At 54.9% G+C, this 68,675-nt stretch overlaps 4 protein-coding genes across 9 annotated transcripts in view; 3 read left to right on the forward strand and 1 right to left on the reverse strand.

Annotated features, from left to right (window-relative positions):
- The first annotated feature begins 2,907 nt into the window (after positions 1-2,907).
- On the forward strand, positions 2,908-6,757 carry MRPL24 (mitochondrial ribosomal protein L24). The gene is made up of 6 exons (XM_084613136.1): positions 2,908-3,065; positions 3,462-3,697; positions 3,819-3,914; positions 4,462-4,565; positions 5,252-5,382; positions 6,394-6,757. Exons 2-6 carry the CDS (start codon positions 3,515-3,517, stop codon positions 6,528-6,530), a joined length of 651 nt encoding a protein of 216 aa, XP_084469262.1. The 5' UTR covers positions 2,908-3,065; positions 3,462-3,514; the 3' UTR covers positions 6,531-6,757.
- A 795-nt stretch (positions 6,758-7,552) lies between these two features.
- METTL25B (methyltransferase like 25B) lies at positions 7,553-16,411 on the reverse strand. Its single transcript, XM_084613496.1, is given in 10 exon segments — positions 7,553-8,223; positions 8,803-8,987; positions 9,661-10,508; positions 11,292-11,435; positions 12,437-12,499; positions 13,958-14,171; positions 14,800-14,921; positions 15,273-15,400; positions 16,308-16,326; positions 16,328-16,411. Coding segments are annotated over 10 exon segments (1,908 nt in total). The 5' UTR covers positions 16,394-16,411; the 3' UTR covers positions 7,553-8,104.
- A 102-nt stretch (positions 16,412-16,513) lies between these two features.
- ISG20L2 (interferon stimulated exonuclease gene 20 like 2) lies at positions 16,514-60,086 on the forward strand. 6 transcript variants are annotated; one of them, XM_084613502.1, is made up of 5 exons: positions 16,514-16,635; positions 19,051-19,900; positions 20,934-21,134; positions 21,781-21,890; positions 59,946-60,086. In XM_084613502.1, exons 2-5 carry the CDS (start codon positions 19,169-19,171, stop codon positions 59,947-59,949), a joined length of 1,047 nt encoding a protein of 348 aa, XP_084469628.1. In that variant the 5' UTR covers positions 16,514-16,635; positions 19,051-19,168; the 3' UTR covers positions 59,950-60,086. The 6 variants fall into 6 exon arrangements, with proteins under 6 accessions (XP_084469628.1, XP_084469623.1, XP_084469626.1 ...); XM_084613497.1 differs by lacking the exon at positions 59,946-60,086 and adding an exon at positions 38,162-39,598; XM_084613500.1 differs by lacking the exon at positions 59,946-60,086 and adding an exon at positions 39,084-39,598.
- A 4,959-nt stretch (positions 60,087-65,045) lies between these two features.
- Positions 65,046-68,675, forward strand: part of CRABP2 (cellular retinoic acid binding protein 2) — a 19,661-nt gene continuing 16,031 nt past the window's right edge. Inside the window, exon 1 of the mRNA XM_084613811.1 lies at positions 65,046-65,282. Coding sequence (XP_084469937.1) covers positions 65,213-65,282 — 70 coding nt within the window. The 5' untranslated portion in view covers positions 65,046-65,212. The remainder of the gene's footprint in view (positions 65,283-68,675) is intronic.

Here is a 68,675-nt window from a genome sequence, read left to right on the forward strand (position 1 = left end):
CAGTAACTGGTTAAAAGATAGGAAACAAAGGGCAGGACTAAATGGTCAGTTTTCAGAATGGAGAGGGGTAAATAGTGGTGTCCCCCAGGGGTCTGTACTGGGCCCAGTCCTGTTCCACATATTCCTAAACGGTCTGGAAAAAGGGGTAAACGGTGAGGTGGCAAAATTTGCAGATGATACAAAACTACCCAAGATAGTTAAGACCCAGGCAGACTGCGAAGAGCTACAAAGGGATCTCTCAGAAGTGGGTGACTGGGCAGCAAAATGGCAGATGAAATTCAGTGTTGATAAGTGCAAAGTAATGCACATTGAAAAATATCATCCCAACTATACATACGAAATGATGGGGTCTAAATTAGCTGTTACCACTCAAGAAAGAGATCTTGGAGTCATTGCAGATACCTCTCTAAAAACAGCCACTCACTGTGCAGCGGCAGTCAAAAAAGCGAACAGAACGTTGGGACTCATTAAGAAAGGGGCAGAAAATATATTAATCCATGGTACGCCCACATCTTGAATACTGCGTGCAGACGTGGTGGCCGAATCTCAAAAAAATTAAATTGGATTGGAAAAGGTTCAGAAAAGGGCAACAAAAATTATTAGGGGTATGGAACAGCTTCCGTATGAGGAGAGATTAATAAGACTGGGACTTTTCAGCTTGGAAAAGAGACGGGCAGGATATGATAGAGGTCTATAAAATCATGACTGGTGTGGAGAAAGTAAAGAAGGAAGTGTTGTTTATTCCTTCTAACACAAGAACTCGGGGTCACCCAATGAAATTAATAGGCAGCAGGTTTAAAACAAAAAGAAGTATTTCTTCAGCCAACGCACAGACAACCTGTGGAACTCTTTGCCAGAGGATGTTGTGAAGGCCAAGACTAGAACAGGGTTCAAAAGAGAACTAGATAACTTCATGTAGGATCGGTCCATCAATGGCTATTTGCCAGTAGCTGGGAATGGGCGACAGGGGATGGATCACTTGATGATTACCTGTTCTGTCCCTCTGGGGAACCTGGCATTGGCCACTGTCAGAAGACAGGACACTGGGCTAGATGGACTTTTGGGCTTGATTCCTAAGGCTCCCAGCATATGGCGCAGTCACATCTCCCGTAGCGATGTACAGTAATGACCAGAATGGAAAGTGGCCGGGCTGTGGCTACTACAGTGCCAGGCAACCATGTGCTCCAGGGGGTGGCTGCAGAGCGCAGCAAGGTGGTCTGCATGGAACAAAAATCAATGTTGTACGATTCAAGCACGCCCACCAGAGGCCCCAGGCAGAAAGCAGGGCCCAGTTGTGCAATGTGCTGGACAGGCACATATGAAAAGACAGTCCCTGCTCTAGAGCACTCGAGAGCTAGTGACATGGAATGGGTTTTATAGATTGGTCACGCGTGACGTATATAGAAACTATGTTCTGAAACGATGGCTCTGGCAAAAGCTGCTGATGTATAAAATGAACCAAACCCTGTCCAGCAAGGGAGATTTAGGTTTGATATTGGGAAGCACTTTCTAACTGTAAGGGTAGTTAAGCTCTGGAACATACATCTGAGGAAGGTCGTGGGATCCCTTCACTGGAGATTTTTCAGAACAGGCTGGACAAACCCCTGTCAGGGCTGGGCTAGGTTTACTGGGCGCAGGGGATGGACTTGGTGACTTCTTGCGGTCCCTTCCAGCGTGACGTTTCCATGATGTGGTGATCTGTGCAAAGGGGACAAAATAGATCAGGGCTGTGTCGAGCGAAAGGTTTGCTGGTGGGGCTGGTCAACCAGTCTCCATCAAAAAACTAACGGAAAATTGGGGGGGGGGGGATTGGAAGGAGTTTACTGAGCCACTTTTTCTTTTGCAGAAAGTGTCTAAAACTTTGATTTTATGTCGAAAAGACGAACACCGGAAAACTTAAGTGTTCTGCTTCCCAGCCAAAAATTTTCAGTATTCCCAAAAAAAAAAAATTTTTTTGCTGAAAAGTCAAAAATTCTGTTCAAAAATTGACAGTTGTTTTCATAGCCCTGTTTTTTTCACCTCTGCTCTGTGCTATGCGTGTGTGGGCATCATGGAATCTCAGGGTTGGAAGGGACCTCAGGAGCTCATTTAGTCCCACCCCCTACCAATCCCCAATATTTGCCCCAGATCCCTAAATGGCCCCCTCAAGGATTGAACTCACAACCCTGGGTTTAGCAGGGCAATGTTCAAACCACTGAGCTCTCCATTCCCTGAGGATATCTGTTGTTGCCCATTCCTTAGTGGGGTATGATTCTATGATTCTACATCCATGCACTTGGTATGGGGTTGCTAGAGGTTGCTTGTCTGTCCCCCCCCAGCTCTCTGTCTTTGTGTCTGTTTCCTTAGCTCCCTATCTAGTGACTGTCTGAGCCCCTATGGAAAGTGACCTCCCTTCCCCCCGTCCATCTACACCAGCGCACACATGTGTAACATGCTTCTGATATGCAACATGTCCTTTCTGCACTGGGTGAGCGAGCACAGCTCCAGCCCCCAGAGGGCCAGAAAGCAGGGCACCAAGATAGGACTCTACCAATCCCACACAACACTGCAATGCAGCTGAGTGGATGGTACTGCCACACCCAGAATGCAAGGCACCAGGACAAAGACCGAGGGGCGCAGTTGCAATACCCATAATGCCATGCAACAGGACGGGAGAGGGGCTGCAAAACCCAGAATGCAATGCAATGGGGGAGAGGGAAGGAGCTGCAAAACCCAGAATGCAATGCAATGCAAAGGCGAGAAGGAGCTGCAAAACCCAGAATGCAATGCAACAAGATCGATGTTGGGAGGAGAAGGCGACCCGAAGCCCAGAATGCAACGCAAACGGGCAGAGGCCGGAGGGCGGGACTGCAAACACCCAGAAATGCCGCAAGACCCAGGGATAGGACTACAAGTCCCAGAGTGCGATGTTGCAGAGCAACTATGACAGCAAATCCCAGGATGCATTGCGATTGGGTCTCCCAGTCCCAGGGTGCAGTGCTCCTCCTCTGAAGGCTCACGTGCATGGTGTAATGCAGCTGCAAACTGCTGCTGCAGGGGCCTGGCAGCAGCTGCAGAAGACCAAGGTGAGAAGGGGGGCTGCCCCCTGGTCCCCCCCAAGGGCTGGGTTGCTCGGCTTGCATGCAGGGGTCGTGGGGCAGTGTCTAGGGGAGAAGGGGGGATGCCGTGGGATGCTGGGGGGGTAGGTGCTGCAGGAAGCAGGGCTACTGGGAATGGGGACCTGAGCAGGCTTGAAACCCCCTGGGTAAAGTTAGCTCCCTGCTGGTGCCTCCCTTAAAATCTTCCCCTTGTGCTCTGTTGCTGTGCGTAGACCAGCCTGGACTCCTGGTTTCTTTCCCTGGCTCTGGGAGGGGACTGGGGCTTTGTGGGTTTGGGAATTGTGGGGAGGGGGACGAGACCGGGCGATAGGACACCTGGGTTCTGTTTCCTCGCTCAGCTGCTGATTTGCTTTGTGACCTTAGGCCTGCCCTCGGCTGGATCTGGTGACCCGTGACCGCCCTCGCCGAGCGGGACCATGCGTCTGACCGCCCTGCTGGCCATGGCGGCCAGGGTGAAGCTGCCTCCGAACTATCGCCACGGCGTCTACCGGCCCTGGACGGCTGCGGCCAAGGCCAACAACCCCCCCGGGCGGAGACGCAAGAAGGTGTTTGTGGAGCCCATCAGCAAGGAGGACTGGAAGGTGTTCCGTGGAGACACGGTGGGCCCCAGGCATAAGTAGTCCCCCTTCGGGATTGTCTAGCATGGGGCGTCTCTGAGTTTCTGTGCCCCGGGCCGCGGGCTCCCGGATGGAGTTCTAACGGGGACTTCTTGGGTTTCAGGTGGAGATATTAATTGGGAAGGATGCCGGGAAGCAAGGAATGGTGAACCAGGTCATCCGAGCTCGCAACTGGGTCTTTGTGGAAGGTTTGAATACGGTAAGGGAAGAATGGGGGGAAAGCCTCAATCTCCCATGTGTTGGCCAGCTGGAATCAGAACTGCTCTGCCGTGTGTCATACGTCCTATACTGCCAGTGGGGATTCTCCTTTGGCTCAGGCAGCTGGGATCTCAGTGCAGGAAGATCTGAGTTCTATCCCCATTGCTGCTCAGGTAGTTCTGAGTCTCCGGTGTGTGGTGCCCAAGGAACCCAGAGAATGACTGTGCAGTGAGCCTGTTCCAAACCCTAGGGCAAGTCAATCTCCTCTCTGTGCCTCAGTTTCCCCATCTGTAAGATAGGGATAACCTGTACTACATGGGTGGGCTGTGAGGTTTAATCAGCTTGTAATGTGCTTCAGAATGGTGGTATTATTTCTCCCTCCACCTCCCCAAATAGTTACTGGTGCTAGTGACATGTGAGAGTGTAAAAGGCCACAACCCAGTTCAGCCACTGCCCTGGCTGGGATGGTCTCCTTGCCCGAGGGACCCCGGGCGAGGCCAGTGGGTGAGGAAGAGGCGGTGGTTTGAAACCCAGCTCTCCGTTTCCAGCATTACTGTTACATCGGGAAAACCGCCGATTACCCGGGGACGTACATCGCCAGAGAGGCACCCTTGCTGCTCCGACAGGTTGCCCTGGTCGACCCTACGGACAGGTAATCCTGCCCCAGGGCTCCAGGGGTCTGGCCCAGGGCTCGACTGGGCACACTGGCATCCTTCCAGCTGCCCGAGGGAAGCTGGTGCTGTGTTAAACCCTCACCTAAGGCACTTCCCGCAGCCGTGAACCTACCAGATCTGTCTAGCTAAGCAGTGCTAGGCCTGACCAGTACTTGGATGGGAGACACTCTAGGTTAGAGTCCAAAGTCTTTGGGCTAGGACCTTTCTTTGTTCTGTGTCTGTACAGCATCTGGCACTGGGGGGGTGCTGGTCAATGACTCGGGCTGCTAGGTGCTCCTGTGAGGCAAAGGGTAATAAGGGAAACCAAGAGTCGGGCCAGAAGTGGCAAGTAATCAATAGGTAATGCAGAATTGACCCCAGTGTGGTGCGAGGGGGCGCTGTGCCCGAGGCAGTGGGGGGCTGGGGCTCAGTAGGGGGGTGCTGTGCCCCAGGGAGTCCATGCTGAGCCCAATGCCCCAGCATGGTGGTCGGGGACACTGCACTGGAGGGGTTGGGAGGAAGGGTGCTCCTTCCGCTGGGTCAGCGCTAACTGCAATGGCCTTGCAAGGTGCTCGGGGGCCCTGTGCTGCAGCAAGAGAGAGACTTCCAAAGACACCAATGAACCCCCCCCCCCCCCCCCCGAGGATATCGTCTGATCCCACCGCTCCCTGCCCTTCCCCCCTAGGAAGCCCACCGAGGTGGAGTGGCGCTACACTGAAGAGGGTGAGCGAGTGAGGGTGTCTCTGCGAACCGGCAGGATCATCCCTGCACCTGTCCACCAGCGCCGGGACGGCATCATCCCAGAGCAGTGGAAAGGTGAGCAGGTTTGCCGGGGGCTTCTCCCGCCTGGCCCTGGGCGATCCGACGTTGCTTTCTGTTGGGAACTGCTGAAAGGTGCCTGATGGACAGGGCTGAAATGGGACAGTGTCTGTGGCACGTGGCACACTTAGGGCCTGCCTCTCAGTTGCTCCAGCCCTGTGGATGGCTCTAAGCCGCCTTCGTGCTCTGTGTTCTGGAGCCGCGCAGACCTCGGTGTAAGTGAGAGCAGCCACGGAGCTGCTCTAATTTGCAATCTGCTTCGCAGTGCCAAGGGGCTTTTCAGTGGGTGCCGGTGAGGTTTTCCTGCGGGCACGGTGCAGAGAATCTGGCCCAGAGGTTTAGAGTGTTCTGTGGAGCCCGCTTTGCAGCTGGGCCAGGGAGGGGATAGTGTTTCCTGGAGTTATTTGTACTGTCAGTCACCCCACAGCCTGGAGCACTGACTGCATTTACAGCTGAGGGCTGGGGTGAGGAGCCCAGGTTGGGAGAGGCCAAGGCTTTTCCGGACATGGGGAAGCCAGGAGTGGGTTTTGTCACACTTGTCTCTTTAGCCCTGTTTCCACTGACCTTTGTTTCCCATCTGGAAAGTGACTGTATAAACCCACATGGCTTTTGAGCTTGTGCCATGGTGATCCCAGGTCCCAAGAGATGGGCCTGATTCTCCCCTGCCCAGCATGGACCCGCTCAGAATGGCAGCAAGCCCCCCCAGGATCTGCGCGTCGAGCCGGCCTCGTTCCTTCTTGCCCTGGGCATGACGTGGCCCGGTCCAATTCCCCTGAGATGTGAGCCGAACTAGAATTCGGCTCCTCCCAGAGCTGGCCCTTCAAGGCTAACGGGGCTACATTCGAGCTCCCTCCCTCACAGCTGGTCTGGCCCTGTGGGAGCGAACCCCCTTCTGCCCCACAGCCGCCTGTACTGTGCAGATCTCAGGTGGAAGGGGGGCAGTTCTCCACAGCCTCCTGGAGACGGTGCTGAGATCGAGGTTGTAATGTACTCCCCTCTCCCCGGCAGATGGGCCAAAGGACACCTCGGTGGATGACGCGCTGGACAGGACCTATCAGCCGTCCCTGAAAATATTCGAAGAAGAAATCCTGGAGCTGCAGGGCATCGTGGAGACGCGCCGAGCCAAGAAATCCTATTGGTATTAGCACCTCTGCAGCGAGCGGCCTCTGCCTGCGACCCCAGCGCTAACGCCATGTGGCTGGTGAGCGGCCCGCTCTCCTGGAGTCCCCAGTTGTCTTCGTACGTCTGGACGGCAAAGGCCTGGCTGCCCAGCCCAAGGCGATAGCTGTGGCTGCAGGCCCCTTGCAATCAGGGTGTGCCCCTCCTGCCGGCCGGCTGGCAATAAAGACGTCCTGACCCCTTTTGTATGCCAGCCGGGCCATCTTTCTTTCTGAGCTGCAGGGCATGCGTCCCTCCTGTGGCAGCGAGCGGGGCCCCGCGTGGAACCGGGTCTGTCGGTTACGGCAGAGCCCGAGTGGGGCCCCGCTGTCCTCGGTGCTGTCCAGACACAGTCAGAGCGGAGAGTCTGACCAGCTGCAGGCTCGGGGAAAGGCGCCCCCGAGGAGCCAGCGCAGCGATGGCAACCAGGGGCATGGGGTTTTTTTTGTTTGGGGGGGGGGGTGTTAGGCGGCAGGGAATGAATGGAAAGGGCTGGAGCAAACAGCCAAGTCGCACAGGCTGAGACAGTTGAATCAAAATAGCAGTAATTCCCCCACCTCCCCCCCCCGGCTAAATAGGGGGGAGGGCTGGGTGGCCCCAGTTGTCCCCCACCTTAGGCTGTAACTCTGTTTGGCTCAGCCTCTGGGTGCAGAGGAAGGAGGCCTGGTGTCTGGGGTGTCAGTTTGGGATCAGATCCCAGCTCTGCTACAGGCTGCATGGGTGACCTTAGGACAGTCACTTAACCCCTGTTCCATTCTGTACAGGGGTGGGGTGGGGAATGATAATTCCTTCCATCATGTGCAGGGGGTGGGGAGTGGGATAAGTACCAGAGGGGTGAGCACCTCGCAAGCTGGGACGTAAGGGGAGCCATGAACTACCCCCACGAGGATTAACTGCTTGTTACGGCAGTGCCCAGCCACGCGCACGGCCCCCCGCCCATCGTGTTCTGCACAGATCCGTGTGAGGGTCGGTGCCTGTCCCCATGCAGAAGAGGCAGGGAGCAGTGATGGACAATGCAAACCACTGCTCTTTGGGGGCGGTGTTTATTTTGGGTGAGAGGGTCAGCTGAAGGGGGGGAGAGAGGGTCAGCTGAAGGGGGGGAGAGAAGGCCAGGAAGGTGGGGGGGGGCAGGTAAAGCAGGTGGAGGTGCAGAGTCTGGGCAATCAGCCAGTCAGCACCTGGAGCAGCAGCTGCTGCCTGTTGTCCCTGACTCGCTGCTGCACCAAGGCCCTGCTGGGCTTCCTCTGGTGCCTGGGGCTGGCTCCTCCTTGGACTCTTCCAGCCCAAGGAAACGGGGGGTTGGGAGGAAGAAACCTCCCTGCCCTTGAGTGGGGCTGAAGGGGGAAGGATTGGTCCTGGGTGGGCCACATCATCTCCCTCCCCATGTGCAACTGCCGCAGAACTTTCTGAGGCTGCTGTAGCCTGACTCCCCCAGTGCTCTCGCCTCTTCTCACAGTGTGCGCCGCCTCCGTTCCCGTACGCTGTTAAACAGCTGCCACGTTCCTCCCCAGAGGAGGGCTGCAGCCAGCGATTCCTGTGCATCAATGGATGCTGGTGCGAGTCAATCTTCCCCTGCCAGCGTGGATAACGCAGAGTCCAGCCCAGCCTTGGCCGCCACCAGCACTAGGTTCCGGGGCGAGAAGCTGGGGTTAAACAGGGGAATCAACTGGCATTGGAAGCCTGCAGGGGAAGAGGGGGAGGGACACAGAGTAGTTCACAGGTGGGCGGTCCCATGATTTGTAGTGAGTACTTACAGGTCTGGTGAGTGGAGGGGCCGTACAGAGGGACACGCGCTTGCTCGCCCAGTGAGTAGGTGGTGAAAGAGACAGGAACACGCCTGCTCGCTCGCTGGGTGAACGGGAGACCATATGGCTGGATCCATGCGCTTGCTAGCCGAACAAATGGGGGGCTGCACAGAGGGGGCACGTGCTCGCTCGCCCAGCGAGGAGTTAGCCTGGGGAGTTACTGGTACTGAGGCCTGGGCTCTCTGTGGACTACAAAGGGCTGCTATTGGCGAGGGGCGGTGGAAGGGAAAACACAAGGGTGCTGCATCCAGCACCCCAAGGATGAACGTGCTTGTCCATACCAGGCGGAGGAGGGTTTAAATCCCGCCGTGCTGGAGACAAATGGCTACAAGGAGCAGCTCAGGGTAAGTGCAAATGGCCACAGCCCTCCCACACCCCCAAATGTGAAGGAGCTGGCTGTCTCTGCCCTGGATCCCAGGCCTGGGAAGGGGGTGGGTCGATCCGAGGCACTCACCTTGCTCCTGCAGGTAGATCATCCTATCCAGCAGGATGAGGGTCTCCACCAGCGGCGCCAGAAGCAGGGCCAGGCTGAAGAAGGCCACCACGTTCTGTTGCTGGGCCAGCATGGCGTCAACGTAGGCCCGATCCAGAGGGGCGGCCGGGTCCAGCCCCACACACTGCAAGCCCAGCCGGGCGTACCTGCCAAGGTGAAGCAGCGTGGCCCCGTCAGCTCTGCGCCCTGCCGCCCACCCCAGGGCAGCTCAGCTGGAGCTGACTGGATGCTGGCAGGGCCCCCAACCCAACCGCAGCCACTTGCCACCCTGCCCCTAGCTCTAGCCACCAAACCACATTCCCATCCCCAAGCAGGGAAGGGAACCCAGGAGTTGTACATCACTCATGTCTATACATCTTTGGGCATCAGTTGTCAGAGGCAGCATGGGTAGCAGACTGGGCATTTGCCCAGAGCCCATTAACCCCTGAGTTACCCTAAGGTTAGCCAGTCAGATGGGGGGATCAGGGATGTCATGTCCCTGTGCCTCAGTTTCCCCATCTGTGAAAAGTGAAGAGTTGTGCCCCTAAGTTGTTTAAATAGCAATCAATAGGAGCTGAGAGCCGGGTGCTAGGAACCAGGGGGCAGTTGCCTCCGTCACTTTCAATGAGGGTCTGTATCCAAACAGCCCCTGAGTTCTGGGGAATTTCTGAGCAGGATCAGCCCTCCCATCTCCAGTAAGGAGCCAGAACCGGAGCCCCGTCTCTCGTCTCCCCGGCGTCTAGGGCTGTCGAGATGGGATGAGGCCCATCTCTGCTGCGGGGCCGGTGGCTGGTTAGCGAGGCCAGGCTTTGCTAAGACACACTATGCCGGCTGACTCACTCCTCGAAGGCTAGCTGGTGGGCCTTGTTAATGGTCTGCACCCCGAGGCGTCTCTTTGCCGGGTCAGCTGCCCGGATCAGCATCTCCAGCGTGGCACGGTAGCAATGAGTCCGCAGGATGGGGCTCTTGCTCCTCAGCCGCAGTGCGTAGTCCTCTATGGCGTGGCAGGCCGCTTCCCGCGCCTTGTAGGAGAGGGTGTGGCCCGGCAGGCCGGCCACCCAGGCGCTCAGGGGGTAGCCGTACTCAGGCCGGTCGGTGGAAGGAGGAGGCAGTGCTGCGAGGCCAGGGGGGGTCGGCTCCTCCTGGGTGGTGAGCTTCATGTAGCAACAGGCCACCGAGGTCACGGCCACCACATGGGGGCAGCGGGTGAAGTGTCTGAGCAGGGCTACGCTGAGATCCCCGCATGCGTGCAGGCCGGTCAGGAGCAGCCTGCCCTCCGCCAGTGGCCCCAGGGGATTTACTGCCATTGGGCGGCTCGGTCGATACAGAGGGTGAGGCCCATTGGGAACGCAGCCACGGCCTCTGCTTCCGAAGGGATCTGGGGATCCCCTGTGCTCCTCTCTTGCAGCAGCCATGCAGCCCCATCCTCCTGGCCCCTTCTCTCCAGGCTTGCCCATCTCTACCACGTCTCTGCCACCCCCCCAAGGGGCTGTGGGGGGAATGCTCTTCCATGGCCCTGGCAAATCGCAGGTGGCACCAGCCTCCGGGGACGGGCCGCTTTCTGCCATGGGAGATTGAGCTGTGTCTATTCCTCGCTGCGGCAGGAGGAGGAACTCCTGCCACGGTGCTTGGGGGTCGACCCACCCCGCCACATGGCTTGGCCCACGGAGGGAGATCTCCCACGGATCCTGCAGGAAGGGAGAAACAAAGAATCACAGACAGCCACTCAGTGGTGGTTGTCTGAGCTCAACACTGCAGCAGATGATCAGACTATAGGTCCGGCTAGGCTGGGGTCCTGCTCCGAGAGGCCAATGCTGACGGCCTGAGAGACAGGTGCAAACTGCGCCGTCACAGTGGGCCACCATGGAATAAAGGGAAGTTCCTTCGCCTCTGGCAGTAAAGGGTTAACTCCTTACAGACTGGTTACGGTCTGAGCTCTGGCCACCCTGATCAAGGGGCAGCTCAAACCCAATAAGCTGTTAACAAGAAGCCACCCAGCAGAGCCAGGATGAAAACCCCGATCTCAGACACACAGTTCCACGCCGTAGCTACTAGACTTTGCTCCTCAGCTGGAGCCTAGCTTCTTCCCTGGACAAGCTTCAGGTAAAAATATTAATAATCTCTCCTTAAATGGGCCACAGCCTGGATTTCCTCCAGGCGGGAAGAATCAGGAGGATATATCTCTCCAGCACTGGGTTATCTGAGCACCTCACCATCGGAGATGGACCCCTGGGAGGTTGGGGGCTCAGTCCCATTTCACAGATGGGGAACTGAGGCAAAGGGTAGATTAAGTGTTGCTCAAAGAGCCAGAAACACAACCCAAGTCTCTTGAGTCCTAAGCCAGTGCCCTACCCTCTAGGCTGTCCTTCTGCCCCATTGGAATTTAACCATTGCCTGGTGTGAAGAGCCCACTCATCTGCATAGGGCATTAGCCTTGGGGCCCCCCCTCCGCCCCCCACTGCACCGTTTACCTTGGCTCGTCGTGCTTGCTTCTTCTCCAGCGCCCACACCAGTTCTCGGTCAAACTTAGTCGCCATGTCAACCAGGCGTCCGTCTCCCTCGATCGCCGTGACAGACAAACCCAGGCCAAAGGCCAGAAAGCGAGAGAGATGGCCCTTAAAGGGGAACACACACCGACTGTCAACACTGCTGCTCCTCTGGGAGTTTCTGAATCCCCCCTGCCCTCCCCCCTGCACTAGAAGATTCAAGGTTATTATGGAGGGAAGGGGGACATATTTCCCCGCACTGGGGCAAGTCATGATTTTTGAGTGCTTGGGTTGGGGGCCTGCGACAGAGTGCTGAGAACCGGCAGCTCAATCAGCACTCTGGTCACTGGAAATCCAATTTGTTCCCCTCCCGCCCTCCCAAAGGACCTGACTGAGGGAGGGAATGGCTAATGTCTAGATCAGCCTGAGCTGGGGACAGCTAAGGAGATCATTAGCAAGTTAACTGCAAGAATGAAAAAGGAGCACAAGACGGACATGCAAAGGAGAGGGAAAAAGAAAGGCAGGCCAGCAAAGCCAGGGTAAAGAGAGATCTCTGGGTGGTGCCCGCTCTTCTCTCTGGCCCGGGGACGATGACTGTATGTTACTATAAACAGAATGGCTGCATGGGACTGTACGGGGTGGTGGCTGAGATCATACAAATAAAAGACATAGTGGTGGTTACAAACCAGAGTTGCAGGGCCCTATCACAAAAGCACAGTGCGTGCGAAGCAGGACGTGCAACGGATTAGAAGCTGCATAGGGGACTGTAGAGAGACAGCTCCTAGGTGAGTTCGGTCTCCATAATCCATTCAGTTCTTGGCCTCTCCGCTAAGGCTGCCAGCGAAGGAAGCAGCTGGCATCGATCATGCTGGTGAGTTTTGGGATACGGTCTCCTGGGAAGTGAGCTACTCCCCACTATGTCACAGGCGCCATCAGCTGGCAAGGTCTTAGGGTCACCCGCAGTCCAGGGCGGGACTCCAAATGGGGGAAATAAAGGTGAAAGGAACCTCGTGAGCCAGCCCATCACCCAACCTATGCAATAGGAGACAATGCACCTCACCCCTCCAGGGAGGGATCTGGGACACAAAATATAATTCAAACCACGGAACTACAGGCTCCCAGCAACCTACCTGGCCAGAGCCAATATCTACCACCTGATCACACCTGGTGATCTCGCTCAGTTTCTTCACCACCTGAGGAAAAGATAAAGGTGCAGACTCATCAAGGAACTTGTCAGCAGAAAGGCCCAGGCTGTCCAGCTTGGGTGCTGAGAGTCAGCCACCGAAATCCGTGTTGCAACACCTAGGGAGGTGGCCTGCTTCTCAATGCAGCTTCCGCTCACCTCAGGGCACAACATCTTGACAAATCGGGCCCCTTTTATTGGGCTGCTCAGTCAAGGACGCAGCTAGGAGAACCCTCAGCTAGGAGAACGTTGGCCAATGGCCTTCGCACTTTTCCTTACCGTGACCCTATGTTGCAACCGAAAAGCCTGTGGGGACCCCCTGATAAAGGGAGGACAGTGGTGACCACTCTTGGACCCATGTGTGACCCCCTTTTCCTTTGGAACTGCAACTCCCCAGCTGGAAACCCATGATCTTGGCCTTTGCCAGAGGAAAGACTGGACTCAATCGCTGGTCTTTCTCCTCCAAGACATGCCATTCCTAAGAGCTGAGGAGAGTCACCTTCTAATGAATCTGATCGCTTCATCACCCTGACCCTGCTACTAGGAATTATACTATGGAGGCTGTTGCTTATTCTGCTTTGATGGCACTCTAGCCACATGGGCTGGAGACACAGTGAAGACATGGGGAAGGATACAGCCAGCCATAGTGGTGGATGGAAGGTGCATGATAATGGAGTGACTTGGTGGCACGTTAGGCTGCCTTTGCCTACCATACAGTATTGCTCTTAATGACTTGTGTTATCGTAGTGCTAGGAGCCTCAGTCATGGACCAAGACCAGGGTTCCAAGGAATCTTCTCTCTGTGGTTCTGTTCCTGAGCACATCGCGCCTGTTCCAATCAATAGGCATCTTTCCATCATCTTCAGAGGGCTTTGGATTAGGCTCCTAATGAATAGTATTTTCATGCAGGCTGTCTTCCAGCATGGTTTACAGGGCTTTAATAAGCAGCAACACCAGGTTCTGGCACTACCGAGACCTCAACATTCACCACACTGGCCACGGTACCATGCTGTCTTCTTTTCTGACTACAGGGAGATAGAACCTGCTCCAAAGCCCTTTGGATTTGATGGAAAGACTCCCGTTGACTCCAGCGAATGCAGAGTGCCCATCGGCGCATCTTGATGCTCCTGGGGATGTGAAGTGGGAAAGGAGGCTAGGATAGGAGAAAGCGAGACCCCAGAGATGAGGGTAGACCCAAGGTCTGCTGGATTCACTAGGAGGGTGGTGAAGCACTGGAATGGGTTCCCTAGGGAGGTGGTGGAATCTCCATCCTTAGAGGTTTTTAAGTCCCGGCTTGACAAAGCCCTGGCTGGGATGATTTAGTTGGGGTTGGTCCTGCTTTGAGCAGAGGGTTGGACTAGATGACCTCCTAAGGTCTCTTCCAACCCTAATCTTCTATGATTCTATTGGATTCACAGCTACAGTGAGATCATCGTTCCTACTGGGGACAAGAAATGCTAGCCACAAACCTTCCCGAGCTGCCGGATTTCATGCTGCTTTTTGGGCTTCACGTGCTTCCGGAAAAGGGGGTTAAGCTTAGCACTCTGGCACCGGTTCTCCCTGAACTCCTCTGGCCTCCCGGTCGCCGACATGCCGCCTCTACCACGAGGTGTTCTGGAGAAAGCCAATGTGTGAGCTGTAGCTTTAAAGGCCAGCAAGGAGAGCGGCCACACCACGCTGTAACTGACAGCACAAGGACAGCAGTTAGTGTATGGACAAGGAGTTCCCATTGCTCTCGCACCAAAGGGACTGAACAGACTACAGCTGTACAAATCACTTCACGCACCAGGGAAATGCGACCACCTCTGGACTAGAATGTGGCAGCTGTTTAAAAGCACAGAGGAACAGTATGTGGCAGTTCAGGATGGGCAGTAATGAAGCAAATCGTATTCAAGTTGAACTGCATGGGGAATTTAAGGAGGCAGAATGCTGGATTTAGGCCACTGGGAATACAACCCTGACTCTTTCGAATAAAAAAAGTGCAGTGGCATCTTTAAAGGCCACAAGTCTCTGCTTGTCTGTATCTCTAAGCCTTTCCAAAGCACCTGTCAACATATCTAGCCACTGAGTGGTCAGGGTTTCATACCCTCTCTGACAGGCATTACCTCTATCACCACAGCACTCCCTAGCACCATGCGAGGGCTTTGGTCCAGAACTGACTCAGAAGGGAAACCATCCTCTACTTTAATTGACAATGCAGCCTGCAGACACAAGCCCTGCCTGCGGTCATATGCCCCTGGCCAACCCCTGCAGAGAAAAGAAGCCCACAGAGGACACTAGTAAAGCCCCTTTAACAGGAGCATGTTCTTACCAAACTTCCTCTGGTTTTCCTTTCTCCAGCAAGACGGCAGCGAGTTGTGGGGAGGGGAGATCGGTAAGCACTGCCTGCCAGGAATAAGGAAGCTTCCCCCAAAGATTATCGGTGAAAAACTCCTGCAGGGAAGAAAGGGTGATGGGGAAGGGGGAAGTTCAGGCAACAGCACTCATCATCCAAGCCCACTCCCAGCACTCAAACCCCAACCAAGATAATGACCCCATTTTGCTATGCGCTGTACCTATACATAGTGAGAGACAGTCCCTGCCCCAAATTGTTTACAATCTAAATAGACAAAACCGACAGAGTGGGAGGGGAAACTGAGGCACAGTGACTTGACCAAGGTCACACAGCAAGTCGATGGCAGAGGCAGGAATGAATCCCAGTCTCCTATGTCCCAGGCCAGTGCCCTACATGCCGGTCCACGCTGCCTCTCAGCAAAGTCCAACCACGATTTGAATAGGACTCACAATGATGTAGGAGTCCACAATGGATCCATAGAGCGAGAGGACATGGGTGATGTTCACTGCTAACTGCTTCTGCTCCTCCAAAGAGAGGGGCTGGCCGGAGAGCACTGTCATCGCGGTGTGGGGTGAACCTGAGAGATGGGAAATGGTGCACGAAGAAAGAGTTAAAACTAAAGGGAAAAGGGAGAGAATCACCGAGCAGGAAGGTCTGAATGAACGCGCTTGGCTCCTTTAATGACTCTTTGCAGCATGGGGTCCCTTATGTAAAGGAGGTGAGGGGCACTTCCTGGGGGAGAGGGAAGGCCAGTCCAAAGGGGCATTCGCCCCCTGGCATCTCTGCCCACTAGGATGCCAGGCTTGGGGGTGGGTTGGTGATGTGGGCTCCTTTACACTAGCAACCGGGCTGAGGTCCAGCAGACTCATTTCCCGTAGGATGCGGAACAGCCCTCCAGAGGTCTGGATCCAGGCTGGCGCCTGAGAGGGGAAGGCCCCACATCCCCTCGGGCCACTGCTGCGCTGTGCGCCGTGGCACCGTGCTGGCCTGCGCCGTGCCACCCTGGCGTCGGCGGGGCGGGGCGCTGCATTGTGTCGTGTGGCCGGGCGTCCCCGGGGCTGCCATGACGCGACACTGGCAAGGCGCTGCTGTGACGTGGGGACACGGGGCTATTCGCGCGGCATCGCTCAGTGCCCTGTTGCTGGGACACCCCGGCCCTGTGACGTCACCCTGAGGCGTTGCCATGACGCTGGGCTGTGACATCACCAGGAGGCGTTGCCATGGCATCGCGCAGTTATAACTCTGGTGGCGTGGCATGACGTCGTAGCACTGTGACGTCATCGCGCGGCACGTCGCTATGACATCGCCCATGATGCAGCTCTGTCTGTGTCGCCGGCAGACGTCACCAGCCCCCTGTCCCCGCCCGAGGGGGGGGGGGCGCAGCGCGAGTCTCCTGGCCCCGCCCCCTCCCACAGCTCCTTCGGCCCCATAGAGCTCACCCTCCGCACGGCTAGAGCGCCCAACTGCACATCGCACCCACTCACCGCTCTCTATGGTCTCCCCCCGCCGCAGGACCGCGCACGCGCAAGCGCCCTCCCAGCCCCGCGTGCCTCCAGAGGTGCACACGCATGCGTACAATCTCGCCTCTGTGCCTCAACAGCCTAAACGCATGCGTAAACTGTTTGACGGCTGGCCCCGCCCCCGACCTGCGCCGCGCTCACGCTTGACGCGTGCGCGGGACTCTCCGCGGCCCATGCTCCTTCCTGGCTTTTGTTGTGCGTCCCTCCCTGTGTCCCCCACCGGCGGGGCGGTTTGCACTTCCGCTTCCGGTTGCTGCTGCCTGGCTTGGTCTGACTGGCCCAAGGAGAGAGGGTGAGGGGGGTTGGGGATCGGTGGGGTAATGGGGGGGTCACTGAGGGGAGGGGGGTTGGGGATCGGTGGGGTAATGGGGGGGTCACTGAGGGGAGGGGGGATCAGTGGGGTAATGGGGGGGTCACTGGGAGAGGGGGATGGGGATCAGTGGGGTAATTGGGGGGGTCACTGAGGGGAGGGGGGATCAGTGGGGTAATGGGGTCACTGGGAGAGGGGGATGGGGATCAGTGGGGTAATGGGGGGGTCACTGAGGGGAGGGGGGATCAGTGGGGTAATGGGGGGTCACTGGGAGAGGGGGATGGGGATCAGTGGGGTAATGGGGGGTCACTGGGGGAGAGGGATGGGGATCAGTGGGGTAATGGGGGGTCACTGGGGGGAGGGGGATGGGGATCAGTGGGGTAATGGGATCAGTGGGGGAGAGGAGATCAGTGGGGTAATGGGGGATCTGAGGGGGATGGGGATCAGTGAGATAATGGGGAGATCAGAGAGTGAGGGGGTTGGAGGATCAGTGGGGTAATGGGGGGATCAGTGGGGTAATGGAGGGCGGATCAGTGGGAGAGGGGGCTGGGGGATGGGATAGGAGATCAGTGCAGGAGGCAGTGTCAGGGTGATGGGTATCAGTGGAAGGGATGGACGGGAGATCAGTGTGAGAGAGATGGGGGGATTAGTAGGGGGAATGGATGGGGATCAGTGGGGGACGGAGATGTTGGGATGGGGATCAGTGGAGGAGGAAGCTTTGAGATAGAAGAGGGTCAGTGTGGGAAGAAGGCATTAGGAAGGGGAGGGGACCAGTGGGTGGAGGGGGTATAGAGGGGAGGAGATGGGGGAGTGCTGGGTAGGGATGGGGGAAGAGCAATCACTGAGGGGGTTGGGGGTTGATCCATGGTAGGGGTGGGGGAGCAGCACTGGTGAGGGTTGGTCAGTGAGGGAGGGCAGAGGAGGGGTTCAGGAGGGAAGGGATATTGCTGAAGTAGCTGGTGAAAAAGGAGATCATTGGGTGAATGAGGGGGAGGGATGATCTTGAGGGGGAGAAGCATCACTGAAGAGGTTATGGGTTCATGTGGGAGGGGATGAGCAAGAGGAGGGGGTCAGCACAATATATCATTTCTAAAAAACCCACAAAGAACAAGACACTTCACTACACCTGCATCCCCCCCCCCCCCCCGGGGAGAGGATGAGAGAACAAACATGGGGCAGATGTGGGTGCCGTCGCTTAATGCGTAACTGGAAGGCGCCCAGACATGGTGTTGAGGTTACGACCCGGACAGACACTAGACTCGGCTGTAGCAGGGAGTATGAGTGGAGCAGGACGCACGAATGAAGCACTTGGGGGTCAGTGGTTGGGAGGGGGGGAATCATGGAGTCAGAGTGGGCTGGGACTGGGGGAGTTTTGTCAGTAAACTCCTCTCAGCTTCTGTGGAGATGGGGGCATTGGCAGTGCCCCAGATGCCCACCAGATACACACTTTTACCTTCAATGGGCTGCTGCCAGGACGAAAACGACCATTTCTAACACCCTTTGCTGCACTACGGCTGGGGCTGTGAACGCCGAACACATTTTTAAAATCCCAGTTACCTTTCGCCATTTGGGCTCTTTCACTTTCTGTTTCTCGGGTACTAGCACAAAGCTTGTTTGGTTGCATCTCCAGCACTTCACTGGAAGGTTTCAATCCAAATTAAAATGGGTTATGCTGAAGGAGTGAAAGCAATGCCATATGTACTTCTGCACATGTTGGAGCTTTGGTCTTTTACACACCCCGTGTATGTTCCCTAAACCTACATTTTGTTTGGGTATTTTCCACACGCAGGGATAAGGAACCGGACCAAACCCCAAAGATGAGTCTTTTGTCATTGGTTGGTTGATAAACCGTCTAACGAACAGTCAGATGCCACCCATCCAAATTTCTCGTGGTTGTATCTGCAGCCATAGTGCCACAAACTGACCTCTTCAGATCACAGGCTGAGCAGGGTTGGGTCAGTTTCACACTGTAATGTAAAGCCTACAAGACAAACTCAGTGGGTTGGTTCCCTGTAATGTGGTCGGATATTTACTAGGTGTTTTCCCCTCTGGGGAAAAGTCCCGGGGGCCCATGTGCTTTTCTACTGCCAGTGTCAATTTTCAGATGAGACATAAAATGGAGACCTTGATCATTCCTATAAACGTAAGTGTGTTAGTCCTGATGGCCTGGCCAAAGCCCCGAATCTCAGTCCTCCCTGTACTTTCAGCTGGCTGCAGGATTTTTCTTTACTTCCTGGCCTAATCTGTGGTGTAGCATGGCCGTGCCAATGGCTACCACCAAGGTGGGGGCATGGAGTGATTCTAATGCGGGGAGAGTTTCTCAAGGACTTTAAGATCCCTCTGTAAATTAGAATTCTTCTGATGAGGAGTGGAAATGTTCTTGATTTTCTGTTTCAGGTGAGGGCGTAAGCCTCTGTCGAGCAGTGTGTAAGGGGCTGGCTGCTTGAGGGGTGAAAGAGACTAGGGCCCCTCCTTCCCTCCTCCTCATGTTTGCTGCCTTCCTCCAGAACCCACCATGTCGGATTTGATCATAAACTTGGACTTGGGGCTCCAGCAGGTTCCCAAGAGGGGAACCGACAGCAACCAGAAACACCAGCGCTTTGTGAAACGGCGCCGTTTCCTGGAGAGCAGAGGTTTTCTGAAGCAGAAGCAGCTGCCACCGCCATCTCAGCATCATCCTCCCAAAGGCCAAGTCTCCCATCAGAACTCCAGCTCCTGGGAGAGGACCAAGAAGAAGTGGCTCGCCGAGGATCAGAACTCTTTCCAGACAGATGGGCTTTCCCATCAGCCAAAAATCTTCCCCAAGGCAAATAACCATTGTCGCTTTGCCCAGCCTGGCGCCACCACGGACTCTGGCTCCCCTCTGCCTTGTTTTCCATCAGGAGCAAGGAAAGTGGCGTGTAGATCAGCTAAGGCCAGTGGGACTCCTGGGAACCACAGCACCCGTGCCCTTGCTGGCGTGCAGAAAGCCAGCCTGCTGAGCGAGTATGACAGCGGCCTACCCCCAGTGCCCCAGCCGGGCAAGCCCAGCAAAGTGGTGGCCATCGACTGCGAGATGGTGGGTACGGGCCCCGGCGGCCGGATCAGCGACCTGGCCAGGTGCAGCATCGTGAGTTACCATGGCGACGTGGTGTATGACAAGTACATCCGGCCCGTCGACCCCATCACTGACTACCGGACCCGATGGAGCGGCATCAAAAAACATCACATGAAGAATGCCACCCCGTTCAAAATGGCCCAGAAAGAGGTAAGTGCCCAGGGCATCGGCTGGGCTGGCAGGGATTCAGTAGGGGGCGCTCTCCTCTGTCAGCCAGTGCCCATCCCGTGCCCTGGCCAGGAGCACCGCAATGAGCTTGACTCAGGAGGCTTTCTCTTCGGAGTCAGGTTGGGGTAAAGGTTTCCAGTGCCTCTGGGAGCTGCCCTTAAGAAGCCTTAAGTCCCTGCCCTGCTGGTCCTCGGGGGCCCTTTGCTTCTCCATGGCTGGCATGAGGCCATCCTTTCCTCAGGTCTATGAGCCCGGATCTCTGCTACGGCCTGTACGCACTGCCGTAATAAGAGAGCCAAAGGGCCGGGAGGTATGGGTACTCAGCAGCTCTGAGGAACAGGCCCTTTGCGGCTACACTAGAGATTTGAACCCATGTTGAGCTCTCACTGGCTGTCCCCAGGCAGTCAGCACCTCCACACTAGCCGTGCCCAAGGGGGCCAGTGTCCCATGCTGAGCCCTCTGCTTAAACACCCTCTCTGCCCACTGAGCTGCACTGTCTCTGCTTATAACCTGTTTTGTCAAAAGCCCCCTAGAGGGCGCTCCAACCCTCTCTGTAATCAAATGTGCTGATGCCTTTTATTTTTTTGTTCCCTCTGATACTTCTCCTCATGTCTAATTTGGTGGTGGGTGCTGGGTTTCCCAGTGTCAGCTCTGGGCATCTGCGTCTCGGAGGCTTTTCGGCACCTTGTGGAACGGTCCAGGGAGCAGCCGCTTAGAGCGGCATTACTAGCAAAGCTCAAAGCAGCGCAACGCTCTAAAGCAAAGGCAAAAGGGTCTGGGCACACTGGTGTGAAATAAGCAGACAGGCAGAGCTTGCAGACAAAGCTGGTTCACTGCTGGAACCAGAGACCAGAGGATCTTGGGGTGGTTCGGGAGCAGCGCGGGTGATCAGTAGGGGGCGCTCTCCCCTCTGAGCCAGCGTTGCCCCCGATCAGACGGCTGCGGCATGCGCCTTGTTGCCTGAGCATTGGTCCCCGGCGTTCCCAGCCCCTGAGCTGCCCTGGTTCTCTCTCAGATCCTGAAGCTCCTAGCGGGGAAGATCGTGGTCGGCCACGCCATCCACAACGACTTCAAGGCGCTGAAGTATTTCCACCCGAAATCAGTGACCAGGGACACGTCAAAAATCCCCCTGCTGAACCGCAAGGCTGGCTTCCCGGAGAACGAGTCGGCCTCACTGAAACGCCTCACCAAGCAGCTCCTGCACAAAGACATCCAGGTACCCTCTGCCTCTGGGACAGGCCCCCAGGCACCAGCCACGCCCGTGCTTAGCCATGCCCCAGGCTGTGCAGGCAGTCCTAGAAATCTGGGCCCAGGCCCACGTCTTCTCTCTTCCCTGCTGCCTGTGCTGTGTCTGGTCACTTCCCCATCCTGAAAGTCCCCCCGGTTCTCAGCATCATCCACAGGGGGTCGCTCTAGAGCACAGCTGCTCCTTCAAGGAGATGCGCCCTCCAGAAGCCAAGGGAGAACAAGGTCCCTCCATGGAAGAATAAAGTGTTGTCCCCTGGCTGGCCAGGGGGTGTCACCAGAGAGTGAGGTGAGGCATTTCCTCTCCCAGGAGTTGCTTTCTGTGTGGCCTAGTGGATAGAGCACAGGACTGGGGCCCATGAATTCTAGTCCCAGCTCTGTCACTAGGTGACCTTGGGCAAGTCATGTCCCCTGTCTAGGACTCAGTTACCCCATCTGTGCAATTGGGCTAATGAGGTCGGCATTAGTAATGCCCAGTGCCGCAGCACGTTCTGGGTGTGCTGATCACCTGGGGAAGCAGCCAGTGAGGATCAGAGCTCTCGGCCGGTCATACTGGCTAATGCCCCTGATTCTAACACCCCCCGTGGATCGTCTCTCTCTTCCCTTGTTCTCTGCAGGTCGGCAAAAATGGCCACTCCTCGGTGGAAGATGCCAAAGCCACCATGGAGCTGTACCGGGTGATTGAAGCCGAGTGGGAGAGGCAGCTGGCGCTGAATCCCGAGCAGGAGTGAGTGGCCTTGGGGCCCGCCCCCGTGCTGCCGAGGAAGGAGCAGACCCCGAACCCCAGAGCAAGCGAAAAGGGGGGCTCAGCAAAACGCAGGGTGGGAGGATCCTAGGCCAGGCCGGGGAGTAGGATACGGACCAGCTGCCTGGGGCCAGTGAAAGCAGGCGAGGGGGAGGCGGGCAGGCAGCTGGAGCCTGGTGCAGCGTTTCTGACACAGGCGGGAGTCAGAGGCGTGAGGAAGTAGCAGCCGTCACACGTCGCCTCCAGGTCTCTGCCAGCACACGGCCCTCACCAAGGGCTGTCTTTTCTGTCCTGTCTTAGCCCCAGAGGGGAACTCCCAGCTGGGGCACCCACACTTTGCTCACCCCCCCAGGCGTTCCCTGCCCGGATCAAACCGTGGGCTCTGCTGGCTGCCCCTCGTGTCCTAGAACCCACTTGGTCCAGGCCTCCAGGTGGCATTCGTGCCCTCTTCCCAGGTGGACAGGTCCTGCATCACGTTCTCATTCTGATCTGATTTCCATAGGGGGCACGGGCCAGCCGGTGAGTTTGAATCAGACCTTTAGGGGAGAAGATCTCTGGGGCTGAAAGCGACACCAGTAAATAAACATCTCTGAAGGTCCTTTCCCTGGGAAGGTTTCTGTGGCACCCCAGTGGTGTTTGGTGGCTTCCCCACCCCTTCAGCTTTATTTTGGATCAGAAGTAAGGGACTCTCAGAGTTCCCCCACCCTGGGGTGCAGGGGAGATGGGTTGATGCAGCTGTTTGTGAGACTCAGAGCCTCTAAGGGGCCTGAGGAACGGCCCTGCAGAGCCCCAGCTGGTCGGTCAGCGGCCCTCCGCTGGTACTGTGCAGATCTATCCCAGAGAATCGCGTCCCAAATTCCTAGATCCTGGGCATCAGGGCCCCATGCCGCCTGCCATTGCCTGGGGATGAGATTCAATCCTCCCCGGCCTGTTCCCTCCTTGGCCTCTCTGCTGAGGCTGGCAGTTACTGCTGGAGACGGTGGTGGCTTGTTAATGTGGGCAGTGGGTTGAGACCCACCAAACTCATCTCACACAGGGAGAAGGACTCTGCTGAGATGCCCAGCCTGGGCTAGACTCGGCAGCATCCAGCAGTGAGGCTCTGTACCCCGTCTTCGGCCCCCTGAGCCAGCTGGCACCATCCCATGATGGTGGCCTCTCTAAGGCAGCATGGGGTCGCTTGGAAATCTCCATTAGAGGCCACAGCCTCAGCTGACTCATCTCTGCCCCTCCCTTGCTTCTGCACAGGACCGTGCCTCAGCCTGGGGGAATCCCTCTGGGGTGGCAGCCCGTAGCCGCTGCCCTCCCTGCCTTGAGTTCAGCGAAGGCCCTGATCTTCTGGCTCTAGCCAGGAGGCGCTCTACTACGATTCCCATCAGTCTCTGGAGCAGGGCTTGGCTGAGCGTGGAACATAGGGCAGGAATGTCACTGCGGTGCTGTGGTTTTGGGTGGCCCCAATTTCGAGACAGCAATGGGTGGGATCTTTGATGTAGAGCAGCGTCCGATCCGCAGTGCCCGGAGACAGGGCACCAGACAGAGACAGACTTCTGGGCCTGTTCCAGTAGGCAGGACAAGGGTAGCAGACGCACAGTCTGGATGAGCTTAAGGAAATCAACGGAGATATCCGCTCCCCCAAACAACCCCCCAGTCTCCAGACTGTGCCAAACAGGGAGGGATGAAGGGAGGAGCTTCTTCAGAGACAAGTCTGCAGGAGAGGAAGCATGGTCTAGCAGTTAAAGCAGCCGCCCAGGGGATTGGGAGAGTGGGGTTCTCATCGCTGGGGTCATTCTGGGACGGATTCAGCTCTCATTTACATGGGCATAAGTCCCTTTGACTTCAATGGAGCTACTCCTGATTTACACTGATGTGTCTGAGAAGCGGCTCGGGCCCAATGGGTGGCCTCGTGCAAGTTGCGCTCATGCTCTGTGCCTCAGTTTCCCCACCTGTAAAATGGGGGGGATGATCCTGACCACCTCGGGGTGCTGTGAGTAGAGCTGGCAAACGATTTCCAAACCCACCACTCTTCATGAATTGGACACCATTTTGGCCGGTCACAAAATGGCCCAAGGTGGGGGGCGGTAGTGGTGTTGCCCTGTACTTAGGGCACTCATCCGAGAGGTGGGGGAGACAGGATCAGATTCCCACTTCTGAAACAGACCTGAAACGGCCTTTTTGCCACTGAACCCCAAAAGTTAATTATTCGCCCTGCTGTAGTTGTGAAGTAAAGTCCTTTGAGATCCTTTACCGCGAAGGGCAATAAAAGACGACTCTCATTTGGCAGCTTGAATTTCAATCTCAGATCTCGTTCAAATAGATTGGCACTGACTTCTTTAAAGGGCCGGATCCTCTGGCATGGTTATTTCCAGCAGTGCAAAGTGGGGGTGAAATGCTGTCTGTTCCGAGCCGGTTCTGTTTCCCCCCTGCTTTGTACTGGTGTCGGTGATGACAGGAGCAGCAGAGTGCTGGACAACCGGATCCCAGCTCGAGCAGTGGGGCAGGGCTGGTGTCAGCTCTGGGGCTCTGTGGTTGAGCCGCTCGGTGAGAGGGCTTGCCCAGGTAATGGTTACTTGAATCCGTCTTTGCCGTTGTGCTCAGACCAAACCCTTTGTCTGGGGAGTGGAGCATGGTGCTTTTCACATAAGTGTACAGCTCCGTGCGCGAACATCTTCCAAAATCAGAATGTTTCCGGGTCCTTTAATCCCTGCTGCAATGAACCGCTTGGTCCTTTGCGGGAGAGCTGGGTTGTTTGAAAATAAAATGTGTCACTTTCGAAATCACTTGTAAAAAAACAAATCCTAAAAGATCAATCCATTTCTGCTTCTGCAGTGGTGGGGTGCTCACAACAGGCTCAGAATATCTGCTGGGGAGCTGTAGGTTTCGTTCTCGCTAGGGGCACTCTACAGTTCCCATCAGACACCGGGGCTGGGCTTGACAGTGCTGTGTTATCAGGGCAAGATCCGGGGGTGGCGTGTAGGTAGCACCGATTTCTAGGCACCCAAAGACAGCCACGCTCTCTGCCTAGGTGGAGACTTGTAGGCGGCTCGGTGGAGCTGTAGTGCAGGAGCGCTGGCTAGTGGCGTGTTCTCTGAGATTTTCAAAAGCAGCCTGTGATTTTTAGGGTGCTGCTGTTTTGTGGGATGCAACTTGAGACACCTTAGAAAGGGGCTGGTTTTCGCGCAGGCCCCTTGCGGGGGTCTCCACTTGGGCCCATTCACTGGTCAGTTTTAAAAACATCATAGAATATCAGGGTTGGAAGGGACCTCAGGAGGTATCTAGTCCAACCCCCTGCTCAAAGCAGGACCAATCCCAACTAAATCATCCCCGCCAGGGCTTTGTCAAGCCTGACCTTAAAAACTTCTAAGGAAGGAGATTCCACCACCTCCCTAGGTAACGCATTCCAGTGTTTCACCACCGTCCTAGTAAAAAAGTTTTTCCTAATATCCAAACTAAACCTCCCCCACTGCAACTTGAGACCATTACTCCTCGTCCTGTCATCAGCTACCACTGAGAACAGTCTAGCTCCATCCTCTTTGGAACCCCCTTTCTGGTAGTTGAAAGCAGCTATCAAATCCCCCCTCATTCTTCTCTTCCGCAGACTAAACAATCCCAGTTCCCTCAGCCTCTCCTCATAAGTCATGTGTTCCAGTCCCCTAATCATTTTTGTTGCCCTCCGCTGGACTCTTTCCAATTTTTCCACATCCTTCTTGTAGTGTGGGGCCCCAAACTGGACACAGTACTCCAGATGAGGCCTCACCAGTGTCGAATAGAGGGGAACGATCACGTCCCTCGATCTGCTGGCAATGCCCCTACTTCTACAGCCCCAAATGCCATTAGCCTTCTTGGTAACAACTGCACGCTGTTGACTCATATCCAGCTTCTCGTCCTCTATAACCCCTAGGTCCTTTTCTGCAGAACTGCTCCCAAGCCATTCGGTCCCTAGTCATCTTCCCCTCCTCCCCAGCGTCACCTGACTTCGTCCAAACTAGCCAGACCAGGCCCGGCCTCCCTGCTCCCACCAAGGCCGTCTGAGTGCTGTTATGGGCGGTAATTCTCCCCTGCCACTTGGGGTCACTGTAACCCAAGGAACTGGGAAGAGCTGTGCAGCGGTGGCAAACCCTGGATCCTAACGGATCCTTCGGGGGGCACCATTCCCTGCTCTGGGGGTTCCCTGCGCCCCCAGCCATGCCTCGCTCCCGGTTTGTGGGGGGAGAAGCAGGGGACCGAGGCCCAGCGGTGAGCTCTGGAAGAGGCGCACGTGAAGTAGCCTTCGTCCGAAGACAGAGGGACGCAGATTGCGTCTCAGCCCAGGATGCCCCGCTCGGGAGCGTGGAGGGAAGGATGCACCGACTGAGTTCAGAGGGTCCCCGGAAGAGAACCATCAACCCACCAGTGATTGTAGTCCACTCCCTGAACAGAACCTGCCCCAGGGGGTCAGTAAAACCCACGGCGCAGCAGGGACAGAGGATGCGTAGCCTTGTGGTTAGAGCACCAGTATGGGACTCCAGAGAGCTGGGTTCAGTTGACCTGGAGTTGAGTCACATGCTCAGGTTCCTGATGCCCAGCTACCGTGGTGATGGGCACCCTTATGAAACTCTTGCTTTTGACGGCGTTGCCTGTTCTCGGGTCTGTACAGTGCCTGGCACAACGGGGTCCTGATCTCGGTTGGGGTCTATGCAGTGCCTGGCACAACAGGGCCCTGATCTCAGTTGAGGTCTGTGCAGCGCCTGGCACAATGGGGGGCCCTGATCTCGTTGGGGTCTGTGTAGCGCCAGGCACAATGGGGGGCCCTGATCTCAGTTGGGATCTGTGTAGTGCCTGGCACAATGGGACCCTGATCTTGGTTGGGGTCTGTACAGCGCCTGGCACAATGGGGGGCCCTGATCTCGGTCGGGGTCTGTGCAGCGCCTGGCACAGTGGGGCCCTGTTTTTGGTTGGGATCTGTACAGCCCCCAGGGGTGGGATCTTGGTCAGGCCTTGAGGTGCTACTGTCACTCTCCCCAGTGTCTTTGCTAAGCCAAAGTGAACTGTGTGGCGGCCTCCCCTTGTACCAGCTCCCCTGGCTCCCCAGTCAAACCGGGGGAACCAGGAGGAAATCCCTGCCTGCACCACTTCCCCCCAGGTGCGCAGAGAGGAAATGATACATGGGCTTCTTTAAAAATCTGGAGCTCTTGTTCAGACTCCCAGCGAATTAGGGGCTCTGATCAGGTCCAGGTGGGGCCAGGCTAATGCAGCTGCAACCTAGGGCAGGGTTTTGATTCCAATCAGGCCCAGGGCTGCCTGGATTTTGGCTGAATTCCTTCTTGCAAGTGTGTGTGTGTGTGGCGGAGGGGATGATGGGGAAAGGGGAGGAAGTTGGGGTCTGTAAGAGAAAGGGGGAGGAGGGTGCGTGATGCAGGGGCAGTGTGTGTATTGGGGAGGGGGTATATGGGCATGGATGGAAGGGGGATGCGGGTGGGGAGGGGAATGCATCGGGAGAAGGGGGGCGGGATAGAGGGGTGTAGGGCAGGGTGTAGAAAGATGGCGGGGTGTATGTGTGGGGAGGCGGGTGTATAATGGGGGGATATTCACACTAGTAGGGCAAGTTGATGAAATCCAAGGGCCTGTGCTCCCCCAACCCCCGCCAATCTCTCCCATCTCTGCCCCCCCCAGAGCTGGGCTGTGCTCTGACCTCCCCCTGACAGCTGAGGCTGAGCAGACCCTGGAGTTGCTGGGGGTGGGGGGAGTATTTCCCACATCTTTGTTGCACTGGGGCTCAGCGCCTGGATCCCCTTGATGTTGCTTTTCCAAATCTAAACCAGTCCGGGAGGGGAGTCAGCGAAGGGACAGCGGGGGATGAGGGGGGGCATGGTTGCAACAGCAGCTTTGCATGCCGGGCAGGGCTGCTGGAACAAAGCAACACAATCCCACCCCCCCATGCACAGTGCCAGAGTTACGGGGTGGTTTGGCAGGGCTGGGATAGCAGGGGGCTGGGGGTCAGGACTGTGGGGCATCGGCTGAACTGGGGAGGAGGTGGGGGTCCCAGAACTGGAGCAGCAGGGCCAGCACTATGGCCAGGGGCCGAATAGACCAGAGGGACTGAACTCCCCCCTGGCCCTGCAGAAGCTGCCCTTCCAGTGAGGGCCCCTTGGCAGGCTGATGTCTTTTCGGGGAGGGGGTATGCCCTGTACTGCCCACCCTCTGTAGGCTCAGCCCCGGGGCCTTCACCCCTGCTCTGAACTCCTTGGGCAGGAGAAAAAACCTCCACAGAACAGCCCTGTTCCCGGGCTCCCCATGAGAGCGGCCGTGGGGCATCTGCGGCCGCTGAGATGTCCTGCAGGGATTCTGTGGCCCCCGGGTGCAGCGCTGGGGAGCGTAGGGGCCACTAGCCCCCTGGCCAGAGCCCTCTCTCGAAGCTGCCACCATAGGCGCTCGTTAGCGGGAGACGGGAACGATTATAACATCTTAGTGCGGTCACAGCCGGGGGGGTCTGGGGAGCTGTTCCCAGCCCTGGGAGTTTGAGCGAGTGGTTAGAGCAGGGAACTGGGAGCCAGGATTCCTGGGTTCGATGCCCAGCTCTGGGAGTGGATGTGATTAAGCAGTTAGAGCATGTGGCCGCAGGAGATCCTACTCCTTCTCGACGTTGGATATAGACCCCAGGCATCCTGACTCCCAGCTCCCTTGTCTTCACCCACACGCGGCGCCGACAGCCCCCAGGATGCTGCAGGCTGGGGTGGCCGAGCGAGCCAGGGGCTGATGGTGATTCCAGGTGGCTGGCCCCGCTCCAGCCCTCGCAGAATGGGCTGCGGGACTCTGAGCCAGCCGGGAAATAGCAAGATGAGGAGCTTTTCCATGGGAAGCATTTTGCATCCTCCCCCTCAACCTCCCTGCCTTGCTGGCTGCAGAGCCGAGGGGAAGGGCAAGCTGGCTTTTAGGGGGGTGGGGGTGGCTGCAGCTCCTGGACTGAGCTGTCGCGGGGCAACACTAGCGACAAGAGCAACGGGAGATGAGAGTTGAAGGCACCGGTCTCCATGCAGCCCCTAGTGCTGTGTGGGCGGCAAATGCCCCCCAGGGCTCCTGTCAGTGCTGGGGGCTGATTCTCAGTGATGCCGTCAGCCTGCTGGGGACAGTGGGTGGAAACAGCCCCCTAAAAATCCCCACTCCACCCTATGCAGGTGTGGAACTGGGGGAAGGCCCCTGCACCCACTCTGCTCCAGCACCCTATAGAAGGGGCATGGCCAGAGCCCTCGCTGCTGTGGCTACTCCCTGCCTACTCCTTTACACAGGGAGCCAAGTGTAAATTAGAGCAGCCCAGAGGCTGCTCTGACTGACACCAGGGCTGGGCTGTACAGCCCCATACAGGGAATGCAGAGGGGGCCTAAAGCTACCTTAACCTGCACCCCCAAAAGCACAGGGACGGGGCAACATGGAACAGAGGCCTGTGTTTTTTCCTTTGGGCCTGATCCTGATGTAAATCAGGAGCAACTCCATTCCCTTTAACCCCTTCTCTCCTGCAGTTCCCTCAAACCCTCCCCCTGAAATCACGCTCCCTCCACCTGCCTGCCGGGCCCCCTCGTCCCTTTGCCTTTGCAATTCCTCTGCTGTCCAGATGCCTGTCCAGATGCCCCTCCGCCTGCCCCATAGCAATGACGGCCTTTCCCCCGAGACGCGGCCCCGACAAGTTAGAACAGGGGGATTTCTCTTGTCTGCACAATGGGACAAGCCAACCCCCTTTCTGGGGGGCCATGTTCTAACCTTGGGGGAGACACAGGCTAGGGGGCTCCAGATGGCTCCCCTGGCCATGAAAGGACTGTCTGCACATCAGTCAACCCCCAGCCGGTACCCAGCCTCAGCGCCCGAGGGCAGCTGACATGGGCTCAGGTCACGGGGCTAAACCTTGCAGTGTGGATGTGCGGGCTCTGATTGCAGGGCAGATGTACCCACAGGCGAGCTGAACGTGGGTTATCCTGACTGGGGTTAAACAGGGAGATGCTGACGAGAGAGGGGGGGAGGTGTCTTGAGCCTTTCCCCTCCCCTGGTGTTTGGCGCCTAGCTCTGCTTCTCCATTAACAGGGGAAGTCAGTCATTGGGGTACCTACGGGTGAGTCCCGATCCAGTAGATGTGCTCGGAGGGGGCCTGCCAGATTAGGCCCCACGGATGATGTCACACACACCAGCTGGTGGGGGGAGTGGGGACGGGACCTCCCTTTAGCCTGGTGAGTAGGGAGCTCAGCTGGCATGGGGGAGACCCCAGTACAAATCCCTCACTCTGCCTGATGAGACAGGATTCAGGGTGCGAGCCCTAACCCCTGGGCAAGGGGCTATCCGCCCTCAGTCTCTCCCAATCAAATGGTCCCACTGTAATTAAATAGTTGAATAATTAACTAGGAAGAAGAGCTAGGGTGTCTCCCTAGTCAGTGGTGAGGGCACGCACTGGAGAGGGGGAAGGTCCTCACCAGGCATAGGGGGGACTGGGCCCAGGGGTGTCCCAGGTGAGTACCCGCACAGCTGGGCTATAAGGGAGGTGGACGTTTCCCTCCTTCCCCCCCCCCCGAGCTGTGTGCTTGGGGTGTCTGCTCTGAGGGCCCCGAGCCGGTAGGTGGCTGCTGAGACACCGACTAGATCAGGCTTCACGGGTAAGGTGGGCGGCCGAACGCCCAGCCTGGTGCCTGGATCGCTCAGGTGGGAGCTGAGGGTCTGGGCGCCCAGACCCGGAGATGCCTGGGGTCCTTTGGCTGCAAAGTCGTAGGCACTGAGCGAATTTAGGAGCCGGCAGGTTCGGCAGGACCGTGGATCGCAGCGGGATCTCAGAACGGGACATAGCCGCCTGAGTGAAGCCCATCCCGAGCCTCTCTGGCTCTCAGGTCCCCTCTGGAAAAGGGGGCCGGTTTTCCTTTGTCTGCTTTGATTGCAAGCTCTGCTGGGCAGGAACTGTCTGTACAGCACCCAGCACAGTGGGACCCTGATCTTGATGATCAGGTGCCCTTCGTATGGGGACAGGGCTGTGGGGATAAATACAGAAAAGGTTCGGAGGAGCCCAGATGCTACAGTGATGGTCACTCTGGGTAGATAGGTAGCCCTGGGGAAGGTGTGAGGCTAGGACTCAGAGCCAGCTCCTCAAAGGGATTTGGGTTCCTAGGAGTTAGTAGCCTAGATACTTTCCCGGATTGGGGCCTACGTCCCCAGCAGGGGTGGAACAGAACCCAGATTTTCAGAGTCCCGGCCCTGAACCCTAGGAAACGAGCCAGTTCCCCTAGGCGGAAGAGCTGAGCTAATACCCTCCCCTGGATAAATCAGCTGCAAGCCCTGGCCTGTCTGAAGTGCTCGGAGGGGGAAGCTGTGTTCAGGCAGTGAGGGGATGCAGGCGTGCAAGTAAGAGTGGTGGTGTGATTAATTAGGGAGGTGCTCCTTCCCCGCAGAGAGAGATGGCTCCTGCTGATAGCACCTAACCCCCTCTGACTTGGCTTTTGATCTCCCTGTTGCCTGTCACATCCGGGAGCCAACTTCACCTTGGAACTTCTTAAGCTGTGAATCAGGATGGTTTTCGAGATTAGTGTGTTTTGCCTCAAGCAGTGGTTTGTGGGGGTGGGCTGGGAGCCAGGACCACTGGCTTCTATTCCCAGCTCTGCAGTTCTGAGTGTGATCTGGTGGTTAGAGTATAAGACTGAGAGTCAAGACTCCCGGGTGTGTCTGCAGCTCTGGGAGGGAAGTGGGGTCTAGTGGTTAGAGCAGGGGACTAGGCTCCTGGGTTCCACACCCTGGTTTCCTACTGACTTTCTGTGGCAGCTGCTCAAGTTGCCGCTCCGTGCCTCAGTTTCCCTATTATAAATTAGAGATCATATTTCCCTACCTTGCTGGGGTAAGTTCAGGCTAGTTAGGAAGGGGAGCGTTGGCTGTTAAGGCCGTGTACAGTCGTGGAATACTGTGCCAGGCATGGGATCGGTCATTCCTTTCACTACAGCTCTGTCCTCCTGTGGTGAGGTGTGACAGCCCTTTTATCAACCCTCCTCCGCAGAGTTCAGTCACCCAGCACTAAAATGCAGCCACCTCTTGGGTGGGACACAGTACTGGCTTAACAGCCCTCAGCAACGCTACACAGGGTTCACTCATCCAACACTGAAATGCAGCTGCCTCTGGGGCGTGGCAGCGGTTTTACAGTATTTCGCAATGCTACACAACAAAGGGAAATCTGGGGCATAGAATTAATCTAATTAGAATTTGGCCAGGAAATCGGTGTGCTGAAGGGAACGGCCCGGTGACCCCTCTTTAAAAATGTCTTCCATAAAATACATCTGTCTAATGTTTGCGTCCAACTTTTTCTTAGCCGATTTGCTGAGGATTTCCAGGGCCTAGTATGCACCAAGTGGGGGGCAGGATGGATTCTGTCAGGCAGCTCTTCAGGCATCACCAGTCACCCGCCAGCATCTGCTTCCCCAGGACCTCTTTCCTCTTGTGCCTCCCGCCTGTTACAAATGAGCTTCCCCCGCCCAACCCGCAAACCCTGACACAGGTTGTGCCAGAGGGGCTGACAGCCTGGCTAAGTGTTGATGAAAGATGGCTTGGCGGGGCACTGGGGGGAAAGGGGAACCCACCGTGCAGTTACGATAACCTTCCCTGCTGTCAGGCCAGGCAGGCCATGTGTGAAAATCTATGGAAACTCCAGCTGATGGAAAGGTGGCGTTGTGCCGCAGTGAGCTCAGTCGGGGGGTGCTCTCCTCTGGGTCAGTTCTGACCCCCGGGTCCCGCAAGGTGCCCTGTCGCAGGGAGCAATATCTTCCCTTTCAGAGGAGATGAGAAACCGGCTCTGATCCCTTTTGCTCTGGAAAGACCAACACCCGCCGGAGGTCCTCGGAGCCGACACCGCCGGCGTACCTGAATTTCCAGGGGGTTATTTTTATTTATATTTAGGCTCAGCCGAATTCCACTGCTCGAATCCCGATGTTTATTTTTAAGCACGTTTTCAGATTTTTATTCCGTTTACGTTTTCACTATGCTGCAAAATAGTGGGCTGTGTGGGGCCTGATGCCATCATTATGTATTGACCAGAGATGTTGAGACTGAAAAAGTTAAAGCGACCTACCGGGTGCCGCTCCTCCAGCCCCTTTGAGGCCAGCCTGATGACACATTTTGCACACGTGAAGGCGGGACTCTAAGAAGTTTTCAGGTGGCGTTTTTCTTACCTTGCCAGACTGTCAATTTCAATGATCATGTGGGCTTGGGTGTGTCCGGCTAAACTGGTGTTTGTCAATAACAATCAAAGGCTTCCAAGCCTGGTTATGTTTCAGTAGCACAAAGAGATCAGCTCCCCGTTGTGCCGGGCTCTGGACAGACACTCTGAGACAGCCCCTGCCCCAACCCGCTTGCAGACTAAGCGGACAAAGGGAGGCTTACGATCTCTATTCGGCAGAGGGAAAGTGGAGGGCCGGAGGGATGAGGGGAAGCTGGGGCAGAGCTGGGGTTTAAAGCCAGTGCCCATCTGCTGCCTAAAACACAAAGCTATTCTTTTGTCCTCAGAGTGTCTCCAGTCTGTCTTTACCTTTGCACAGCACTGGATGAAACCCAGCAAGTGCTTTACAAACAGCACCAGTTTCCCCCCCCACCCCTTTGCCTGCTCATCTTGCATGCCCTGACCCCAGGAATAAATGAAACAAGCCATAAGGCAAATAACTTGGGGTCAGGTTCCTGCTGCCCCTTACTCCAAACTCAAGCGGACCACCTCTGTGCCGATCCGCCTTCTCCTGGAGCCTTTGATCTGTATAGGTTTGTGGGTGTCCTCCATCCCTCCAGAGTCATAACAAAGAATCCTATCTGAGAGCTGCTCAGGACGCTGCCAGGAAAGACCCCGGGCTCAGCTTTTGTTTGCTTAAGTGTTTTCAATCTCCCCTGTGCGGTGGGAATGGCTGGGCTGGCGTGAAGGTTAGAAACAGGCCCTGTTTACCCTCTGTCCTCACCCTCGGGGCCCCCCGAACAATGAAAAGTGAAAACACCCGCCCAGCGTTATGATTGTAAAACCTTGGGACATGCCAAACTAATTAGGGCCTCTGGCTAGCTTCTTTCACATCTGCAGGGTTTCTCACGCCACTTGGGGAGCTGCATTCGGGGGTGGGGGCTGCGTGGCTAGGGGTGGTGGGGGGCATTGGAAACAGGATACAGAGTCTGTCACCTTAAGGTCACCGGTTTGAATCTGAGCCGGGCTGGGTATGAGTAAAAACTGTCGCAGATTTGTTCGGTGACTTGTGTGAAATGAGTTGGGGGGCAGGAGGGTTTGTCTCAGATGGCCCCTTCACTGAACAGGGGACCCCAGGGCACCCCCATGATGCTTGTGGGTCCAGATGTCAGGGGGGTGGGAGGAAGGCTGGTCCAGTGGTTAGGACGCTAGCCTGCAAAGCAGGTGACAAAGGTTCCAGTCCCTGCTCTGCCACAGACTTTAGACCTGCTCTGTGCCTCAGTTTCCCCATCTGCACAATGAGGATAATAACGCTGCCCTGCCCCACAGGGTGCTGTGAGGATAAATACATCAAAGAAAGTAAGGTTCTTGGATACTTGTACAGCCCCTAGCACCGTAATAGTGGAAGCCTTAGATAAAAGCAATTGGCTCCCCAGCCTGTTGCACCCGGTCTGGCTGTGATAGAGGGACCCCCTGTTAGTGGCTGGGCACGGGAGCGTCATGGGGAGAGAATGAGCTGCATAGAAAAACAGGGCTGCTGTCTGTGAGGCTGGGCTTCCGGGGAGCAGATGCAGACGGCCCCAGGAGAACAGAGATCTTGCAGTGCCCACATCCAGTCCCCGCATCTAGTGCCCCTGCCTGGCTGGAAATAGATTCCAAGGCCAGAAGGGACCAACATGATCCTCTGGTCTGACCCTCCTGCGAAGCACAAGCCAGAGAACGTCCCCACACTAATGCCCAGGGCAGATCTTTAAGAATGGAGCCGCCCCTTGGTCAATTGTTCCAATGGTTAAGAATTCCCACTGTTAAACATGTACAGTCTGGATCTGTCTAGCTGCAGCTGCTGGCTCATGGGAGCCCTTTCTCTGCTAGATTGAAGAGCCCATTAATTCCCTGTTTAGGGACCTTAATCAAGTCACCCCTTCACCTTCTCGTCATTAACCTAAATAGATGGAGCTCCTTGAGTCTATCACTGGAAGGCAGGTTTTCAAATCTCTCCCGGGGCTTTTCTCCGAACCCGCTGTGATTTATCCCTCTTGAATTGTGGGCACCAGGACTGGACACAGGATCCTAGCAGCGGTCGCACCAGTGGCAAGTACAGAGGCAAAATAACCTTCTGCTCCTACTCAAGATTCTTCTGTTTCTGCATCCCAGGGTCACTTTAGCCCTCTTGGCCCAGCAGCTCGCTGGGAGCTCCTGCTCAGCTGATTATCCCCTGCAACCCTCAGATCTTTTCCAGGGTCCCTTTTCCATAAAGGACTTTCCAGGCTGTTCTTCAGCTGTGGCGAGCGAACAGCAGCACGGCCCAATGGGTAAGTCTAGCCTGCGAGTGAGGAGTCCTAGTCCGAGCTCTACCCCTCCCCTGCTGTATGACCTTTGTCATGGCCCTGCTCTGTGCTTCAGTTTCCCCTTTCCCTTTTTGGGCTGTTCAGGCGGTGAGCTCACTGGGGCAGGAACTGTCTTGCTCCATGTCTGTGCAGCGCCTGGCGCGAAGGGGCTCTGAGCTCAGCTATGACTTCTCTGGACAAGACTGTACCACAAACAATAACACAGTCATTGACCCAGAGCCTCTTGCAATTGCTGGATGCTGCCTGGGTGGGGCTTACCCCCCTGCTCCATGTCCCAAAGGAAGGAGATGCTGTCCTTTATCCAAGGTCTCTGCTAACATGGTCTCACATTTTGAGCATCAGGATAAATCGCTGACTCTGAACAAGTCACCCCTGGCTTACCGGCTAGGCATGGAATCCCAGATCACCCAGAGACTGCCTGCTCCTGCTGCCTCTAAGGTGTGTCTGCATTGTGTGCTGTCAATCAATCAGGTGTGGCCCAGGGGCCTTTACAAACACAGTTCTTTCCCCTTCCCTCTGGCCAAGTTTTTTCCTTGGTAACTGCCGGAGCAGTAAAGCTAGAGAGGGGGAAATCTGTCAGCAATTGCACTCTGCCGTGGTGCCAAAAACAACACCCCCTGCCTGGACTTATGGTAACAATGCAAAGGTAAGGGGGATGTGTGGAGGGGCTGGTGGGATGTGTTACAGTCTGGGGTTATCGTGGCTTAGCCAGCGAACGCATCCAACTTAATGGAGGGTGTTGGCCAGAGGCCCTGGTGATGGGAGCAGAACTCCAGAGCCCGCGTGTGATCCTTCCGTCAGCTAGTCTTCGGGGAAACCCCATCTGGTGACCTATATAGCCCAGCCTAGAAGCCAGAGAGAGCAGTAAGGTCTATTCTAGCAGCCCCCTTCATATTCATCACAGCCCAGCCCTTCTTCTTTCCTATCACTAGGGGTGGTACAGGCAGCTGTAGGCTTTGGTAGTGTTTGATGTGGTGGCTGCATTTAGCTCAGGGGGTTTTCTAGCCCTGGAACTGAAGCTCTGGAAAAGCAGGGAGCCTGCCAGGGGATGTTCTTGTACAGCTTGCTGTATTCTCTGGCCAGCAAGGGTATCTCGGAGTCTCCCTCCCTCCTTGCCAGCACAGAGAGCTGGCTCAGTATCGGCAGCCCCAAGTGTTTAGAATTCATGAGTTGGGCCCCTAATGTTGAGATCGGCTTAACAAACGTTGGGTTCTTTTTATTTGCCGTTTGGTGTCCGAGCCTTGAGGGGGCCCACGCTTTCCAGCTTGGCTCTTCTTTTCTTTAAATGGAAGCTGAGACTCTGCCCTAACCACATGAATCCAGGAGCTGGGGACTAAAGGGCATCGCCAAATATGGTGGAAGCTGGCAAGCGATGGGTGGAGGAAAAAAATGCAAACTGACAGGAGCTGCTGTCCAAAGCTCCTCCTCCATCTGCTCACCCCTCCTTCTGGGGTGAACAGTTGGGCTTTGCAGTGGGACCTGAAGGTTCCCAGGTGTTCGCTGTGGTGGAGCAGCAGGGGATGTGAGCTGTAGAAAGTGCTGTAATGTTAGAAGTACCCTCAGTGCTGGTAAGACGCGCAAAATGGTTCTCCCGGCCACTGAAGATCCTTGGTGCCTTCTTGTGTGTGCAAGAGTTGGGGGCTTTAACGCCAGAGAGCTGGCCTAATTCCAAAATGTGTCATTACGTTTCACCTCCATAACTCCTCTCTGCTTTCAGTTGTCTCCAAACACGCCCAGCTTCCTGGCCTGAGCTGTTGCTGGGCACTGTTAAACAGCTGTTGTCTCCCACCCCAGAGATTGCTGCATTTCAGTGATGAGTGAATGATCCCTGTGCCATGTTCTGTGTGGCTGTTGTATGGCTACCATGCCCCACCCCAGAGGTGGCTGCATTTCAGGGACAGGTTTGTAAAATCTTTGCCTCTAGATAAATTCAGGACCCATTAGCTGTACCACCCAGGAGGAATTTAAAACATTCCCCTTCAGAGTCATACTCCTGTGTATCAGGTCCTGGGAGATTTTTACTTTGATTGTTAGCTGCTGCAAACATATCACACCCACAAAGGAAACATGGCTTTTGCATTTATATTCAATTTCTGTGGCATTTCATGGTCTGGGATGTTTGTAGCATAGATTTTTTCCTGTTACCATGGTGCGATAGTTAAACTGAACTAAGCAGTGGTACTTAAAGCATCCAACCTTCCAGATGTTGGACCTTATTAGAGGAATAATGGAGAAGTGAAATAGATGTTAAAACAATTGATGCCCAGAAATATTTCAGCCGTTGGAAAGGACCCACTAGCCACAACATAGTTGGAATAGTTAGTGCATATATCCAGGGGTCAGAGGAAGTGTATGGGAGACCAGATGTGGAGAAGGAAATGTTCTGGTGATGGATGGAGGTACTTCATGTGGGGACATGTAACAGAGGAATGGGTTAGCTAGCTCAGGTGTTCCAGCATCTTTCCCAGCCTGTTCAGGGGTTCAAAGCTAGCCCCAGCGCAGTGGTGATTAAAAGTTGTTTGAGAACAACTGTTCAGCTGCCAAGTTCCACCTCAGAGGTTGCTGCATTGCACTGATGGAAGGGCTATCCCTCTGGAGGAAAGCTGTGGCAGTTGCTTAAGCACAGGGAGGAAGGGTGGTGTTTGACTCAAGAGCCCTGGGCTTGGTTGCTGGCTCTGCCTCAGGCTCCCTGCCTGGGTAAATTACTTCATCTCTCCCTGTGCCTCAGTTTCCCCTCCCAATAATGAAACTTCCTGTCTTCACAGTGAGAGAAATGGCAGCCTGACAGAGAAAGGTGCTGTGGGGGGGAGCCCTCTCAATGCTGCAAACACCTCCCTCAATGTTGTCCCGGACAAGGTGGCAAACTTGGCCACTGGCAGAGGTGACCCATGGCCGGCTGCCACAGTTACCAGATGACCATTCTGCAGGTGCTGGGTGGGCATTGGTTTGGCTGGGACACTGGGGACCGGCGCTAATCTAAAGAGCCAGGACTGCCGACTGGTACAGCATGTCCAACGCAGCATCTCGGCCCCGAAACAGATGGGGACCTGTGACACACACGCTCACCAGTGGGTTGCAGCTGTATGGGACACCTTCTCCTCTAAAGCCATGGCGTCTGGTGTGTCCTCTTTGACCCTCTGAGCTTGGAGTGCTGCTTGAGTCATGACAAATAACCCACCTTGGCAGCATTCAGTTGGGCAGCTGAGCTAGCACTGCAGGGAGTTTCTTAGGTGTGACGAAGTGGGGATCGTTTGTAATATTTTTAGGGCGCCTGTGTCTGCCTCAGTTTCCCCTATATGTGCATGGTTACTGAGTGGGTGGACAAGGGCTGTCTGCTCTCGGGGCAGGCTAGGACACCAGTGAGAATGGCGCTTAGCTGACTGGCGTTTATGCCGCACATCAGTGGAGCAGCTGAGAAGACCATGGCAAATCCAGTCGCCCAGATGCCTCGCAATCTACAACCCAGAGGGATCTGGACGTTCCCGCCTCAGGGTGGCCGAGCAGCATTTCCCCAGCTGGAGGGCAAAGGACCGGGAGGTGAGGTGGGGGATCCGAGCTTGCTGCTGGAAGGAGTCAGGACTCTCAGCTGGAGTCAGAGGAAGGAGGCCAAGCAGAGGGTCAGACAGAGCTCGAACCAAGGGCTAACCACATTGGATCACGCTTTAACCTTCTCTGTGCTACTCTCAGGACTTCCCAGGCTGTGTCCCAGATGACGAATAAACCCTAAAGTTCTGACAGCAGCTGTGCGCGCATCTCCGCAGATGCTGGGCGAGGGGCGTGACTCCCCGAAGAGCGTACGAGTCTCCTTCGGCATCTGTCTCAGTGGCCCTCGCTGACTGGAGTTCGCGGTGTGAAGCAGGGGTGCTGCTGGCCCAGAGGGCCAGTTTTAAGGAGGTGGTGAAGCCACCTGGCCCTACCCTGGAGGGAGTGTGAGACTCGTAGGCGGGGGTCTGGCACTGGCGGGCCCCTCCCAGACACTGTTCCAAAGCTGGGGCCATGTCCTGGATCTGTGCTAAAAGCCTAGCGAAATCGGACCCAGGGGCCTTCTATCGTGCTGCCTCTGGCTGTCACCTAGAAAGAGCATGACTGCGCTAATTAGCATCCAAAGGTTCCCACAGCACGCTGCGTGTTAGATTATACCCAGCCCTGGGTATGTAGAAATCACTATCAGGGCCAGGAAATAAAGTTTATTCTCTTCCTAACCCTCCAGTGTGTTATGCCTTCGTTACAAGCTGTTGCCACCCCGGCGGTGCAGCTGTCCCTGCGGCTGAGCGCGCTGGCTGGCCTTGGGGTCACTATGTGCTTTGGAACACGCAGTGCAGGAGAGAGTAAGGGAGGAAGCCCATGAAGGCAGGAGGAGCCTAGGGTCAGATCGTGGCTTTAAATCTTGCAGAGAAAGTACCACTAGCGTTGCAGAGAGCCTCACCGCCACGAATGGATTTGACCCTCCCAGCACCCCTGGGGGGGCAGGGTTTGCTCTTATCCCCGTTTTACAGATGGGGGACTGAGGGCTAAAGAGATTCGGTGACTTGCCCAGGGACTGTGGCTAAGCTGAGAATTCAGCCCAGTTCTCCTGCGTCCCAGCTTCATGCACCATCCCTTAGACTCCCCCACCCCCCCCAGGGGTATGAGAAGTTGCTCTTCCGTTCCCTATCAGGGCATGGGTTGGATGGACCTACTGGATATCCAACGCCTGCTGCCTTCGTGACCTCCCAACGAGTCTCTGATCCAGTCGAGCTCAGCAGGGGTGGTGATAAGGCGATAGCAGAGGAGGTTACTTGCCCCACTGCTCCAGGGAATGTGTAACTTGGGTGGCGTTATGTCTGGGTAACAACCCCTCCCTGGGTAAGCAGCGGGGAGCAGGACCTTCTGCCACTTCCTGAGTGAAGTGACGTGCACAGCAAGTTGGGGCAGAGCCAGGAACAGATCCCACGTCTCCCAAACCCCAGTCCAGAGACTTAACCGCGGGGCTATCCTTCCCCTTTCTCTGGCCGTGCTCTCCTGATCAGCTCTCAGCTGGATCCCACACAGCGGCCCGTCGTGGTGCAAGGAAGAGGGCTGAGCAGCGCTCGTGCCGGAGCGACCCAGAAGTGAAATGGACGAGCACCACGACCTGTTTTGCATAATACCCGTTCTCAAAGGTGAACCGCGTTACATGGCTCCTGCTTCTTCAGCCCAGCTCCATCCAAGGCTTGGGTGGTTCCTCGGGCATGCCCATGGTCTCTCTAAGGCCTGGTCTATGTTAGGAAATTAAGGCAGTATAACTACATCGCTATGGGGTGAAAAAAATTCACACCCCTGAAAGACGCTGTTAACTCGACCTAACCAGCAGTGTAGACAGTACTAGGCTGATGGGAGAAGTCTCCTGTTCACCTAGCTGTCACCCCTCGGGGAGGCAGAAGGGTAGCGTCTTCGCTGAAGCCGCACCCCTGCGGTGTTTTACATGTAGACAAGACCTACGAAGCTGCACTGGGATGATCTTAATACAGAACTGTGCGCAGAAGGGCTCGGCAGGCCTTCAGAAAGTGCTCAGCTCCTGGTTAGCCACCGAAATAAGCGGCCCGATCTTTCAAAGAGCTCAGGGCCTCGGGCGCTGAGCTCCTCTCGCAATCTGGCTCTCGTGGTAGGTCCTGAGGCCGAGAATATCTGGCCACCGGTGTCTTGTTCTATAGCGATGGCGACTGGTCCTGCTACAGCACCGCCCGTCTGAGGAGCTGTAGGGATGCCAGGACTGTCCTGGAGTCTCCAGGAATTAGAGTCCTCTTTAATTGAAGATTATGTCATGTGATGAAACCTCCAGGAATACGTCCAACCCAAACGGGCAACCCTAGATCTCCCTGGGCTTTCCAAAAGGATGGGTGGGGCTGGTTTTCCTGAGGCCCTGCCAGGAATTGGCTGGAGGTGACAACCTCTAATGGAAGGTTTAATAGCCATGCCCTGGAGCGGAATGTAGGAATTAACAGACCCATGTGCCATTCAGTCCAGTTTCTGGTCTGTAAGGCCTTGTCTAAATGGCGGGGGAGGAGAGGGCCAAGGTATCTAGCACTGAGGTTTTTGCACACTAACTGTTGCAGCTGAGAGAACCTGCAATACTTGCGTCCTCATGGCCAGCTGTTTCCTACTTCGTTACGTCTACACAGCGGGGACTTAGTCTGGAGTAAAGCATTCTGGAGAGGTACCTCATGGTGCTTTGCCTTGTTGCTGAGCTCTATGCATTCTGGGATGTTTCTTGCTGAGGGGGTACATAGTGGAAGCAACTGGAATTCTGGGACATAGGAGGATCAAACTCAAAAATTCCCAGATTCAGAGGGAGGCACAAGAAACTTCTTCACGAGCAACTATGGAATAATCTTGCCCATGGAAGAAATTTCTTCCGAAGCCCCGGCGGTTGGAGCTCCAACCCAAAGAATCGAGGGTGACTAGTGCTTTCACAGACATCTAGGGCTGGATTCTCACCTGGGATAAATCCACCTCTGAAGTCAATGGCACTCTAGCAGTTCACGCTGGCTGAGGATCCGGCTCCAAAGGCAGCTGCATGCCCATACCGGACACGTGTCCACCAAACCCTAATCTGCTGGGTTACAACTTTACGATCAAATGTTCCTCGAACATGAACTAACCAAACATATTAATTCAACTGTTAAAACCACATTCACTCTCGCAGCCTTTGAGGGTAAGCTTTATTTTTGTTATTCAAGCTGCTGAAAGCCATTTGATAAAGACACACACGTGATGGTTCAAGGTTTATGGTCTCATCTGGAAGGATTTATGGCCGCCTGTGACAGAGATCCATCTTAGTGGCTCCAGAAATGTAGCAACTTGGGGATTCATTCTGTAGCCATCTGCAGCAGCCTGGGACTCGGGGACTGACTTCTGCGTTCTTTCCTGGCTCTCCTAGGTCAAGCCACTTGCCCTATGTGCCTCAGTTTCCCCCCCCTTTTGTTTGTAAGCTCTTTGGGGCAGGGATCTGGAGGAGATGTGGCCTCTGCCTGAGCCATTCTCTGCAGCTACAAGTTGCAGGGGGAGGGTCCACGATAGGCCACGCCCCTATTCCTAATGTCGGGCTGCCCAAGCTTATAACATGGCCTCCGCAGCAGCAATCTAGGGGACGTGCAAGCGTAGCCCACTGGTGAGTGTGTAACAGGCCTCCCTTGGTGCCGGTCCACATGAGGAGATGAGTCTGTTGCTGCCCCAACCAGCCGGCTGGTTCTGGAGGTCCCTCGTTCAATCCCTGATACATCTACCACGGTCTGGCAGTCACACAAGCAGCTGTCTCTCGTGCTGCTGCAGGGACCAGTCTGGCCCTGTGGCTGTCGGGGATGATCGAGCTAAGAGCTCGCTCAGGCTAAAGGAACAAAGCCATGACATCGCCCCATGTCTCTGCCTCATAAGTAAGTTAAATCATTTGGGTTTTTTATGACCCTGACAAGGTGAAGGGGAAAACTCCTGTCGCTGCCTGCACACTGTCCATGTGCTTCTGGCATCCAACCCTCTTCTGGCCTCTTCTCTCTCTGTCTGCCTAATTCCTAGGAAAACTTCATCCAGCTCCTCCCCTGCACCGATTGCCAGCCTGTGGTGAACTGGATGTGGCCCAGGGACCAGATGCAGACTCAAAGTCCCCCACAAGAGGAACATCTGATCCAGACAGAAGAAAAGGAACGTGGAACATAGGGATCGCCCGACTGGATCAGACCACAAGATCCATCTGTTCTGCTGTCTTTATTCTGATACTCGCCAGTACCAGCTGCTTTAGAGAACCCAGCAAACAGCAGAGATGAAATTCCCCCCCCGCCCAAAAAATGTTCCTTCCTGGCCCCTAGTAATTAGTTGTTGGCTCATGCCCTGAAGCATGAAGGTTGAACTTGATATCCCTTCCAAAAGCTGTTTTTGGGAGAGCCAAGTTCCTAAACTCCATGGTCGTGAATGACTTAATATGATCACCAAGCTGTTTGCTCCCATGGCTGTGCCCTGCTGGGCCAGATATCGCCCTGTGCTAGGGGGCTGGGTTTTTATTTCCTTAGGCTAGATGGAGGGAAGGGCTGGAGGGTGGCAGTGGAGTAGCCTGAAACAGCTGACCCTGATGCTAGGGATGGACAAAGCGGTTTGGGTGGAATAATCCATCCTGATGGATTGTATTGCAGCAGTGCCTAGAAACTCCTACCCAGATTAGGGCCTCATTGGGCTAGGGGCTGTATATGTACCTAGTGAGAAACATTCTCTGCCCCCAAGAGCTTATCTAAATAGAGAAAGGGTGAGTAGGGAAGCTGAGTCACAGAGCGGGGAACTTGCCCAAGGTCACCCAGCAGGACTGTGGCCGAACCAGGAATGGGACCAAAGTCTTCTAGTCCAGGGCTCTGTGAAATCTGCACAGAAGCCCAGCCTCTCCTCTGGAGGGACCCGCTCAGAGTATCCCCTGAGGACAGCTCCCCATCCACTTTGCAAGAAGGACAGCACCTTCCCCCACACACTGTGCCCTGGTGGTTGCTACCGGCAGGTTTTACCAGGCTGATAGGACTACCTAGTTCCCAATCTGGCCTTTCTGTTTGTGAGGGTACCCCTTAAAACAAACCAGAATCAGGTTCCTTCCTTTTCGCTCCCTACGAGGTTCTGCCCGCTGCTTTCATGCTGAGATGTTCCTGGGTCACTTTGCAGGTACCTGATCCTCGAGGCCCGGGCCCCACTTCCCTAAGCTCAATCCCAGGAGCCCCAAGGTTCAGGCAGATGAACCGCGCAAGGAAGCTTTCAGAGGAACTTTCGTTAGAACAGGGGCAATGACTTCCTTCCTTGTCACTAAAACGGGAAGTCATAGAAACGTCTGAGCGCTCCAGGGCATAGAAATGATAGATGGCCATAGAACGGCAGGAAGGTCATTTACATGCTCCGAAAGCAACCCCGTCCTGTAATCCCCAAGCCTGCTGCAGCATCTGTCAACACACTCAGGGGGCTGGATGGCGCCGAGTAATTGTGGGGATCGCCCTGTGCTGAGGACAGCTCCCCCACCACTTGTTGTCAGGGCTGGATTCTGCTCCCAGTTCCACCTGGAATAACACAAATCCTAGCAAGGGGGGCTGCAGGGTCTGGGTTTATTGAGACCAGGCTGGCCCTTCATTTTTTGTTTATTGATTTCTTTTTTTTTAAGAACCACCAAGGCTGGTTCTTCATGGGGCCCTTGATCTCCCCCGGACCCCAGTTTGAGAACCCCTGGCTCAAAGGGTTGCAGATGGCGCACCAGGATCAGCCCAAGCCAAGTTGGCAAAACTGTTGCCAGCTGACAGACGTTCGGTGGCTCTGTGTGAAAGGAAAGCAGGGGTTTCTAAGGGGTAAACCTCCTCAAGGCAAAGCAAAAGGGTCTATTCGGTGCAGTTCCTGGCCTGCTGGGTGAGCTGGGTGCAAGTCGCTTCCCCGCTCCTTGCCTCAGTTTCCCCATCTGTAAAATGGGGGTAATAATCTGACCTCCTCGGTAAAGTGCTTTGTGGTCTGTGGATGGAAAGTGCTAGGTATTATTGTTGCTTACAGAAGTCACGGGCACTAGCCAGCTGCATGGTTGCCATCTGGGCACAGTCACCAAGCGTGGAATGAGTCACGGAGAGCGACTCCTCTGGGTCGGGGGCAGAGATGCTGTGTTGGACACGCTGCAGAGGACGGCACTGCCGTGGCTTTTCCCAGCCCTGCATCTGCGACCTGCTGCTCAACAGAGGCCATCCGCCTCCGGTCATGTCCGACCTTTCCAGGGATGGGCCTTTCCTCGCCCTGGGGCTGGGGAGTGCTGTAAATAAGCCGGTGACGTGTTCTTTCCCAAGTCGCAGAAATCATGAGGACCCATTGACCCTGGCTCTTTCCTCTACGTCCCAGCACAATGCTCGATTTTACCCCCACTTGGTACCGGTGGAAAGGGCTGCAACAAGGCATGAGGCCATGGGGAGTCAGTCTGCCTAGGGATGAGAAGTCAGTGGTGTTGGTAGCCCCAGCTTTCAGACAGCAGGGCCAGGCTGGGTCATGTGCCCTGTTCCCACTGAGGCTCCTTTCTGGCCAGTGGAGGGCGCCGCTGCTCCTTGGGGTGGGGGGGCCATCCCCGTAGCTCACCAGCAGAGATCCGGGCGTGGTAGCTGGACACTGTCCAAGGCAAAATTGCTTTAATAGTAGTGCTGACTCAGAGGCCTGGTTCTCCGGCTCGCAAAGGTCGGAGAGACGAGATCATCCTGTAACGGCCGATGCTTACAGCTAAAAGGGCTGGTGGCATCTCCCAGGCTGCCCGGGAACCAAAGTGGGGTCTCTGCATAGGTGCTGGAACGAGGGGTGCTGCAGCACCCCCTGGCTTGAAGTGGTTTCCGTTATATACAGGGTTTGCAATTTGGTTCAAGGGCTCACCGCACCCCCACTATACAAATTGTTCCAGCCCTCCTGGGTCTCTGTTGGCTGGCATGAGCTAATTCTTCCCCCCAGCCCACCCCCCAGCAGAGCTGGCCTGAGGTGCTGACAGTTCTTCAAGAAAGACGGGGTGAACGTGGGAGGGGAAAAGCAGGAGAGGGAAGCAGGGAGCTTTTGTTCTGGCCCGTGTTGCTTTCCCAGCCGAGGTCAGCTAGGGTTCAGAGCCGGCTGCTTATCACCCAGACGGGCGTCCCTGGGGAGCTGGTCACCTCGGGTTCCCCCCTGGTGCTTCGCTAGCACTCAGACTCCTGGCCGCCGGTGGCATCGTCGGGCAGGAAATGTGGAGGGGGGCCAGTGGGGCGCGGCCGGGGGCGGTGGGTTCTGAATCTCGCCCTCCAGCTTTGGCTGAGCCGCGGTTACGTGCTGGAACCAGTCGCCGAGTGGGGGAAGGAGAGGGACCGGACCACCCCCTTTGGAGGAACAACCATCTTCCCTTCCCCCACCCCCTGTGGCCATGGGGCTGGGGACCTGCTCTGCTTTCATTCAGCTGGAGAGGAAGGGGCCTTCCGTGCCCAGCCACAGCGTGGGGCGGGAGGACTGGGCCCCTGCCTCCCCCTGCATGCTCACCCCCGGCTCCTCAAGCTCGCGGTGCATGAGAAACCCGGCACCCCTGGCAAGATACGGGCCTGCAGGGGGTGCTGCAGAGGGGCTCACGGGAGCTGGGCCTCCAACTTGGGCCCTTGGGAGCTAAAGGACCAGGCCTGTTAACGCCGAGGCAGGTGCAGCCTCATAAGCCTGTCGGTGTATTAGGTGTGAATTACGCCAACCCCCCAGCCTGTCCCTGAATCACACAGAATCGGGGGTTGCTTTATCCAGCTTCCTGGCCCGCCCTGTGAGTTGCGTTTCCACTGGGAGTCTTGAGGCCTGGTTTCTGTTCCTAGCTCTGCCGGGTGCCTTTGACCAAGTCACTGTGCTGCCCTGTGCCTCAGTTTCCCAACCTGTACAGAAGTGATACTGACCTCCCTTGTTAGTGTGCTTTAAGATCCACCTCTGACAAGTACTAGATAGCAGCTGGGCCTTTATTTCCTGAAGGGACTATAGTGGCAAACGCTCATTGTAGCTGCCCAAGAGCTGGGGGTACAGCCAGTGGACTGGCAGTGGCCAGGAAAGCACCCGTTCCCCCCCACCCCGTGCTTCACTCTTGGCCTGCAGGAGACCTGGAAGGGGTAAGACGGCAGAAGGGAGGAGGGCTGGCCTGGTGATTCAGGCACAAGGCTAGGCCTCCAGAGATCAATTCCCAGCTCTGCCGCAGTCTCCCTGTGTGCCCTTGGGTGAGTCACTTTGTCCCTGCGCCTCAGTTTCCCCATGTGTGATGGGGTTGCTAACTTGTCCCCAGTTGAGTCTGTAAAATTGTCGGGCAGAGCGCAGCCACTTGTACGTGGAGTCGGAGCCTCCAGCAGACCCTGCCCCAGGAATAGGCCCAAGGCCAGGGGCGCAGATCTGAGCGGAAGGATTGGAGCTTTGCGTGAACCCATGTGAAGGACTCGTGTGTGTGAAGTTCACGGTGTTAAACGCTCCTGAACGGACACACAGCCGGGGAGGTTCACCCGCCCCACTGCTGCTGGCCTCAGGAGCTCTGACCCATGGTTGGATGAATTCCAGCCTCTGGGAAAGCTCTTGAAACTGGCCCCAGCCCTATAGCCTGGTCTCCCTCTCCCCCCACCCCACAATCCCATGCATCTCCTGCCAGCTGATGGGCCACAAAGAGAGATAAAGCTGGTGCCACCTGGCTGGCCGCAGCACCGGTCCCCGGGCATGGCACCCTCACAGAGTGCGAGCCCAGCCCAGCTCCAAAGCTCTCGTGGGCTGAATAGACCAAGGAGGGACGATGCTGTTCGTGGCGGAGGCAGGGATAGAACCCAGATCTCTGGTGCCCCATGGCCACCCTTCCTCTCGTCCAGCTGCGCCATCTCATTGCCCCTGCAGCTGGCAGCGCGCGGTAACCCCACCACTGGGCACAGCCCACCACTCTCCCTGAGCCCGCGAGAGATGAAAGGCCCAGCCGCTAATCTGGGCTGGGGGAGAAGGAAGTGCCTGTCAGGCCAGCTGGCTTTCTTCATTCCTTCCCATCAATTAACCCGCCCCCCCGGGGGGGCAAAAGGCCCTCTGCCGCTGCAGAGGGCTAGCCAGCCGGGGTAGGGGAGCAGGAGGCGGGGGGGCGTGGTGGGCAGGGGAGATCTGATTTTTCCAGGCCTAAGCGAGTGTTGAGAAAGGGGGCAGAGTAGTGGGCTTGGATCCACCACATTGCGCCCCCCAACTCACGGCAGGTTCTCCTTTCCCACTGCAGGCCCTGCTCTTCCGGCCGTTTAGTCCCCAACTAGCTGCTGTACTGTGGTCACCTTCTGCTATGGCAGCCTAAATTCTCCCACCCCCAACACCCCTTCCCTCGCTGCTCCCCCAATTCCCCAGTGCTACCTCAGCCAGAGTTAAATGGAAAAAGCTGCTGAGGCCAGCCCGGGGAGGAATTCCCTCTACCCTTTCCAGAATCCATCCCCTGTTAGCTGTGGTTTTTTGGGGGGGCCCTTTATGAAACGAACTTCTTCCCCCCCTTACAAATATACCTTCATTAAACTACAAAGGAAGCATGTCCTGGCAGAGCAAACCCCAGGGGAGAGCGGGTGTGCAGTGGAAGGGGTGGGGGAGTGAACCAGTTATTTATTTGCCAAGAAGGAGAGGAAAAGAAAAGCCGTTAAAATTGAAGGCACAAAGGAAGGTGAGAGTCAAGAGAGGAGCGAGCTCGGGAGCCTTTGTGTCTGGGCTAGATCGGGAGGCAATTAAAGCAGAGGGATTACGATCTGGGTTATAAATGGCTGGGTCGTTAAAATTTTTTACGTCTTTTGGAAATTAGAACCATGCGTGCCCGGCCCCATCTTGTCGGCAGATGTTGGACGAGCCCCTTCGAATGAGGGGAACGCTCCCTGGGTTGGGTTGTTGGCACGAAACGTAGACAGTGGGGTCAGAGAGTGGCTGGCACGTGGGAGGGGGCGCAGCGAAGGGAACCCGCAGCTGGGCGAGGTTCAGCCTGGAGAGATCTTGCTGGCATGGAAACTAAGCAGCGTATGGACCTTGGGATCAGGAGACTGGCAGCCCAGGACAGGTCAGGGAGGCGAACCTGAGCTAATGTGGCTCTGAATCTGGAAGGTTTTATGTATCTCTGTTGGAGACAGAGCCCTTGCAAAAAGGTACCCCCGGGACCTGTGAGATCACGCACTTTAAAGGGCCTCGATCTCTATTCTATGCGAGTTCTTCTTCTGCATGCCTCACCATGGCATGTGGGCACCTTTAAGCGACATGACTAATGCTTGCATGTGTCTTGTTCTCTCAGCCTCTCGCCCAAGGGAAACGCACGTACAGTGGAGTGTCTTGTTTTGGTAGGGTCTTTTGTGGTGGGGGTGAGTTTTTTGTGTGTTTAATATGCATGTTGCTCTGTGTTAATGGCAGAGAGGCCAGGCCAAAGAAATGGATCGGAAGGTGGCGTAAGTTTGTGATGGGGGCCCTAGTTCCTGGAGTTCATTCCCCTGGCATGGACTGGCCCCAGAGACACACCTGTCTCCTTGACTGATGGGACAGGTTCCATTTGGCCAGAGGAGCAGCCTTGTGGATCAAGGTCTTTTAGATTTGTGGGGCCCAGACCACGGAGTTTGTCTTGAAGCAAAAACCAAGTCCTTGGAATTTTTACTGTCCTGTGTGTTGGGTTGTCAGGTACGCCAGGGCAAAACGGGCATAAAATTCTTGTGTATCAGAATGGGAGTGGTTTGCACTCCCTGTGTGTCAGGTGCTGGGCAATGAGGAGTCGGGCCCTTTATCCTGACTGTAAAAGGTGCCTTCTTGCAGGACAGCAATTACGGCAGCAGCCAGCAAAGCACAACTGGGCTGGGCCCAGACTCCCCTATCCAACCGCCCCTGAACATGGGGGCTTTGGAGCTCACAACCTTGCCTGGCAGGGGAGCGATGCATCGGTATCCTGCTGATTGAATCTGACAACCTTCAGCCTGGCATGGAAGCTCTGCTTTCTCCCCACCCCACCCAAAGGGGATGCGAGTAGGTGTCTCGAACCCTGTCCCTACACTTGTGCAGGAACAGGCCGGCTCTGCCACTCTCTGGATGCTCTGAACCATTACACTGATTCCTTGGGGGCGGGGAGCAAGCAAGGGATTTTGGGGCAAGGGCCAGTTGCTAGTGGAGGAGTCAGGGAATGAAACGACCCACTGAATCCTTTGTCTAGCCACAGCAGGCCTGATTCTCAGTTATTCCGTTCCAGCACTTGGGCAGGGAATGAGGAGTTAAAGTGGCTTTAAGCTACTAGTGTGCATCTCAAATTCTGGGACCGCGCAGGGCCCTGCCCAGTGTCACTTAGAGCAGCCTCAGGGCTGCTCTAATTTACTCTGCCTTTCATGGCCCCTGGGAAGCACAGAATACCCATAATGCACTGTGCTCTGGTCATGCCCCCATGCTGGAGTCTGGAAGCAGGGCTGGGGCAGGTCACTTACATCCGGTCCACAGTGGCTGGGTAAGCCCCCTGCATAGGGTGGGCTACTTGGGGGGCCATTTCCGTCCCTTTAAGGCTCCATTTGGCTGCCAGAGCTGCACATAGGGGCTTGACTGTAACAGGTCCTCTGTGTTAATTAAGAGGGAAATTTCTCCACTCCCTGCAATGGGAGCTGGGTCAGACCCCGAAAGGTGGTGAGATGTGCTCACTTTTCAAGCAGCTACGTGGCACCTGGGGCGGCTGGCAGGGTCCCAACTCCACCCTCCTTCCTGTCTTTGTGGGATGGGTCATGGCAAGTGTGTCCAGCTGCATTTCATTTCCCCCTGCAGAGCAGGGAGTGTGGAGTGGAATCAATCTTGCTTGGTGGTTGTCCAAACCCAAGAGCTGGCTGGGTCCTTCAGTGGCACATGGGACCTCGGCTCGGGGCCAGTAGGAGGGATGAGAGGCTGGGACTTGGAAGCCACTGGCTGGGCCGGGGCATTGAGTCGAGCTGGGATAAGTTTTCACTGGGATACAGGGAAAGGGGATAACTTTCCATGTCTAGCAAGCGAATCAGTCTCAGGTGTGGCTAGTCATGGTGATCACAGGGGATGGGAAGGGTGTGGAACCTGGGAAAGAGAAATTAACCAGCTCCACCCAAATCCCAGTGGAAACTACTGGCTGGATCAGGTTTTCACGAACCTCCAGGTGGTTTTCGAGGATTTCAGGATTGCTGGCCCCAAACCTCCAAATATCATGAGCTTTTCATAAAAAAAACCCCACCATTAGATATGAATAAATCACTGCTGGGTTCTTCTTCTTTGCCTTCCACTTTTTTGAGCCTTTAGGGGTTGGGTTTTCAAGCTTTGACGATTATTAGGTGCATTACTGTAGTGCCATAAACTCCTTCGTGCCAGGGGCTGTACAGACAGAACAAAACCCCAGCCCCCAGCCAGGAGTAAGTGACTGCACAAGATGCCAGGTAAATGTGAAACGTGCCTGAAGTGCAGTGGAGTGGAGAATCAGGTAAATATATTTTTTTCTTCCTCCTGAATACCTCCTCTTTTGCAAAGTTGAGTTGCGCTAATTGAAATAATCTGATGCAGCTTCCTCAGTTTTTGGGACTCACTGCGCTCTGAATCGTCAGGTTGCCTCCCCCAAGGAAGATCTTTACACCAATAATCACATTAAGATGTGAAGGGCTGAAGGTCCCAGGGCTTGGTCATTATAAAAATACACTCCTCCCTTCTCTCACCAGACCTCCGATCTGATGAAGAGGAGATTAGCGGGAAGTCAGAAATGGGGTGTTTGTAGCCAGGTTGGGCAGATGTCAGATCCAGCCTGTTACAGAGGTCGAGGGTCAGACTCTCTGCAAGTGTAAATCCACAGCTGCGCGGACTTATTAAATTCCAGTAGCACTGAGAGGGGTCCAGCCAGGATCTGGGCCCCTTTGCTCTAGGAGCTTAATATACACATAGTGAGAGACGGTCCCTGCCCCCAAAGAGTTTATTACCTAAATAGACAAGGCAAACAAAGGAGGGGAGGGGAAACTGAGGCACAGGGAGGGAAGTAACTTGCCCAAGGTCACACATCAGGTCAGTGGCAGGGCTGGGAATAGAACCCAGATTTCCCATTCTGCTGCCTTATCCACTGAACAACACTACTTCCTTATACATTAATGTCAATCCCCCAGGCCAAAGTGAATTGTATAATATCTCAGGGTGCCATCCTGCCATGGGTTCCTTGAGTGTCAACTCCTGAGCCCCTCTGAAGTCAACAGGGCTCTGCCTATCCAGGGCTTTTTGCAGAGATGGGATCCAAGGGCTTGGTGTATCCTGGACCATAGGCACTGCCAGGCTGTGTAAACCTCAGGTCTGTCTCATCCCATCTCTGATGGTGGCCAGCAGAAGCTGTTTTGGTAGCAGATGTGAGATAATCTGCACCCGGAACATTAGGGCTTATTCTGATCTCTAAAAACTACAGCTGTGTTTATACCCTGAAGCATGAGGTTTAATTTTCCCCTCCCATAATTATCATTAATTATGATACTTCTGGGTAGTCTTGTTATGGGGTTCAACAAAGTGCTATGCAGTCTAGTGGATAGAACACTGAAGTAGGAGTCACGAGACTGGCCTCTGCCACTGGCTTGCTGGGTGACCTGGCGCAAGTCACTTTCCTGCTCTGTGCCTCAGTTTCCCCATCTGTAAAATGGAGGTAATGATCCTGACCTCCCTTGGAAAGTGCTTGGAGACTGATTGCTGAAAAGCGCTGTGGAAGAGATTGTATTATTAATATTGAGTAAGTATGAAATAGTTTATTAATATTTTATATTAATATATCTATATATTTGATAATTTATTATTGTCTAATCATCCAATCCTTTCTTTTCCATTCGAAATGACATTTTGTATAGAAATGTTTGTTAATTAATTTATAGTTTAACCCTTATTTAAAAAATAAAGAAGGTCAACATTGAACAGAAATATTTTGAAACGATCAAAATGAAACATGGACCCAAACTGATTGAGTTTTTTTTCCCTTTTGATTTTTTGGGGGTGAACATTTTCAAGATTTTGAATTTTTTGTTCCAATTCAGCGTTGGACTTTTTGAAACCTTGAAAATGTTCCTGTGACAGGAAACCCATTTCCTACCCATCAGTGTTTATTTTACTCAGGGAACGAGTATAAATTATGCTGGTAAAAGCACTTAAGCAGTATCCGCTGTGTCTACGTTAGAAAGACTTGCCGATATAACTAGCCTCGTGTAGCTCTGGCTTTGATGTGCAGATTCTGAGTCATGGAGGGAATCTCTTCCAGTGGTTAATTACCCAGTATGGCCAACCTCCGGGGCTCAAATATCATGAGTCAGATCTGGCTCCTAAAATTATGACATTTTAAAAAAATAATTATAAATGTGGGGTTCTTCTGCTTTGTCTGCTGGATCACACTCGGGTCAAATTTTCAGTCTTGTCTGCAGTCACATGGGCTAGAAACTTCCTATGTATATGTAAGATTTATTTAATGCAAGCTGAGATTCTCCCATGACTCCAGGACCTGTGGCTTTAAGAAAAATACCAATTTATTGTGGGATATGTGATAAAATTGCAAGTGCTGACAACACTGGTTATCCTCCTTGTGAAAGAAATGGGCCTTTTTTTTTCTTTGTCCCCAATCTGAATTTTTCCAGCTTCTCTGCTACTTTATGCCCTAATATAAAGCACGTGTGTCTAAACCTCAAGCTCAGATTAAGGCCAGAGGCTGGAGTCACTTGCTCCTTATTCCCACATTGACACTGGTTGCTTATTTCCAGATTCCAGTGGTGCATTTTGAAAGCATCGCTGCTGTAGGCTCCAATGGCCTGGGTCATTCTTACAATGTGCATCTATTTGTGGCAGCCCCATCCCATCCCTGGAGAGGATTGGGAAAGCTGGGAGAAGGAGTGGGGCTTGGGGCTGGCGATGGGTGCATGGTGGGATTTGCTGCTGGGAGAAGAGTTGGGTTCCTGGGGTTGGCTCAGAGGGCCCCAAATTAGGGACCTGGAACAGGGTGGTGCAGGCATACGGGGGTGGGCAGCACATTAGGGGCCCTAGCACATACCAGAGCTGTGCCTGCCTGTGGGGGGGTGGGATGATAGAGCCCTCCAAATGCCAGTGGCCGGGAGACGAGACCGCGCCCTCCAGGGCAGATCCAGCTGTTGGCCTTTGCCACCCACCAACTCATGCCAGGCGGTGGGAGGGAGCAGGGCTGCTTGGGAGACAATGGTGCTCCTTGCCTGTAGCGTGTCTAGTGTCTCCTGACTGCTCCCAGCCCCAGTGCCCGGCCTTCCCGGCTATTTACTGTGCGATTTTGTTTTATGCAAAGATCAGAGTCTGGAATGTTTGTCTCTGAAAATCCCGCCTACCCCGGGGGCTCCCAGTGCGGAGAGAGAAAGGAAGAGAAGGGAGGTGGGGGAAAGAATAGAAAAAAGGGTTGATCTGACCTTAAAAGCAGAATTCTTTCCAGATGCGCGAGTCTGCCAGCTCGTGGTTTCTCTTTGTTCTGGCCTTGCTGAATAACCTCAGAGGGTTTCCAGCCCCAGTGCCAGGTGGCTTTCCCTTCCCTGTCGCATTTGCTGAGCAGAGGCTAAAGTTGGATCAGATGGGAACGGGCCAAGGATCTAATCAGCATGTTGCCTGTAACAGGAAAAAGGGCAGAACGCAGACTGCTGGTTAGAGCCGGGGGCTTGGCACTTGGGGTGCCAGTTCTGGCAGGGAGTTGGGAGGTCTAGTGGTTAGAGCGGGGGGGACTGAGTCACGATGCTGGCTTCTGTTCCTGGCTCTGGGTGGGAGTGGGGTCTAGTGGTTAGAGATGGGGGGCTGGGAATCGGGGCTCTGTGTTCTGTTCAGCGCTCTGGGAGGGGAGGGCTGTCTAGTGCTTAGAGCAGGGTGGGCTGGGGCTCAGGACTCCTGGGTTCCGTTTCTGACTCTATGGGTGCAAAGGACTGGTGGTGTTACTCTGTGGGAAAACGGCCTTTCAGTTTGCATCCTCTTTGGAGCCTGCGCCGGGTCCACCTGCTTTACATTTATCTCGCGGCTGGAGGGAGGGGTGCAGAGATGCTTGGGAATGAGAGAGAGATTTTTTTCCATTCTCCAGAAACACTAGGGTTAGCATTTCAGCATGTGACTCAGGTCCAGGCCACTTCTGGGCAGCCCAGATGTCACGGCATGGCTCATAACAGCAGAGGCGTCATCCATGCGGTCCTGAGCAAATTCCAACTGCGTTCACTAGATTCGCGTGCCCCACACTTCCCCCTGGAGTTTCAGCCGCATGCAGGATTCTTTTCTCTTCATTCCCTGACCTGCAGGAGCCTTTCCCCACATGAGAGACGCTCATAAACTTTAAGGCCAGAAGGGACCATGGTGATCATCTAGTCTGACCTCCTGCACAGCGCAGGCCACAGACCCTCGCCCACCCACGCCGCTATGAACCTCTACTTCTGTCTGCAGGGAGCCTGGGACAATAGCTCCAAGGGGTGAGCTGCCCCATTCACTTCAACGGGGGCTGACTCAGGGATGATACTTGACATGCTAAAGTTGCTATTTCACGGCTCGGCTTTCAAAAATCTGGGAAACACTGGGCTACAGAGTCCTTCACTTTTTGTTCAAACCTGTATTTCCACTGGAGCTAGGATTCTGCTTCACTTCCTGTCCTAAACGTCTTTTTTTCAGCTGGTGGCTTCCGGTCCTAAACTGAATGCATCTGGGATCTTTGTTTGCTCCCTGACTGAATCTGTAGCGTCGCTGGGAAGCTTTTAAACAGCTGCCGTGCCCCACCCCAGAGGTGGCTGCATTTCGGTGCTCGGGGGGTGATCCCCCTGCAACGTTGCGGCGTGCTGTTTAACAGCTGCCACATTCCACCCCAGAAGTGGCCGTGTATAATGGTTTGTGGGATGAGAGGCGCTATATAGACGTATGGTATCGTTGGAGGGTCTGTGTGTGTATCAGTTCGGTTTCATGTATTTTGCTGCGAGCTAGGAGCATATGTCTGACCACCCACCCAAACTCTGCTTGCAGCAGCTCCTTCTGTAACCTCAGTGTCCTCTTCACACCATAGCTCGCTGGTAACCTCATCCTTTTCCTCCATTCATTTATTATGGTTTTGCGTTTGCGATGCTGTAGGTAAGGTAATGTCAGCCCTTTCTGTTATAAATCCCTTTCTTTGGGGGATTAGAGCTTGACAGTTAAAAAAAAAAAAAAAAAGCACTCCAGGCCAAAACTTGGCTCACAAAAATTCCCAGCCTAGAAACGTGGGGTGGGGGGATGTAGGCAGGGGGAGAATGTAAATCGGGGTGGGGGGGGACACAATCAATCCAGCTGTTTCGCTGAGACAGAAATTGTACAAAGAGCTTTCAAAGGGGCCAGGGAGAATTTGGAATATCTAAGCTGCCTTGAAAGCAGCAAATACTTTCCTATTTTATTACTTTTTCAACCCAGTTGTGCAGCTGCTGGGTCTCCAGGGCTGAGATGTCGTCTGGTTTGGCTTAGTTAATATTTTTTAAAATTTAAAACCATAATAATTAATAAGCTACAAACATTGCATGGCAAGAGGTCTGTGATCATTCATGGAAGAGGAAGGAAACCACCACAAAAAAGACCTCCCGTTGGTTTTGGGCCATGCAGCCTGTGCCCACCTGTATGCACAGATTGGGATTGGGGTCCCGTCATGTAAACACACGGTCTGTCTTCACTGTACAGTTAACCTTGGAATTTAACTCAACCTCCTGTACCATCCACAAGCACAAACCCTAACTCCGGTTTAGAGGTGCTTTAAACCCAGCTCAGCTGACCAGGCTGGGGCTGTGGGTTAGAATCTGGCTCTGGTTTCACTTGGGCAGGAATGCACTCAGTTCGCAGTAAGGATGCCAGCTAAATCACTCGAGTGCAGATAGACCTCTGGTGCCCTCCCACAGTTCCCCCAAGGGATGGACAAGTTCCCTCATGATTGACTGGGAAAGGATCCCAGAGCATCTCAGCATAAAGACTCATGGGGTCTGCTCCCAGACGCACACGGATGGGTACAGAAACAAGGAGGACACTGTGGGCCGGGCAGGCCTTTGCAGTGCGGATGCTTGCACCTAGGCCGGGCTAATTCAGGTGCTCAGACCCAGGTGTGAGTCATCCAGGTTAATGCTAATGAACCCCACAGTGAGAGCCAGTCCTTGCCCCGGAGAGCTTACAACCTAAACAGACAAGACCGACAGAGGGAGGGCGAAAGGATGGATTCTTATCCCCATTTTGCAGCTGCGGGAAACTGAGGCCCAGAGAGCAATTCTTAGACGACCTCAGGGCCAGATTTATAGCAGCTCTGCGCTCCCAATGGAAGCAGGTTTTCCAAAGACTGCAGCTCCCGGCTCCCAGTGTAGTCATTTACCCCAGGGCAGCATGGCTGTAAAAAGCAGCTGTTCTGAGCTGGCCATGTTTCACCCTCCCTTTGTACTGGCGGAAATGGCTTCACAACATGCAGGGCAATGGCGAATCGGGCCCTTAGTATGGAAAAGGCCCAACCCCCTGGACTATGAGTTTTGCAAAATCTGAAGTTTTGTGGTGGGGCCTGATCCAAAGCCTGTTCTCATTGGCTTCAAAGGCCTCTGGGAGAGACCCTTAATGTAGCCACAGACTAAATTATTTTAATTTTAGCCAGTGCAGAGCCAGCCAGCCAGCCAACCCACGAATACATCAAAGAACCTTCTCCGTGGGGGAGAGAACATTGTGTGTGCGTCTCTTCTAACATGCTGCGTTGGCTCTGCTACCAGTAGACTCCGGTAAAGGAAAGGTGCATTGCACAATGAAGATTAGCTAGATGGGTGTACTCTGAGCAGAGAGAGAATCTGATTAGATAGATAGTTAGTTAACCTACTGGGATTAGACAGCTAATCTGATTTGATAGATGGTAATCTAATTGATAGACAAACAATGATCTCATTCATTTTAATTAGTGCATCTAATCTCACTAGATAATCTGATACAATTGCATAGATTATCTAGCTATTGGCCTCTTAATTCAGTCATCCATTGTGAATGCACCTTCTACCCTGGCATCAAGATGTGTACCGAGAAGTAAAACCAGCAACAAAATCCGTAAACATCCGACACTGTGTTGACAACAGCGCGTTCCAGATGATGCACGGCAGTTGGGATACGTGCTCCGGTCGGGACATAACTCCCGTTTCACTAGGAAATCTCCTGGGAACATGTTAGCTGTCGTGGTCGGCGTGTGTGCGGCATTTGGTCAGCAAACAAGCCGGTGGGTTGGTTTGTTAAAGGGAGTGCAGTCGTTGCATTTATACAGGGCAAGGATGGGTTCGGGGCTGGGATTTGGGGGGGCCTGGGATCAGCTTTTGGCTCTGACATGGACACTTTGGGGACATGTCTCTTCATGTCTCTGGGTTTCCTTGGCTAGCAAGCCCCCCTTTGTCTGCCTTGTCTCTGTAGACAGGAAACTCTTTGGGGTAGGGACGGTTTCTTATGCTCTGGGCTGCTCCTGGCACAATGGTGCAACGAGGCAATACTGTGGTACAAATAAAAGCCAATGGCATTCCCGCTGCAGGGTGGCTCCATGCTCTTATGGTTAAGGCTGTTAGGCCCAGACCCTCAAAATTATTTAGGACCCTAACTCACTTGGGAAGTTAGTGCCTAAATACCTTTGGAGCACTCAGTGTTAAGACTCAAAAGTCCTGGGTTAAATACCTTGCTCTGCTCCAGTCTCCCTGCGGTGATCTTAGGCTTTTGTTTCTCTGTGCCTCAGTTTCTGCCTCTGTGACACAGGGGAGATGAAACCTTCCCCTCACCCGGGTTGTGAGGATGTGAAGGTGAGGTGCTCAGAGGCCAGGCCAAGGAGGACTATAGAAGTATTTAGAAAAGCATCTCTCCTCTTGAAATATTCCCACTGCCACGGTTCTAGGCTTGCCCTGGCACCAGAGGCTCTGGGCCTGAAGATGAGTAATACTAGGATAGGGTTTTGCTTTTAGCCTTTGACTCCACATCCTGCAGCAGAAGGGCCCCCCAAGTCGGCAAAGACCTTCGGTGTTTAAATAAATATGGAGAAACCCCAGCAAATAATGAATCACTAGAGCGGAGCCTAATTTCTCTCTGTTTCTAATCCAGCATTAGCAGTTAATCTTCGTTCTTTACCCCAGGCCCGGAGCCAAAGCAAACTTTATACAGCACAGTAAAGTCTCGTTTTTTAAAGGGACAATGGCAGAGCTGACAAGCTCCAGAAATTCCTTAATGAAAATGCCATGCCTTTCACCAAAAGAAGCTGACCTTCTAACCCTGGAACCATCAGTCAGGGTTACTTCCAAAAATGTCGCCCGTTAGCTGGTGTGTATCGCTGATGCCCCCTACTGGATGAAACCAGACCCGGCCAACTGTGTGTCCTGGGCCCTGTACTGCTAATGGATGAGGGGGATTCTCCCTAGTTTAGGTGGCAGGAGGCTGGGTGGTAGGAGAAGGATCTGAGTTCTGTTCCTCCTTGCTGCCGTGATGTTCTGAGTGATCTGGTGACAACTGTGAAGACCTCTGCCACTGACTCCTTGTGTGGCCTTGGGCATCTCGCTTACACTTCCTGTGCCTCACTTCTCCCTGGAAAGTGAGAAGAACACTTTTTTTCCTTTCTCCTATTCTTTGTCTTGTCTACTTACATTATAAACTCTGTGGAGCAGGAACTGTCCCCTTATGTGTCTGTGCAGCAGAATCATTAGCCCCATAGCATGGGGGCGGAGGGGGGAAACCGAGGCATGGGGGCCATAACTTCCCCTGTAGTGTGGTTATTGGCATGTCATAGCACCTCACAGTTCCCATGGAGATCAGGCCCCCATTGTGCTGAGACCAGAGCCAGGCACTGCCCGGAGGAGCTTACAATCTAAAGCGACAAGCCAGAGACGATGGATGATGCTCCCCAAAGACCAGCCTAAGAAGGGTGGGAGGGGACAGCACCTAACTAAGGTCACACAGCAGCGCAGGGGCAGGGGTGGGATTAGGTCTCACCTCTGCTGACGCCCAGCCACTGGGCCCCACTGCTCTTGGCTGTCATGGGTGGAATATTTTGAAAATGGTGCTATTTTCCCCTTTGAGCTGCTCCAGCCAGAGGCACCCATCAAAGCACTGTCTTTGCAGGTGACACCAAAAACAGATGGCCCAAACCCAGACCCCTGCCGGCTTAGAATGAGGGTGACATGTGGAATCCCCCTCACGCACCTGAGATCCAGCCGATGGCGAATGTCCTCTGCTTCCCCTAAGTCACGTCCCTGGGCTGGGGCAGGACGTAAAGTTTTTAGAAGCTCGAGGAGGGCTGCAGAGAGCTGTTGCTGAGAGAACAAGAACTGGAGACAAGCAAGAATAACCCAAGTGGATGATCTCACCACCTGAGCCTGCCCGGCCTCCTCGGAGACATCGGATACTCTCGCCAGAGGGAGGAAATCGCCTTTGCTTATTTCCATTTTCTTTCAGAAACAATCTGAATTCTTGGGACCTGATTCCCACTTACACACCACAGGCCCTTCACGCCGGCAGTGGGTGGGTTTTTCTTTGTGCCAAATGAGACTGCTCGAAAAATCAGCCTCCGATCAACTTATCTGTGTAGATTCCCTGCTCCTACTGTCACCGCTTTATTATGACTTGTAGCACCGATGAGCCCCAGTCAAGGGCCTGGATTCCAGGGCGCCAGGTGCTGTACAAACACGGAATGAAACAACGATCCCTGCCCCAGAGAGCTTCCAGCCTGAGGATGACAGAAGTGTAAGGTCTGTCTTTTGTTCTGTCTGTACAGCTCCTCGCGCCATGGGGTTGTGGGCCACGCAGGAAGCCGATGACGAGGGCGTGTCGGCTCTGTCCTAGTTTACATGGGGGTTCTCACAACAAATTGTTTGGTAGCCTGTGACAATTTTCCCTAAACTGCTTAATTAACTTTAGGAAAAACAAATAAATATCTGCAGGCACATGTCCAAACCATTGCCACTTATTTAGGGTTATTATTAGTTTTTTGGGGTTTTTTTTGCACTCAGTAATAAAGAGATTGGACAGTTGTCTCTATTCTGTACTGGATCGAAACAGAAACACAACTAAGGTGCGTTGTGTATTTCTGTGCTTTGCCTTTTTTTGGTTGTTGGTGGGTTTTTTTTGTTTTTTTAAGACTTGCTGGCTAGTAAGTCTGCTACTATGAAAAGTGATCTTTGTATATTTGTTAATATCACTTTTTTACAGCAGATTTACTCAGCCCCGGCAAGCTGGGGGGACAAATTAAACTCGAGATGGGGAGGGAGGCAGCGAAGGCCAGTGGTAATGTGGGGGGTGAGCCTGGGGCTGGAGCCCAAAGCCCTGTGGGTGGAGCCCGCTGCCCCACGGCCAGAGCCTGATGCCCACCACCCACGGTTGAAGCTCGAAGCCCAAGCCCCACCGCCCCTAGGAAGGTGGGGAACCGACATGGGTTGCTTGCTCCTATGGTGTTTGTGGTTCCAGAAGGGGGCAGGGACCACTGCTGGTGGCCCAGAGGGAGGGGCAGCTGCTTTCCCCCACCCCAACACCACCCAGGAGGCTGTGGCTGCAAGAAAAACCCCTGGTGGCCACATGTGGCCACGATGGCTGCATACCAGAAACACTGGTTTTGATTCAGAAGCCCTGCTGTTTCAAGGATAACTTTTCTGAGTGCTCCACTAATGAGATACAGCCAGGGGGTGCCAAGGAAGCTGTATTTCAGCTTGTAGTGACAGCCAGCTAAGCTCAGGGCCCCATTGTGCCGGGCGTGGCACAGACATACAGAGTTCGCAGCCTCTGGGTCCCCTTTTCCAGATGGGAATACTGAGGCTGAGAGAGATGTGACTTGCCCAAGGGGCACAGAGGAAATTAGCAGCAGCACTAGGAACAGGAAGGCGGATCTCCAGAGGCCCCAGGGTCAGCGCTGTCACCCATATGCCTGCCCCTCTCCTTTCAGGGCCCAGCTTGTTACATGGGCTTGGATGGAAAATCAATAACTCAACCCGATAGACAAGCAATCCCTGGCCATTCAGTCTGGTGGGGCTTTTCCTCCGGAGGGGGAGAGCACAGATCTGTTCTGGGGGATGTTATCACCACCTGCCTTGCTCTCAATCAGCAGAGGGGTCTTTTGTTTATTTCAAGATATGCAGCCCCCCACCCTGTAATCTCGACACTGTCCTTTTAAGAATCCCCCATCCCCAGTCATCACTCCCTGCTCCTTGGCTTCCAACCCGCCCTGCTCAACATGCTTCTGCCCTAGGACTATTCTGTTTACTGCCACCAGGCGGAGCTATTGGTTTACTAGAGGTCATCACATCCCCCCTTCCTCACCCCAGGTCTGACTTTAAGGAAAAACTCATCTCCTCTCTCAGGGTCTGTCTACACTGCACAGGGCTCTGACTCGGGTTTAACCCGGAGCCCTGCTTCTGTCCACACACAAATCAGTCTGACTTGGGTCGGCAAGGACTCAGGTCCAGGACCCTGCTAGTGGGGGTGGATCAGAGCCTGATTTCCCCCCCGCCACCCCGTGATTCAGGTACAAACGTGGTCATTTTGCAGAGTGGATGCAGCTCAAGCCACGGATCCGAGTCAGAGCCAGGTGTGTGCAGGGCAGTATGGACGCCTTAGCACTGCCATGAGACCTGGCTCCAGCAACTGCAAGCCCGGGTTTACAGTGCAGTGTGGACACATCAAGTACGGGCTTGGAAACACGGAGTTCACCAGCCCGGCTCCCGCAGCACCGGGTTTACAATGCAGCGTAGCTGTACACCCTTAGTCTTCTCTGCCTTGCTATGCAGCCTGGCTCCCAGCAGCTCCTGCCGGCAGGTGTCACAGGGATGCAGTCAGGAGGGGCGTTTAACTCTCCTTTGGGGATGTCTGTCTCCGCCACAGATGCCAGCTGTAGGGGTTGGGGGAGGAGGTGGCTGGGGTTCGCTCAGGTGGGAAAGGAAAGGGCACAGCTGGACAGAAAGGAGCCAGGCTGAACCCCAACACCCCTCCCCCGCCCCACCCAGTCCCTGTTGAGCACTGTGGTAACTGGAGCTGGGAAGGGCTTATTCCATTGTAGCCTGTCCCCTTGCTGGGGAGGGCGTTGTTTTATATTTTACAATAGTGCCTATAGGCCCCAGGTGACCCACACTGTGCTAGGCATTGTACATACCTGCAGCAGAGATCAGTGCTTGCCTTGAAGAGTTTAAAGTCTCTAGAGGCAGAAGATTATCGTCCCACTTACAGCTGGGCATCAGAGAGAGAGAGTTTAAGTGACTTGCCCAAGGTCATGCAAACTGGCTGTATCAGACAATTGAACCCTTAGTCTGCTGAGTGCCAGGTAAGGGCCTGGCCACAAAACCACCTTCTACCTCTGTGAGAGGAAGCTAAATGCTTGTTCCATTAAAGTCAATGGTAGAACATCCAGTGGTTTTGTTGGGGGAGAAATGGTTTTGCCCCAGAGCTGCCAGTATGGGGTAGAGCTAGGGTATTGGTTGTGATGGGCCTGAACCAAAATCCCAGATCCTCATGTCATGGAATTTTGAATCCAAACCAAGTTCTGCAGGTGGCCTGTATCTTTGTAATTGTCAGAGCCCAAAATCCTGGGACACAACCCCCCTAGGATGCTGGGGTGTTTTGGAACCTGGATCTGAACTTTGCCACTGGAGTCCAGCTTCCATATTGATGCGGGGGGTGGCAGGGAAGGAGATTTGGTTTGGGTCCAAACACTACCATAGTTCTTCTGGGGGGGCCCTGCAATATGTCTCTGTCAGAAGCTCTCTGGTTCAGATCCTCACTAAGATCAGCTGATGATTTGATTCAATTCAATGGCTGAGCAGAGTCAGAGAGTCCAGAAGGAAATTTGTGTTGCCGGGAGTCACAACCCCTGCATTAAGAAAAGGAGGACTTGTGGCACCTTAGAGACTAACCAATTTATTTGAGCATAAGCTTTCGTGAGCTACAGCTCACTTCATCGGATGCATGCCGTGGAAACTGCAGCAGACTTTATTTATACACAGAGAATATGAAAAAATACCTCCTCCCACCTCACTGTCCTGCTGGTAATAGCTTATCTAAAGTGATCATCAGGTGGGCCATTTCCAGCACAAATCCAGGTTTTCTCACCCTCCACCCCCCCACACAAATTCACTCTCCTGCTGGTGATAGCCCATCCAAAGTGACAACTCTTTACATAATGTGCATGATAATGATAACCCCTGCATTCTAGTCCCAACTCTGCCACTGATCTGCTGGGTGACCTTGGGCATGTCACTTCCCAGTCCTCTCCCGGTGCCTCAGTTTCCTTATTGATAAAACAATTCTTTAAACCCTTCAAGCTCTATGGATGAGAAGTGCTATATAAGAGCTAGGTATTGGTATTAACGAGTCTAATCTCACCCTCCTTGTCTGTCCTAATCGGTATGTTCCCTAAGGGCCAGATTCTGCTGTAAATTAAATCAGTGTAAATCTGGACTAGCTCTCAACTACAGTGGAGAGACTGGTTACAGAGGAGCAGCCGTGTTAGTCTGTATTCGCAAAAAGAAAAGGAGGACTTGTGGCACCTTAGAGACTAACAAAGTTATTTGAGCATAAGCTTTCACGGGCTACAGCTCATTGTGGGATTTACGCAGATGCATTCCCATCCCATGCCCGAGGAGCCCCCAGTCACCAGGCTGGCATTGCCCCTGCATTTCCACGGATTTCAATCCAGACTTTCCACTCAGCGACCCGGGCGTTGTTCCAGGTGGATGGCGTGTGCCGCTGAGACTTTCCGAATCTAGGTGGAAATGACATTGCACCGCTGACAGGAGCGGTGGGCCCAGAGGAGAGGAGATGGCCCAGGCTGGGTGGGATGGGGATGCATGGCCCGGGCCAGAGTCAGGGGGCTGTGAACATGGAGGAATAGACAGAGTGAGTCCGGGTTGCTTCCTAACTGGGCAGGCAGGGAAAGTCCAGCTGTTTAAAGTGACACCCAAACGGAATTTTCTTTTGCAGGGGGTGTGTGGGGGCGGAGGGGATCAGTGGCTCCCCCCCAGACAGGTGAGCCTGGAGACATTTTCTCTCCTCCCAGAGGCCGGGGGGGAGGGACTAGACAGAGAGGCTGAGCAATGCCATGACACATAAAGGGATGGGGGAGAAAGCGCCGGAGAGCAGAGGGAGACAGGAGGCTCCTGTGTGGGGCAGCCCGGAGCAGACAGCGGAAGCCTCATTAGGAGACAGAGAGAGAAGGGGGTGGGGGTCCATCAGCCAGGGGTGGGGGGAAGGGGCGCCAGGTCCTTTATCAGGCTAGGGGAGATCAAAGGGGCCAGGAGGTCAGTAGGGAACTAGCCCGTGCAAAAGCTCTGCCCCCCATCACCCCCCCAGGTGCTGCTCGGTGCATTGCTCTCTCCCCACCCGGCTGCTTTGCCTGCTCCCGATTCGAGATGCCCAATTTCTCCGGCAACTGGAAGATGAAGCACTCGGAGAACTTCGAGGAGCTGCTGAAAGCTTTGGGTGAGTCGGTGGGAGCTCTGCGCCCCCCCACCACCACCCCCGCGGATCCCTGAGCACCTGCCCCCTCTTTCCCCCAGATCCCTAAGCACCTGCCTCCTCCTCCCCCCGGATCCCTGAGCACCTGCCCCCCCCCCGATCCCTGAGCACCTGCCCCCACCCCCCGGATCCCTGAGCACGGAGGCCAACCCGAGCCTGGGGGTGGGGGGAAAGAAATAACCGATGACTCAGGGTGAGGTGAGACGAGCCAGCTGCTCGAAATGAACCCGGCATCACCCCCTGGGGCAGGGAGCGGGCTGGCTCCTTGGAGCGCATCCAGACATGGGCTCTCGGAAGGGTGTAGGAAACTGACCCGCCGGGCCCGCATTCTGATCTCACTCCCGCTGGCCTAAATCCGGAGTCACTCCACCACTCACGGCTGCTTCGGCTGGCCTCAGTGGAGTTGCTCTGGACGTTCTCTGGTGCCCCTGAACGGAATTGCTCTGGGTTGACACCAGGAGTCAGGCTGCTGAGTGGTATTGCTCTGGATTTACGCCGGACCTGGAGTAACTACACTGAGTACATTGGCTCTGGATTTACACTCGGAGGAACGGAGACCAGAAATCCAGCCCTGAGCTCTTATAAGTATCTGGGAGCTACTGTACTTCTCTTTGATTTCCCCTGGTGTAAATCTTGGAGTCACTTCGGTGGAGTGGCTCTGAATTTACACGGGAGTAACGGAGATCAGGATCCGGCCCCAGGGTGGAACTGAAGGGAGCCTGTCGGTGGATTATACCGAACCTCAGGACTCATGGGTGACTTTGAGCAACAATGGGCCTGATTCTCCTGGCAAACTGGTGTAAATCAGGAGTAGCCCTTGAAAAATCACTGGGGAGTGAGTGGAGAATTGGCCCAGTGACTATTGTAATGGGGACTAAACTGTCTGACGGGGGCAGGGAATTTTTTTCCTTCTCTTCACCTCTTTTTTTCTGGTTCTGTCCTTCAGCCTCCCTTTCCAGTGCCCTTCTCACACCAAGCACCCTGCCCTGTCTGATCTACCAGGCAGCAGCAGCAGGAGACAGTCAGGTTGGGACTGGCCCTGTTGCAGATCGTCCCCTTGGGATGCCGGCTGGACCAGCTGGGAATCGAACTGGAATTCTCCCCCAGGGGAGGCAGAGCCCAGTGCTACCCTCTGGCCGTTTGCTGCCATGCATGGGTGCAGGGTGCTCAGCCTAGCACCCAGGGAGGGTCTGTCCAGCCTCAGCTCTGATCCCCAGCCGGCTTCTTCTCTCCTGTGCACCCCATCAGCACTGGGGCGGGAGGAAGATGGGACTTTCCAGCCAGCCCCACATAGCTGCAGAGGAAGTGAGTAAATGCTGAGTGGGGCGAGCATGCGAGGGAGCGACGCACTCTCGGATGGGCTCATGACGGGCTCAGTGATGAGCTCAGCCTATGACTTTGGGAGCATGTGGCTCTGTGCCTCAGTTTCCCCCATCGAACGACACTGCTTCCTAGAGGGGGTTGTGAGGCAAAACGAATTGGTGCTTCGATTCTGCAGAGAGGGGTGGGGTAAAAAAAAACCTGCGATACTGTAGGGAGGGGGCAACTGGATCCAGCGTTCAGGGGTGTGCCGAGATCTGGGGTCCTGGCACGGCTCATTAGCCCCCTTCTTGTTATATCTGTGAGGTTTCAGTTGGGGTCGCAACTGCTCCTCCCCACTCAGCCCCTCTAAAGTCTAGGGGCTCCAAGGAGGTGGGGGGGGAGTGTGCTGCTTCCATTTCGTGCCCCCTGCCACCATAGACAATACTCTCCCTGCTTGTTGGTTGTTATAGACTCAGAGACTTTAAGGCCAGAAGGGACCATTGTGATCATCTAGTCTGACCTCCTGCCCATCGCAGGCCACAGACCCTCACCCACCCTCTCCTGTAACAGGGGGATTGTAGGGACTGTGTGGGTGATCGGGGAGCACCTGTAACAAACAAGCAGGAGCCAATGTGAAAGCCCCTTTAGATAGTGAGCTATAATCCTCCCCCCATGCCATATATGGGCTGTAGCTCTTGGCACCCGCTCTCGGGCCTTCATTGCTGGATGCAGTTTGGGAAGCCGCATGTGTCCCTGCAGAGCAGGAGGGTGCTCCAGGCTGGGACCGAGGGGTTTGGAGGGCAAGAGCGGGATCAGGGCTGGGGCAAGGGGTTGGGGTGTGGGAGGGGGTCAGGGGTGCAGGCTCCAGGCAGTGCAGGAGCAACGGCATGTCCCTGCTCTGGCTCCTACATGGAGGCCTGGCCAGGCAACTCTGCATGCTGCCCTGTCTGCAGGCGTTACCCCTCCAGATCCCATTGGCCATGGTTCCCGCCAATGGGAGCTGTGGGGGCAGCACTTGGGGCGGGGGCAGTGTGCAGAGCCCCTTGGCTGCCCCTACATGTAGGAACCGGAGTGGGGACATGCCGGAGTCATGGTATGCATGGAGCGGGACAAGCCCCTGACCCTGCTCCCCAACTGGAGCTCCGGAGCAGGGCAAGCCTTGGACCCTGCTCCCCAGTGGGTGCTTGAGGGCCAGTTTGAAATATCTGAAGGGCCAGATGCAGCCCCCGTGCCATAGTTTGCCCACCTCTGGTCTAGGCAGATTGTTCCTAGAGGATAGCGCAATGGGCTGGTGTTTAGGAGACTTGATGTCTAGTCATGCCTCTGTAAGTGGCCTGGTGGGTGACCTTGGGCAAATCATGTCTCAGCTCTGTGCCTCAGTTTCCCCATCTATAAGGTGGGGCTAATGATGTTTATCTCCTTTGCAAAATGGTTGGTGAGCTACGGCTGAAAAGTGCCAAGGGGATGAGGAGGAGTTCTTAAGTGGCTGTGCTAACAGGATCCCCGCATATCTTTGCTCTTTGAGAAGCCCCCTCTGTGAGGCAACTGCTGGTCACGTGAGAGGGGGCCCTGGTGCCTTTGTGTTGTTGGCCACGCTATAAGTGCTGCTGGTTGGGTCGGCTGTGGTTGTTGGACCCTGGAGTTCTGGATCTGAAAGGTGTGAGTGTGGTGGCACTAAACGTCTGTGAGCTTAAAACCTGCATCAGAGCGATAGGAATAAACCTGACCAGGTGATCTAGCCACTGGTGACCAAGGAGCACGGCACATTAGCCTCGGTGGTACAACGCATCCCACCCCAGGTACTTACGGGTGATTCTGTCTCCACCGCACTCAAAGACTGGGGCTCACCTGGGTCAGCTGATGTGGGCTCATGGCACTTGGGCTGAGGGCCATAAAAGTGCAGTGTAGCCATTCAGGGCCCGGCTGGAGCCTGGCCTCTGAGACCCTGTGAGGGGAAACTGACCGTCTACCCTGCAGTTTTGAGCCCCACAGCCCGAGCCCAGTGAGCTCGAGTCAGCTGACCAGAGCTCCGAGACTCGGTCCCCTCCTCAAGAG

The sequence above is a fragment of the Lepidochelys olivacea genome (assembly GCF_965140295.1).
Source record: "Lepidochelys olivacea isolate rLepOli2 genome assembly, chromosome: 24".
Lineage (NCBI taxonomy): Eukaryota > Metazoa > Chordata > Testudines > Cheloniidae > Lepidochelys > Lepidochelys olivacea.

What these genes read in the sequence shown, in the direction of transcription:
- MRPL24 (XM_084613136.1), top strand. Translation starts at nt 3,515, where the DNA reads ATGCGTCTGACCGCCCTGCTGGCCATGGCGGCCAGGGTGAAGCTGCCT. An exon ending in AGGTGTTCCGTGGAGACACG is followed by an intron (nt 3,698 to 3,818) that starts GTGGGCCCCAGG and finishes CTTGGGTTTCAG; the next exon opens with GTGGAGATATTAATTGGGAA. An exon ending in CATCCCAGAGCAGTGGAAAG is followed by an intron (nt 5,383 to 6,393) that starts GTGAGCAGGTTT and finishes TCTCCCCGGCAG; the next exon opens with ATGGGCCAAAGGACACCTCG.
- ISG20L2 (XM_084613497.1), top strand. Translation starts at nt 19,169, where the DNA reads ATGTCGGATTTGATCATAAACTTGGACTTGGGGCTCCAGCAGGTTCCC. An exon ending in TCAAAATGGCCCAGAAAGAG is followed by an intron (nt 19,901 to 20,933) that starts GTAAGTGCCCAG and finishes GTTCTCTCTCAG; the next exon opens with ATCCTGAAGCTCCTAGCGGG. An exon ending in TCCTGCACAAAGACATCCAG is followed by an intron (nt 21,135 to 21,780) that starts GTACCCTCTGCC and finishes TGTTCTCTGCAG; the next exon opens with GTCGGCAAAAATGGCCACTC.